This window comes from Juglans regia, chromosome 15, assembly GCF_001411555.2.
Source record: "Juglans regia cultivar Chandler chromosome 15, Walnut 2.0, whole genome shotgun sequence".
Classification (NCBI taxonomy): domain Eukaryota; kingdom Viridiplantae; phylum Streptophyta; class Magnoliopsida; order Fagales; family Juglandaceae; genus Juglans; species Juglans regia.
This window is the reverse complement of record NC_049915.1, coordinates 5,059,208-5,131,296: the sequence shown is the minus strand read 5'-3', so window position 1 is coordinate 5,131,296 and position 72,089 is coordinate 5,059,208. Positions and strand designations below refer to the sequence as shown.

At 34.8% G+C, this 72,089-nt stretch overlaps 4 protein-coding genes across 4 annotated transcripts; 1 reads left to right on the top strand and 3 right to left on the bottom strand.

Moving 5' to 3' along the window:
- Positions 1-12,427: 12,427 nt before the first annotated feature.
- Positions 12,428-14,969, bottom strand: LOC108990415 (subtilisin-like protease SBT3). The gene has a single exon (XM_018964381.2). It carries the CDS (start codon positions 14,917-14,919, stop codon positions 12,577-12,579), a length of 2,343 nt encoding a protein of 780 aa, XP_018819926.1. The 5' UTR covers positions 14,920-14,969; the 3' UTR covers positions 12,428-12,576.
- Positions 14,970-40,209: 25,240 nt separating this feature from the next.
- LOC108990400 (probable serine/threonine-protein kinase At1g01540) lies at positions 40,210-43,474 on the bottom strand. Its single transcript, XM_035685971.1, has 7 exons — positions 42,619-43,474; positions 42,275-42,379; positions 41,746-41,868; positions 41,484-41,654; positions 41,257-41,386; positions 40,945-41,154; positions 40,210-40,591 (listed from the first exon to the last, which is right to left on the bottom strand). The coding sequence occupies exons 1-7, from the start codon at positions 43,314-43,316 to the stop codon at positions 40,454-40,456; spliced, it is 1,575 nt and encodes a 524-aa protein (XP_035541864.1). The 5' UTR covers positions 43,317-43,474; the 3' UTR covers positions 40,210-40,453.
- Positions 43,475-49,388: 5,914 nt separating this feature from the next.
- LOC108990368 (cysteine-rich receptor-like protein kinase 4) lies at positions 49,389-60,024 on the bottom strand. The gene is made up of 6 exons (XM_035685759.1): positions 59,925-60,024; positions 51,128-51,237; positions 50,825-51,035; positions 50,596-50,674; positions 50,202-50,352; positions 49,389-49,703 (listed from the first exon to the last, which is right to left on the bottom strand). Exons 1-6 carry the CDS (start codon positions 60,022-60,024, stop codon positions 49,389-49,391), a joined length of 966 nt encoding a protein of 321 aa, XP_035541652.1.
- Positions 60,025-67,319: 7,295 nt separating this feature from the next.
- LOC108990367 lies at positions 67,320-70,112 on the top strand. Its single transcript, XM_018964313.1, has 2 exons — positions 67,320-68,270; positions 68,610-70,112. The coding sequence occupies exons 1-2, from the start codon at positions 67,320-67,322 to the stop codon at positions 70,110-70,112; spliced, it is 2,454 nt and encodes an 817-aa protein (XP_018819858.1).
- The last annotated feature ends 1,977 nt before the right edge of the window (positions 70,113-72,089 follow it).

Below are 72,089 nucleotides of genomic sequence, written 5' to 3'. Positions count from 1 at the left end.
CTTCGTGAGGACCCATTCTCGCTGTTATGCGCATGGTTTTGGGACCCGACCAACCTGTTAAAGCATGCAACGTGATCTCGGGTTCTTGTTCAGGTTCTTGTACTTCCCCTGTTTCTCCACCTTGGTCTTCCTCCAATGTTTGCTGATCAGTAATATCTTTGCATATGACATTATCCGTATGCCCCTCCAAGAGCAGTAACTGTGGTTTTTGACATTTATGCCCAGCGGTGAAGCATTGATTGCAATTGAAACAGAGACCTTGAGCTCTTCTCTTTTGCATTTCTTCCCATGTTAAACGTCGGATTGGAATTGCAGGATTAGCAGGGGCTACACGCTTGGTTGGTGGAAAGACTAGCGGAGCACTTGTGAGTGGTGATCGCACAAACCGTTGTTGGCGTGCAAGCTGTTCGTCCCGCATTCGTGCCAAATTAATGGCCTCCTTGAGGGATTGCGGCTTAAACATCCTTATCCCATCAGAAATCTCCGCCTTCAAGCCCCCCATGAATGTCCCTATTAAAGCTTTTTGCGTCCATCCACGTACCTTATTGCCTAGCTTCTCAAACTCCCGTTGATAATCTTGCAATGTTCCCGTTTGTCTGATCTGTGAGAGAGCTTCATCAAAGTCTTCGCATCCCGATGGCTCGAAGCGAGCCCATAATTCCTCTTCGAATTTTTTCCAAGATATCACATTTCCTTCTTCACGTAACGTCCTGCGAAGTCACTGCCACCATTGGTTGGCTTCCCCTTCAAGGTGGTACGCAGCCATGGGAACTTTTTGGTTCTCTGCCGTATTCTGATATTCAAATAATTGTTCCACCCGATTGAACCATTCCGTTGGATCGTCTCCAGAGAAGCGTGGAAACTCTAACTTGGCTGATTTGGACGAGACGATCATCCGTCCGCCATCTGGGTTTTTGTGGTGGTGATTGCCCGGGTTTGAGGTATCCGGGTTAGTGAGCAATACATTGGAAAGTCGATTGAGGGTTTCCTCCATTCTCTGTAAACCCTCTTGCACAGCGCCCAATCCATACTCCAAGTGCTCAATACGCTCCTTGTTGGTTCCCATGCTTAACCTGGCTCTGAGGCCAATGATAGGTCCCTTGATAACGTAAAATATAATACTCAAGAATTGTCCTCTTCGGGTGAGGATGAACCACCTTTACTGGAATAATTTTTCTGCTGCCTTCATTGATAACTTTCGGCTGCTTAAATAGCAGACCATGCTTACATACTGAAACAGAACACTAAAATAGATCTTGCGGAAACAGAGGAACAACCTAAGCCACTACCAGTAGCTGACGCCTAACAAAAGGGAAATGACTCACGTATTTAACTGAATAAAAATGCAGCAGCAATGAATCATAAAACAGAAGATAAAACAGAAGATAACATAGAGCCGAAATATCTCTAACGGCTATGACCCAGTCCATGCACGTATGCACGTCGTTTCTGCGCATTACGTCCCGCGACGAACGCTACGTCCCGCGCATTACGTCCCGCGCACTACGTCCCGCGACGAACGCTACGTCCCGCGCATTACGTCCCGCGCACTACACGCACTACGTCCGCTTGCGTTGATTTTGTTCGTCTAACCTCCCAAATATTTGGGATTTGGTTTGAGTCCTCTGGCTGAACGCCGTGGTGTATCAAATAATAATAATAAATAATATTCTAATAATATTTTATTATCTCAACTTAACTAAACTCAACTCACTTCAACATTCAAACGTATCTAAAGACTTTTCCAACCTAGAGGAACTAGGGAGGGGAAAATAACAAAAAACCGATGGAGGAGCTCACCTCTTTTAGATTGGAATTATGCCATTCATATACAATATATCGATACTTTGCATTAGCTGCCACTGGACATGAATCATTAGATGTTGTCGAATTAATCATATATATATATCCAGTTGAATAACATTACAAAAAAAAAAAAAAATTATTTGAGACAGATTATTTACAACGAAAATGATCATTTATGATAAGAAGAGACTCATTTTAATAGAAAATAATTACTTTTATAAAAAATAGTCGATAACAAATAAATAATTTTGAATACACAGATCAGATAAGGGAACAAAATTGGCAGAAAGATGATCAAAAGTGGTTGCAGTTTTATCTGATCCCGTCCAAAAGGACAAAACGAAAAGGTCTTTTGTTCTGATCTTGCTGCTTTCTTTCTGCATGCTTTTCTTCCTGAATTTCCTCGTTATTGGGCATGGGTAGGAGATATGCATTGGGACTAATCCATGAAGAAGCTAACTGAGGCCCCATAAATTTTCAGATTTTCTGCTGGAAGTTTCCGTACGTATAAATATTGCCTGCCTGCTATTTAATCTTTTAAAAAAATAAAAAAATCTTCATATATATCAAAAGAGAAGGAATTATATATTATATATATGAGGTTAAAATCAATTACGATTTTTCTTTTTAATTTTTTGACCCTCCTGAAGATTTAAATGAAGCAAGCTTTATGATCAGTGAGGCAAAGATCAGATCATATTCATAATATATAAATAATTGTATTTTGAAAAATTCTATTTGGAAGTCAGTCATGTGTAAAGTGCACCCTTTCTTTAGTTGATATAGCAAAATTTAAAATTAAAATCGCTTATAAATCAAATATTGGCAAATCAATAAAATATTGGAGGGTGTGCTTACATTTTTGAATATCATTAGATTTCTATATAAATCATCCGATCGATGAGACGGTTATATAAATCACGCTTATTTTTTAATTATCTTAATGGTTAATATAAAGTATTGATCCGGATCGAGTGTATATGTAATAAAACTTGGACTTGCCTTCATACTGATCTAAAAGACCAAAAAGCAAAAATAGCAATAGTAGTACTCTTGTTGTCACTAGGGCATAGTGCTAAGGGACCACAGATGGAACATGGTGCGCGCTTCCGTCCAAAACCCTTGAGTGAACTTCATGATCAGCCGTCTAGAAGTGTTCACTATAAGAAAATCTCTTATATAAAATGGATATTAAAAGCACATTGTAAAACTTTAGAAAATTTGTTTTTCAAATATGATATATATATATATATATATACATATATTGATATTGTAAGGGGTTTTCCCCCATTTGTCTGAGTGGGCTTGAGAGGGACATGAACTAAGGAGACAAGAAGCAAAGGCCTAGCTTAGAACAAATAGACTCTTCGGCCTAATCCACGGGTAGACTCCTCTGGATGCCACATGCATGAGGGAATGTGCTGTAGGAGGATGAGACTCACCGACCTGGAGAACCCTTGAATAGTGTCCAGCCCTTGAATGCTTGTCCGCATAATGGGCGGGAAGTACAGGGGACCCTCGATCTTCTGACATGAAAATCATCGATGGACCATCAAGAATACCAGTGGGGTGAGGCAAATCGGGGAACTACGCCACATTAATAGCACTACTACCCGAGCTACATGCTACATTAATGATGCCGTCGAAGAGTCACGCCGCATTAAATGACTATGACAGAAAGAACAGTGCGAATGACACAGACTCCATAGGGGCAGACACAATCTGTCCCCCTAGACTCCCGATATAAATAACAACTCCCAAGTACAAGAAACCTTCTTTGATTTCTAGACTCTCTTATTTACAAATTTCCAGAAGACTTTACTGATTTCAGTATTGGAACTTTTCGGCCCTAAGACCACTCTCTCCCAGTTGCCTTCTTCTTTATTTTCACATGCCCAATTCTAAAAACCTGAGTTGCTGGAATGTGATACCCTATATGGTAATGATAGGATAGGTGATGTATGAGATCCCATATTGCTTCAAAATGAGAAGTTTGTGCTCTTTATAAGGTTCTACTGAGGCTCCAATTGTATCATTGACTAATCCTTTTGGATTATATGTCATATGGTTTGAGCCTTCTATTGGGGTGTTACAAATGGTATCAGAGCTCATCCCAACCAGAAATGCGGGACTTAAGACGTGCCTATATGATAAGGATATGGTAGGTGGTGTATGAGATCCCACATTTCTTGGGAATGATAAGTTTTTGCTCTTTATAATGTTCCAATAGGGCTCCAATTATTTCATTGACTAGTCTTTTTGGAGTATATGTCATGTGGTTTGAGCCTTTCATTGGGGCGTTATATGAAACCTGGCCCAAAGGTGTATGAAACACGATGTTAACATACTCCAAGAACTTGCATTGCAGTTATGGCATTACAGTTATGGCATTGCTCTTTTCTGGCATTGCAGTTATGGCATTACACCAACCTTCTCCACAATAACTTGCTTATGCTTCTCCTCAATCTTGAAAACTATGAAGCGATAGGTCCTTTTTTGCCTTAAAATAAAACCTTATAGGTTGTTAATAGAATTAACATATGGAAGACCTTATAGGTTGTTAAAATAAAACCACAAAACTAGCAATACAAATATAGTAAAAAATCTTAGCCTAACACGGTCCACCATTTTTTTCAATAACAATAAAAAAGAAGTAAAAGAAAAATCAACTAAGCTATGCTAGAAGAAATTGTAATCCGCTTGGCTAGAATTCTAGATAATGGAAAATTCCAACAATTTGTCCAAGTAGCCCAATGTGGTTGAGGTAGAAAACTGGTAACAGCAGTAGAATTAAATTTAAATATTAATGATGATGATAATACTTCCAAACCATTACTAAAGGACTCTAAAATCGTACGAAAAATCATATCAACTCTTAACATGCACTACAAATCATTTGTCCAAGTATAACATCCATAAAAGACTTCATATAGAAGAATATAAGAACAAAATGCATTCAAAACTCAGCATGATCTATTTGGTTAAGGAGAGTAGATCATATCATTTCCAATCATCAAAATAAAAATGAAGGATAATGATAGGGTTACTGCCCTCTTACTACCCATTTATTACTCTTTTTGTATTTGATTTTTTTAATTTTTAATTTTACTTAATGGTTAAGGAAGTGACTATTAGTAAAATTATATATTTTGTTAATTTTTTTTAATCATTAAGGATGTTAAAAAAATACTTAAAAAAAATGATAAAAAAAAAATTCAAATACACTAGCTATAAGTAGTAAATGGGTAGTCACCCTATCACCATCCACAAGGAATATCATGATTCAAAGAGTAAAAACATTCAAAAAAAATTCAGATTCGCAAGCTGAAGAAGCACAAGTAAACTGATTAATAACTATATCTGCGCACACAAATTTGATGATGGAAATAATGTGGATGCAAGTCTCCGGCTATCATCCAGTTGAGTCAAAATCCACCATCTATATATATTGAGTGAAATGAAGCTGATAATGTTATACTTAATACAAATAAATATCACCGAATAATTTAAAACAAGTTGATTGATAGTAATATCTAATGCAAGAAGAATCCCTGAATTTACATGTCCCTAAATTATATTGGTTCACCACTCAGCTTATCACGCATGCAAGCTGCATGACGACGGGGGTGCAACATCTAAGTGTTTTTTTCTAAACCCATGAATGAATTTATTCCATGCATATCATATATACATGCATATTTGAGATTTTGAATTTCATTAAGCATATTCTAAAAGGAGGTTAATTAATTAATTAATTAATTATTAGGACAAGTAGGAGGGTTCAATTTGCCAGAAGTTGAAGGCTTGATCATGTTCTTGCAATATTAAGATATTACAATTGTTCCCACAAAAAACCCCACAAAACAGAATAAAAGAAACCCCACAAAATCCCATAAAATAGAACACAAAACCCCACAAATACATAATGAACACAAATCACAAATCAACCAAAAGCCCAACAAAAATTGGAAAAAATTTGCAACAACCAAAAACCCCACAAAACACACTACCACACAAAGCACAATTAAACAAAAAACACAAGCTTACATATCCATTAAATACAAAAATATACATTATGCTAGAAATGGAGAGACAAAACGAGAAGAGAAAAATAAAAATGCTTCCTTTCATTTCTTACCCTTGTCTGTGGAAAAATTGTTGGGCAGAAGAACAGAAATGGGCGGTGGCCTGCTGCGACGAATTATTCAAGAGTAATGCTATATACAATTGTGGAGTAAGCAAGTGCTGTGTAATCATTTTGAAAAATAGTAGAGCCCATTATTAAAAAATTAGTTTTTTCATGTGACCCTTGTATTTACTTATTTTGTTTTAAAGAGATTGCACGGCACTTGCGTGCTTTATGACTGCAAATATCATTTCTCATTATTCACTATAGTTATCTATATGCAAGTCCCAATAGCCATTTCTCTAAAAATTCAATTGATGGGATCTATCATTTAATTTTATCTGGTCTGAGTAATGATCATCTACACCTACAACTATTTTACAACTTATTTTATATTCAACTAATACAATTATTACACTTAATTGAAAATAAGTTTAATGTTCTAAAACTACTCTTCATTTTATTTAGATTTGTAAAATAATTGTACAAGAGATGTAAATTGATCATTTTCTTAACCTTTAAAACAAGAAATACCAAAGTACTGGATGTTAACGAGGGAAAAAAGAATTAAAATTGATATTTATTCCTACAAATTATTGAATTTGTGTGAATGGGATTATTATTAATTTCATCTCTAAAATATAGGTTATTCACAAATGAAATAAGGTAGATCAATGTGATTGCATGCAGCAATCGTTACAAGATTGGAAGATTAATGGAAGTTATAATCTCATTAATTTTTTTCTTTAATTTGTTATCATGAAAAAATATTATTAAAATGTTGAGAAGTATATAAATATGTAAAATAAGGAAGATAGAGATCATGTTCTTTGAATATATAATGGCTTGTTGTGAGAATTATCCAAAAACTTTGTTCATTCCATCTTCTCAATATTTAGAAACAATATTCTAGCTACAACACATCAGACTTATCCTAGCATGCATGTGAGGGGCATGAGACGAGCTGTGTATTGTACATTATTTGGGAGAGCCCTTGAAAGCCACTCTTTTTTTTTTTTTTTTTTTTTGGGAATGAGGACGGAACCTCTAAAGCTTTATTGAAATCCTCACTTTTGGTGGAGGGAAATGGTAGTTACAGCCTAAAACCAACTTAATATAATCAAATCAATACAATAACTACCCATCAAGACTCAAATAAAAAATCCTATACACAAACCAAACTATGTATGAAGCTGAGGAAGTCCAAGTTTTTCAGTTTTTAAAAATCCTCTTAGCAACTTCGAAATATCACCATAAACCACCCAATGAGCCGTCAAACCTTCTACACCTATTTTTGGTAGGTAATCTGCCAAAGAATTTCCTTCTCGATAAATATGTTGAATCGTCACATTCATCCCTCTCAACAAATCCTGAATATCTTCCAAAAAATCTTCCAAATACCAAATCAAGCATCTCTTATCCATCAACCATTTTATAACCACCATAGAATCCATCTCAATATCAAGATTAAGGAAACCAAAAATTTTGCAAACCTCAATCCAGAAACAATCCTAATAATTCTGCTTTGTTATTCATCCCATCACCAAAAAAATTAGAGAAAGCAGCCAAGAACTTAGCACGATGATCGCGGAAGACGCCTCTACTCCCATCACACCTGGCCGGTTACCAACACAACTTTCATCTGTGTTTAACTTGATTCGGCCAGCAATAAGAGGATGCCATCGAACTAAAACAGGCAGCTTCAAATGCAACAACTTGAAAGGAACTTCTAACATTTTCAGATCATTTGCTCTTGGCACGTGAACTCCTCCTTATCTTTCAATTTCAGTGCCGACCAACCGACATGTTGTTTAATTCTCACTCAGATCACCTGAGCTGATTCACAAAGATCTTCCATTCTAACTTTGCACCTTCTGTTCCATAAACATCATAGAACAATACATGGTATGATACCAAGAAGTGAGCCAACTTTTGTAGAATTCTTAGCTTTATGGAACCAGGAGTCCACTCTATGTAGTCTTTTTTCCTTCGAAAGGATCTGGCCATTCTAAACTACTAATTTATACATAGATTGGTCCCCATGCAAATGAGACCTATATATAATATGTTTTGCATTCGGGGGGATAAATCAATGAAATCATGTATAAATCAAATATATTTTTTCTAGATGAAGAATGCTACGTTTATAGAGAAAATTCACAAAATATAATTTACAAAAGACGTGGTTAGCTTGTGATATGTGTTAAGAATACAATATAAATAATTAAATCTATTTCTTCCAATCAGTTTAACTTTTGGAACAAGTAAGTAGTGTTGATTTCACATGATATCAGAGTTGAGATCTTAAGTTCGAACACTAAGACTATACTCTACCATATTTAATTAAATATTTTATGTGTTGAGCTCACTCATTGAAAGGGAGTCTTGCCCACATGTGAGAGAGTGTATTAAAAATATAATACAAATAATTAAATATACTTCTTCCCATCAGTTCAAAGTTTTGGTACAAGTGATGATTTCATAATATGTTACATCTTTTTTTTATAGTGAAAGAACTTTGCACCATAACAAGTTACATAAATAAATTTGTGAGCTCTATTTTTGTGAGATCTTTTCTAGAACTAAACATTGTCTATGATAATTAATACTCACGTATGTAGAATGTTAATTACTCACTTATATATATATAAATATATATATATATATATATAATTATGATGCGGTTTTATATGCATTGGAACAGAGAAATATCTATTTGAACTAGACTTTTTGTGACGAAATATAGCGTCTCAAAAAAAGAAAATCGTTCGAACGTAAATAAAAATGTTCGAACAGAGTTTTAATAACCATTCGAATGGTTACATAACTGTTTGAATAATAGTCGTGGCGGAAAAATATATACATTTGTGTTAGAGAAAGTTTGAAACCATTCGAATGAGATATTTAATCATTCGAATTAAATTTTTGATTGTAAGATATAAATAAATCTGGCAGGGATGTTGATATAGTGTTTGAACGCTCCAAAACAAGTTCAAACAATATTTTTATTCATGTTCGAATGTTGACATAACTATTTGAATAATAGTTGTGACGAAACGTATACACAATTGTGCCCGGGTAAAGTTAGATCTCGTTAGAACGCTATATTTAATTATTCGAACCAACTTTTTGGTGGAAAATTATAAATAAATTTGGCGGGGATGGTTGCAATGTAGTTTGAACGGTACTTTTATGTTCAAACGGATCTATAAACCAATGCTCATAATATTAGTTTGAATGGTACCGTTTAATTATAGAAATTTATTGAAAGACATTTAAATATTTTAAAAATAAATGTTATATGAGTTTATTAGTTATTATCTTTAAAAGATAAAAAATCTACCTATACTGATTTATTATTATTTATGGTAAATTAAAATATTTTATATTCCTAAGAATTTTATATAATTAATATAAAAATTTATTAATGAGTTTTCTTATGGTAAATAAGAGTTTGCAATTAAAAAAACATTACCTTCGAGGGAGTGTCATTTTTTATATTATCATGAATGGTAATTAAAATAAGGAAAATGATTTTTAACATAACAAGTTAGCTATATATAACAAATAAAAACGATACAATAATTAAATCGACAACGTTCGATACAACACAAAAAGTCAAATAAAAAATAAAACTATTGTGTAAGATTTTCCAAGTCCTCCTGGATGACAGTAATGCGTCCCTTAATCTCTTGCAATCGAACCATGATGGTGTAGTGATCTTCTCCACGATCCTCTCCATGTTTTGGATCAAAAGTATGCGATGCTCTTCGAGCAAGGATTGTATCTATGTGATAGTAGCCTCTGCAGCCTGTCTATCAACACTGGTATTAGTAGAAGCTGGATCACGCTTCGTGTCACTATCTTGTGCTACTGGAACATTAATTCGAGTCTTCCACAAGTGGCCATTGCTCTTGCTAAATGTGATCTTGTTAAGAGGTCTGATATGTAGTTGCATCCGCTTTGTTATTAGCACATTAACCCCCAATTAGACTAAGAGGTTAGAGATCATCAATACATATGGTATACTATCTCCACTCGAATACAATGACTTTAATGGGTAGTGAACAATCGTTTACATCATGACATGCCACCATCTCATACACATACTGTCTTGTTTATTAGTTCTGTTGGTGGAATGTGTAACGGGGATATATATATATGGGTTTTCCCATTTCTTATTTTCCGTTCTCCTACATCTCAAAATAAAAGATAGATTATTTTATATATTTGTTATCCTAAATTATATCTTTACTTTTTGTGTAATTTAGAACCTCAATTTAAGTTATCAAAATTTTATGATATGTGATAATTAGTTATAATATTAGTTATCTTGTTAATAATAAAACTTCTCATTTTTTTTTATTATATTAAGCTATCACTATGTCAATATCAATAGAGTAAGCCACCGTGAACATTGGATTAGGAAGCGTAATCATGTAATGTTATAATCAATATACAATCGATAGAGTGGAATATTATAATCATTGGGAAACAATCTAAAAAGTGTACGTTAATGAAACTTGTATCACACTTTGAAGAAGTTGTTAGTATATCTAGGAGTATTTCGATGATGTTTGTGTAATATCTTTGAATATTGAGAAATATTGTAACCACATAGAGATTATACAAAAATAAACCCATAAATTGATATGGTTTCAAATGATACATTAATTTACTTTACAATAAAAATAATTTTACAATTTAATGTATCATATTAAGTAATATTGTCAGTTTGTGATACTTTTGTAAAATCTTTTTGTGACATTTCTCTAAAAACATTACCATATATTTTTCTACGTATAGAAGTGACTAATTAATGTTATAATCAAAACTCTCTATATATAAATATTGCATATGATTAAGGAGTATATCTAGCCAGCTAGTTTCTTATAATAATTAAGCGCCGAAACTTGACACCCCATACATTAATCTCTTCAGCAACCTAGGGCGCTATCAGCCAACAAGAATAAGAAAAAAAGACACTGATACCTAGGGCAATGCTAGGGATCCCCGCCGGGGATTCCGTTCAAGCATCCCGTTATAATTTTTTTTTTAATTTAGTTTTTTTTATAGTGATTAAGAAAATTTTGTTTAATAATATTGTAAATTTTATTATTTTTTAAAAATATTTAAAAGTGTTAACAAAATGATGTGAAAAAAACAAAAAAAATATTTTTAAATATTTTTTTCACATCATTTTAACACTGTTAAATATTTTTTTAAAAAAATAAAATTTACAATACTATTAAAAATTTTTTCTTAATCACTACAAAAAATAAAAAAAATAAAAAAAATAAAACGAAAAAATAAAAAAAATTGTAATGGAAAAAATGAACGGGATCACCAGCGGCATCCCTATCATTTTCCCCTTTTTAATGGAGGAAGCCGATACTTTTAAATTCTAGAAATTATTTATATGGACAATAATAAATAATGCTCTATGACCTATTTTATATGTTTTTCTCCTTTTCATTTGAAACTCTTAAAAATATTCGAATTTGAGTGGATATTTTTCCTGAGTTGAATGGAATATTGTTTTAAAAAACGACGAATTAACATATATATATATTTGCAAACTATATATCTAGTCCCTTCCAAAAGTGTTTATAATTAGCAATATTAAGTCTAGCATAAGCTTCCAATATACGTAAAAAATTCCATGGGTCACAACTAATTCAGACCAAGTAAATTATATCAAATTACCTAAATCAATATCATGATATCTATCTATGATAGCAAGCTGTCGTGATTACACTAATCACCAAACAATTATTAATTATGCATGTGACCTATCTCGTTTGTTTACATAACTCCTCTCAATTCATCTCATCTAATCATTATAACTTTTTTAAATTCTTATATAAAATAAAATAAATAATTCAAAATTTTAATTTTAAAATAAAAATAATATTTAAAAAAAATATTCTAATAATATTTTATTTAATTTTTAACTTTAATCTTAATTTATTTCATCTCATCTTATTTTAATATATATCTTATTTACGAAAATAAAGGAGGCTTTTCAAATATAACAGTTTTTGCCAAATATATGATAGCCATGATCATGATTTATGGTTGGACATAAATATCCACCCTGACCATGATCGTGATGATCAGCAAATACAACAAAAAAATATCTGTACGTACTGTTCTCCCAGTACTGAATTTTCCCATCTTCTTACAGATCGAAGACACGGATCATACTTCATTTGGCCCCAATAATAATAATAATAATAATATGCATAAGAATCAAAACCCTATCCATTAATAAATAAGCTGGTGTTAACTGTTGCAGAATATGAAAAAATTTTATACATTATACTACTATCTTATTTTTATTCTATTATATATGATGTGATATATTTATTATCATTAAATGATAATTTATTATATTATTTTTTATTATATAATAGTAATAAATATGTCACATCTTATATAATGAAATAAAAATAAGATGATGGTGTACTATAAAACATTACTCGCAGAATATATATGATCTGTACCAACCAGCCGGTTTTCTTTTTTCTTCGGCAGAGGATCACCCATGATCGGTTAGCTCAACTTAAAAACATTAACTTTTATTTAGCCCAAGTGAACGATCAAATGCTAATTAATTAGCAGACAACAGTTAGTTCTGCTAGCTACGCTACAAATTCCGAGCTAACCCTTGTGGCTACTATGGGGCTTTTCACGATGTATTTACCTGCAGTATGAACCCAACTGAGATAACCAAAAGCTATCTTCTTTTTTAGCAATCGTGGACCTTCTATTGCCAGCTTGAAACTTTGTTTCTCGTTCTTCTCTTTGAACACCAATTTGTCTGGTTTTACACTGACTTGAATCCCTTTAATGGGTGTTATGCTTGCAACATAGATTGACTGTCCCTCTCCAACGTTGGTCACTGTTCTATGGAATTCTTGTACGGTTGTTGCATCAGAGTTCGAATCATTCGCATTGAAGAAAGCAATAAAAGAAGGGTAGTTAAGATCCAAGGAAGAGGTTGTACTGGAACATTTGTACGAAGCCGACTTGGTAATGATTTTGATTTGCTTCATGGAGTAATTTAGAGCACAGAGAAGATTTACGTAATCTTCCAATTTGACGTCGTAAATTAGCCCCGGGTTTATTGCCTTATTGGGATTGATATGCCCGGCACCCATGGCTAAAGGAGTAGCCACTGTATTGTTATTACCGCCATTGTCTTTGATGGGGCCGAGTGTGTTGTCCAAAGTGTCCGATGTGGTCATCAGGGCTGACCTGATGGCTGCGGGGCTCCATTCAGGGTGTGCTCCTTTCAAAAGTGCAGCCACTCCTGCTGCATGTGGGCATGCCATTGATGTTCCGGACAACAGAACAAAGTTACTAAATAGTTCGTGGTCGTCCACCAGGGCCGCTAAGACATTTTGGGGCCATGCAGCTAAGATTAAATCACCAGGTGCCATTAAGTCGGGTTTCAAGACAAATGGGCAGCTCGGAGATGGTCCTCGAGAACTATAGCCAGTAAGACTTGGTGCTGGTTTTGTGCCGAGGATAGTCTTTTGAAACTCCAACTTTGCTTTTGCCTTGGAGTTGATCTTGATGTAGTCTTTGACAGTTTCTCCATTCTTTGGATTCAAGAAAACTGCTGGAAAGGTGCTCTCGATGAATAACTCCACGTCAGTGTCATTAGTTATAAAGACACCGGCCGCAACTTTTGCTCCTCCAACATTCTCAACTTGCGAAGACAAGGACCCATTCTTGTCTTCGCACACAACAATCTTGTCACGAACTTTCTTCAATTTCTTCAAGTTAGCACAGTCATTCATAAAAACAATTGGGCGAAGGCTGAAAGATGAATTTCCCGGAAAGAGAGACGACCCCTCTATTGAAACTCCATTGCCAAGAGTAATGACTCCCCGAAAGTCACGGTCTATGTTACCAGCAGCAACAGTTAAAACCCATGGCGTGCCATTGTGTAGGGTCCCAATGAAAGGTCCCTCATTTCCTGCTGATGTGGAAACGAAAACGCCCTTCTCCAAGGCTGCAAATGTAGCTATGGCGATAGGGTCCTCGTACAAAGGAACCCCATCCAAACCAAACGATAATGATATGACATCCACACCGTCCATAATTGCTTGATCAATAGCAGCAATAATGTCGGATGTGACGGTGCCGTTTTCCCAGAGAGCCTTGTACATGGCCACCCTTGCCCGGGGAGCCATGCCTCTAGCGGTTCCTGGGGCATAGCCAAAAAAGGATGCACCTTCAACATAGTTTCCAGCAGCTGTGCTCGACGTGTGTGTCCCATGTCCTTCTGAATCTCGCGTGGAATTCACAATTGTTTTGGTCACATTCGGATATTCGGCAATCAGACCTTTGTTAAAGAACCGAGCTCCAATGAGCTTCTTATTACACAAAGAAGAGTTGAACTCAGAGTCACCTGCACATTCTCCTTTCCACCTCGATGGAATTTCTGATATGCCATTGTCATTAAAGCTTGGGCTCTCTGGCCAAACCCCTGAATCCACCAACCCAATTATGACATCCTGGCCATAGTTTGACACTGGCCATGCACCTGAGTTGGAGTTAAGGCCAAGAAATTGGGAAGAATGAGTTGTGTCTGCTCTAACAGGCAAGTCCCGGATTGAAGAAACAAAACCTGGAGATCTTTTCAAGGCCTCAAGCTCAGATAGAGAAAGGCTTGCAGAGAAACCATTCATAACATGGGTATAGCTATAGATAAGCTTAGAAGAGGAGGCTGTAGTACTTGTGACATCATTGGTGCTAAGATCAGAATTTTCCAATACAGAGGCAACAGTGGACAAGTACCAGTTATGGTGGGCGGAAAAGGCTTTAGGCATGAAAGATAAGTCCATGTGAATGATATAGTTGTTAGATTCTCCCAAGGTGGTGGCTAGGTGGTGGGAGATACAGAAAATGATAAGGCACAAGTACAAGCTGTGAATATGGGAATTAGCCATTGAAATATGGCAATGAATGGGCATGGTGTTGCAAGTATCACAACTGCAAACCAGTACTTATACCCACACACACACACACACACACTTACGTTTTATTTTTAAAACGTTTTATCGAAATATCCTTCTGTCGGAGAAAAGAACGCAAAACTAATGATATTTACTAAGCCTATTATTATTTTCAAACTTGCTAGCTAGCTAGCTAGTATGAATGTATATATTTTAGTAGGGGACCTTGGATCTCCTCTATCTTTCCAACTTTCTAAGCCCATTCTTTTGTGGTGGGCGCTTGACTTATTACATGAATTTCGTGCTAGCTGTTTGGCAAATTTAATCAAGACCGCTGAGTTAGGGATGCCCATTGCCCAGTACCTTATCTTACGCTCATGATTTCGATGCCCTGATTGGTGGAGGGACATTGCAGCAATAACAATGACCTCACCATTGAATGGACAAAATTAACAACTCAGACTACACGCATGCATTCTATCTGCTTGAAGAAATGCAGATTTCAGATGAATGATTGGCGGCAGTAAGAAAAAGGTTTTTCACCAACAAAGAATTAGATCGCATGCAAAGCCAAAAATGGGATGAACACCAAAGAAGATATTGATCCCCACCATGTGCCCCCCCAATTAAATTCATGTGCCGTGTGTGATCTCTCGCTCGCTTATGCGTATAAGGTAGGGAGTATATGTACCCCATGTGGGCCGGGACGTCTGCACAGAATATCTTGAAAGAAAGTGCCTGTAACATTCTGTCCCGGCACTCGAAATTGATCAGCCTCAATAATGATGAGAGAAATAGCCACGCAGATCGACTCCTATAATATTTATTATTTATTTATTAATATTAGGGTTAATTATATTTTATCCCTCCAACTTTTACTCAATTCACAATGTGTCTTCAAAACTACTAAATGCATCAAAGTGGATCCTTGAACTTTCAAAACTTATCAATCCCCCCTTTCCGTCTACCAACAGCGTTAAATCTAACGAAAATTCACTGCATGTGCTGCTCATATGCATAACATTCACTACGAATATATAATTTTCATCTAATTTATTATCATTGCCTATATAAAATATAAAATAATATATGATATCAATTAATAATAAATAATAAATCATTAAATAATTTTTTTTATTAATTTATATATGGTTAATGAATATCAAATAATTTTATTATGTACATAGATTATTCATACTTGCTTGCAACTTAGGTATAAAAAATTTAAAAAATTATTTAATGATTAATGATTTATTATTAATTGATAGCATATATTATGTTATATTTTATATGGTCAATGATAATAAATTAAATAAAAATTAAATCTTTACAGTGAATTTTCGTTAGATTTAATGCTGCTAGTAGATGGAATGGGAGGATTGAGAAGTTTTGAAAGTTCGAAGGTCCACTTTGATGCGATTAGTAGTTTCGGACGCACATTGTGAATTGAGTGAAAGTTTGAGAGGGTAAAATGTAATTGAGTAATGCTACATACAGTCGTGGAATGCGCAAACGCCGTGCAGTCGCTTTGAAAAAGAGTGGAGTCCACTATTAAAAAATTAATTTCTTTTCAGGTGGGTCCCTTATTTATTCACTTCTTTCAAAGCGACTGCACGGCGACTGCACGCTCACGACTGCAAGTATCATTTCTCAATGTAATTAACCCTTATTATTATCTCCAGATAATGCGGATAACAACTAAGATCAAAAATAAAAAATAAAGCATTTACTTCTTTTCAAGAGTTTCCTTTATGGAAAAGTTTATGGAGCTGAAGATACCCCATAAGGTGAAGATATGTGCTTGGAGAGCATGTAAGAATTGCTTGCCAACTACAGAGAATCTGATACTGATAGACATGTCAATGTGGATTCCAAATGCTGTTTGTGCAATGATATACCAGAATGCATATCACATGCTTTATTACATTGCCATTTGATTCAAAATACTTGAAGACAGGTGTTACCTGTTGTGCTCGATAATGAAGTTCAAAGTAGTTTTCTACAAATTGCTTTGGATATTTGCTTAGAAAGCATGTAAGAATTGTTTGCCAACTACAGAGAATCTAATACTGATAGACATATGAATGTGGATTCCATATGCTGTTTGTGCAATGATATACTAGAATGCATATCACATACTTTATTACACTGCCATTTGATTCAAAACACCTAAAGACAAGTGTTACCTGTTGTGCTCAATAATGAAGTTCAAAGTAGTTTTCTACAAATTGTTTTGGATATACACAGTAGAGGCTCAATTGAAGAGATGGGGTTGTTCTTTTTACTGGTATGAGGTTTTTGGTTTAGAAGAAACAATATGGTGCATGACAAGATAGTTATCAGTCCAAAATAGATTGTAGCTCAAGCCTTGTCTATGCAGAAATATGCTCAGTATCAGATGCAATCACCACAATCAAATCTGAAGTATTATTGCAGATGACAACCACCTCCTTCTAGTTTGGTTAAACTCAATGTAGATGGTGCCATGTTCTCAGACTAATAGAGGGCAGGAGTGGGGGCAATTCTAAGAGACTAGAATGGTGATGTTTTATTTGCTGTTAGTATGAAAGAACAAAATATTGCTAAGCTTGAGGCAGTGGAGCTTCTTGCAATGCTTAGAGGTTTACAATTCTGTTTGCAAATAGGGATTACTTAGCTATTACTTGAGAGTGACAATTTGATATGATCAAGGCTATTCAAGATGAAATAGTTGCTTCTATCTCAATTTTATTTCATGAGATGCAGGAAACCAAGAATCTTATGAGAAGGTTTAACTTATGTTCTCTCCATGTAACACCCGGGCCCAACACGAAACTCGCATTCAATTATCTTTAGTTTTATTTTATTTTAAGTTCTTTTATCATCAAGATGTAGGTTCAACTTTTTTATTCGAAATAGACCCAATGCCACGTGCATGTCCCATGCACGTTGATCTCCTTCTCCCCCCTCGAAGTCGTTTCTTCCAGCCAACCGCCATGCGCGTAGGAAAAGCTCAGCAACCGTTGCTTGCACGTAGGAAAATCTCAATAACCGTTGCCCATGCTCGTCAATCCCCCTTTTCCTTTTTCATTCCCCCACGCTTTTTCGGTTCCACTCTTCACGTCATGCAACACCAATTATCAGCACCAACGTTGGCTGCTTTTCATGTCGATCGCTGCCTTCACGCCTTTTCTCTCTATCTGTCTAACTTCTCTGCACCATGTTGCAAGGCACACCTAGAAACGCCACCGTCCAACCACCACGGGACAGCCTCCACAGCCCAGCACCTTCATGTCCCCATATAGGGACCAATTGCTGCGTGCACTTCAACAGTCGGCAACGACCGACAGATTTGCACCGCTGCCCTTCACGTCCAAGAAGCAACTGACAAGCCACCTCAACGTACACTCAAGCCTTCGTAAGCCCTTTTCTGTCACCTCAATCTTGCATCGAGAACCCACGGCACCGAAGCTCTGTCGCGCCAACCAACCATCACCAACTTTCGTGGGAAGCAGAAACTGAAACTGCTCTGTTTTTAGCCCATAGAAGTGAGCAACGCCTCCCCAAGCTTGTTGCACGTCTCCTCACGTACCACCACGCATCACTGAGCAACACCATCGGGACAGGCACCTTGCACAACCTCGAACCACCATACCTAACCTGGAGCCATTGTGAGCCACCATCACAGCACCTTCACCTCTCTCGGTTACTCCATGTTGGCATGGTCTTCATGCTCTCTCCCTCACCGTTACTCTCTCTCTCTCTTTCACCGTCTCTCTCTCTCTCTCTCTCTCTCTCTCTCTCTCTCTCTCTCTCTCTCTCTCTCATCAGTGCTCAGCCGCCAGCTCCACCCATGTCTCCACCACCTTGTAGCTGCTCTCACGGTGAGTTTTCTATCATACGCGTATCTGAGTACAGTGTTTATGCTTCCCTGCAAACTAAGGTGGTTTCGCTCTTTACGTAAAGTTAGGGAAGATTAGATCTAGGATATTACGTTTTTTTCCCTTGAGTTACAAGCCAAAGTTTGAAGGTTCTTTTTAATTATATTAGTTGGTATCAAGATTAAAGAATTTACGGTTTATGCTTCGAAGATATCAAGTGAAAAATTGTTGTATTTGAGAGTTTATTATATTTTAGGGTTATAAGAGTTGTAGATTATTTTAAAAGGAAAAATATGTTACTTGTTATTTCAGGTTTAAGCTTTTATATACGTGTTCGATTGTAAATTTATGGGAGTACGTGACTATTTTATAGGTAACGATTAATTTTCGTTCAGTACTGCTATGGAGAAATTTTGAAACACTAAGAAGTTTAGGTAAGCGGGATTCTTATGCTAGGCTTTACACAAATTGTTCAGACTAAGGTTGACTTTTTGAAAATTTTGCATGTTTTGTTATGAAATGAGAGCTTGGGAAAAACAACCTCAGTGGTTTATTTGCATTACTCATGAAATCTGTATGAAATGGAGAAAATTTTTCTGACATGCATTGTGTAGACATGAGCTAAATTTTGTCATGCTGTCTCTGAAATCTGAAAAAGAGCAATATTGAGAATCTGAAAATTTGTGCATTGATTTAGAAAGATGTTCCAACTTTGGGTTTTTTAGTATGTGTGAATAATATGGTTATGTTTTGGTACTTTGTTTTATTTTGATACGGTATCTGAAAACCTTTGGCATGGTGTACTGAATTTTTGTTTCTGACTCTATCTCTGCTTTGTTCTGTTTGGGTTGGTACCAATCTCTGAGTGCTCCACTTTGGAAACAAAGTGGTTTTTATGTGGTCTTTCATGTGTGCACACTCGGGACTCCGAGAGTAATAAGAGAAAGATTTCACGTCTGTTTCTGCCCAGTTTGGCTACGGGGTTAGCACAACCCTACCACGAGAGTGAAACATGGTCTCTGCTCTGTGAGATGCTCTGTTTTGATGTGATGATGATGCTCAGGTTATATTATGCCAGAGTACTCTGGGTTTTATATGCCTTAAAACCATCGCTCTGTTACGTTTGAAAACATGTTTTGTTCTACAGATAACTCTATAAAATATTTTGTTCTGCATACTGTACCCTATAAATGCTTATGTTTGCACGCTAGTATATGTTCTCTGCTTACTGAGTTGTTGATAACTCATCCCTTATCTCCATAACATTTTCAGATAACTTTTGGTGGTACAGCTGGGATCAAGACTAGAAATCATGTCTAAGGCTACGTGAGCATAGTGGAATAAATACAAAGAGGGTACTTTGGTTATCTGAGCTTTTTATTCTATAGTTCTGTTTTCCTTTGTTGATCGGGTATTTTAGGAAGGTTGAAGTTTATTTTGAGATTTTGTAGTGTTTTAGATTATTCATTTTGGATTAGTTGATTTGAAACAGCGAGTTGTATGTGTTATCGAAAACTTTGGAGTCTATGACTATATGGTTGAGACAGGATTTTGAGTGACAAATAGTAACTCTCCAATTCATCTGGGACTGGGGCGTTACAGTCCAACATATCCATAGATTAGGTAATGAGGCTGCCCATGGGTTGGCTCTTTATAATGCTTGGCATGTAGATAATGTTGTAATGTGGGAGGATGTGATTCCTATGCCTATATCCCAAATTGTTTGGGTTGATAAGGCTTCCTTGTAAGGTCCTAATTCTATAATGGAATTTTCTTACTATCAGGAAAAAGGAAAGTCTCAGCTTTGGGACAAGTGTTACTGATTTTACATGGCATCAAAACAAAAGTTTTGTGTTCAAATTCTTACTCTATATTTTATTTTATTAAATATTTGACGTGTTGGGTCCACTCATTGATGATAGGTAATGTTAATATATAAAATAAATAATAAAATATGAAAAATAATATTTATAGTTGTGGAGTGCGCAAGTGCCGTACAATCCCTTTGAAAAAGGTAAATATGAGACTCACATGAAAAAAAAACTAATTTTTTAATAGTAGACTCCACTCTTTTTGAAAACGACTCCACGACGCTTGCGCACTCCATGGCTGTATGTAGCATTTTTCATAAGATATACCTATTCCTCATCAGTTTAAACTTTTGAGACAAACAGTAATTTCACAACAATAATAAATTATATGGTAGACAAAAAAAGCTTGAGGGATCTTTACAATCAACCAATTATCTTGACTATTCATTGGTGTAGAATCAGTACTGACATTGGACTAGTCAAATACCAGCCAATTCTAAAATTTGACTAATTTTTTTCAAAATAAGCTGCATTTTACTAGTCAAATAACTTCAAATTAAATTATGAGTTGCAGGAAATGGAAAACCAAAACCATATTTGGTGAGTTACTAATTCACCAACCAAAATAATATTTTATTAAAAACTATTCCAATATTTCTCTTCCTTTCTTTTTTCTTTCTTTTCATTTCTTCTCTTCATGTTAAATAATGTGTTTGGACAATATAAATTAAATTATTAATTAATATATGTAGTGTATTTATAAAAATTAAAAAAATTATTAAAAAATGTAATATTATATTATTATTTCGACTTTGAAATGACTAGTCTAATATGGATTAACCTCTTTAAAAATTTTGATTTTAGCCAAAACTTTAAATTTTATTCAAAAATTTGAACTTGACAATAGTTAGGCCATGTCCAATGCTCTAAGCTGGTACTTTCCTTGATTTTGGCATGAAATTCAATATGGTTTTAAATAAGGCCATGAAGGCAAGCGCTAAACATGACTTATTGCATGAGATCATGCATGCAGGCGGGCAAAAGCTTCGAGTACTATTTGTCATTGAATTAAACCATGATGTTGAACGTCCTAGCTGCTATATATATATATATATATATATATATATATATAAGTTATGGACAATACTAATGTGACTGTTAAATGTGCACGTTAATACAAATGAGTTTTTTTTTTAATTATTTTTTAAACATCATTGGCTATTAAGAAAAAAAATTCACTAATAGTCACTTACTTAACTATTAAAAAAATAAAAAAATAAAAATTTATGAGTGGACTCATTTGGTGAGCATATTTAATAGTCATACTGCTATCATTTTCCATAAGTTATTATTGGTGACAAAACAACATTAATTAGTAATTACAATTGAAATTGGTGCCTTCGGATATAGTTTCATCATGTATTTGGAAATCATAGATATTTATTATGGAACTCTCTCGATCTTTGGCTATGTATTATTATTGATCTGAAACCAATCATGATCACATGAAAAGCCAACCTCTGTGATCAACACTTTCTTGTGAGAGTGTTTTGTCAGTAGTTCTTTCATTTTGACGTTACAAATATGTGAAACTTAATGGGGTCCTTACGTGCGTAGTTTTAACGCCAAAGAAAATAGGTCATGTTAATCATGTTGACACTTTCCCTCTAAACTTCATCTTAATATGTAAGTGAGTCCAACACGTGGATCTAAAATGTGAAATATTTAATTAAGAGAAATATTTTAATTAGTTACAAAGAATTATATAAAAATAAACTCACAATTTGATATGATTTGATGTTATACGTTGATTGTAAAGTTACTTTTATTATGAAATAGATATAACGGATCACATAAATCCACGTCAGTTTATTTGTATCTATACCATTTCCTCTTTAATTAAACTGGTAATTAAAATGTAGAATTAGGGTTTAAACTTATAAGGAGTACCTATGCTTTGATATAATGTAAAGTCACCATTAGTTCTAAAAACTTAACTGATTGAAGAGATAAATTTTATTATATTCTTAACACCATATATATATACCTGCACACATACTAAGTATAAAATGAGAAATGCTATAGCAACATGGAGATTCTAAAAAAATAAAATTATAAATTGACGTGACTTGATATATTAGTGCATTAAATTTTAAATATATTTTTATTATAAAATAGATTTAATATATTATATAAAATTATATTAATTTCTTAATTTAGATATAAGATGAGACATCAGCAAATCTAAGGAGATATATAATAGCAGGTAGGGTCATCATTAATTAATTTGGAAGCTGGCCTGGATTAATGATCAACAATATAAAGGAAGGTAGAAGTGCTAGCTGGATATTGTTTCTTTTGGAAAACAACAATCTGGAGCCGAGCCCAGCCGGTACTTGTACGTGTTGTCTCTTTCCTCTTCTTTGTTCTTTATCTCTAACGTCTTTTTCCTATCAAACTCACGCCAATTTAGTTTTCCTCAAAATTCACGCTTTTATCGTACATTTTTATTTTAAAACAATTATGATACTTCAATTTTACTGATAACTTTTATTTATGACTGAAAAACACCTTTTGTTAAATCTTATTGATAACTCTTGTTAATGACGGAAAAATATTTTATACAAGAGAGAGTTTGAAAGTGACATTCAAAATTTCAAAACCAAGTGTTAGAAATGGAGGAATGAGGATGAACAAAGAAGAAAAGTGTGAGAGAAGAATTCAAATTCTCAATCCTACGAAAACGTGTAAGAGCCTCATATATACAAAACCAATATTCTAATAAACCAAAAATAAAGAATAGTCTCACTCTAACGTGTCCTATTCTGCTACAATATATAGCTGTAGTGGAGCAATATAGTGGATATCAACATAAAGGGAAATAACCAACAACATTGTAGTGGAGTCGTGTCATTCTTCAAATTCTAGAATGTATGGCTTCCAGAATGGTAGAAGAATGATCTTCTATGCCCCGGGTGTAGGGGATATCTGAGGCCTCTCTTTTTTTCTTTTGTATTTCTTGAGACTCTCCCTCAAGATGGGCATAGATGTTCAAAATTCTCATCTTGGATAATAAGGAATGAAACAAAGGCACTGGTAATGCCTTTGTGAAAATGCCAACTAATTGGAACTTTGAGGCCACATGAATTGGTGTAATGGTCCCAACTATAACCTTCTCTCGTACAAAATGACAATCCAATTTCCCATGCTTGGTCTTTTCATGGAAAATTGGATTTTTGGTGAGATGAATAGTTGATTGACTGTCATAGTACAGTAGGTCATATTGTGAATGTTCTATGTTAAAGTCCTTCAAAAGTTCTTTTAACCAAATAATTTCACAACTCGTATGCGCCAATGCCTAGTATTCTTCCTCGATTAAAAAACATGACACAGTGGCCTATTTCTAAGACTTCCAACTGACCATTGAATCACCAATAAAGGTACAAAACCTAGTAACAAATTGTATAGTCTCAGGGCAAGCTGCCCAATTTGAGTCACTGTATCCTTGAGCTGCAATGAGGATCTTGAAGAGAAGAGAATTCCCTGCCAAATTGAACCTTTAAGATATTTAAGTATCTTATGAGTTGTAAGAAGGTGTGCCTGAGTTGGTTTATCCATAAATTGACTAAGAACATTAACGGCATATGTTATGCATGGTCTTGTAATAGTCAAATACCAATATTCTATAACCAGTGATGTCTGATAATAATTCACCTGAAGACTGTGTCAACTTGTGGTTTGGATCCATTGGAGTGTTAATAATAGTCTTACATCCAAGTAGATATCGCCTCCAAACTGTTACTCCCCAAAATGATATCATCAACATATACTAGAAGTGCCACAAAACCATGTTCATCATTTCGAGTAAAGAGATAGTAGTCTAATTTTGATTGACAAAATCCTATGGCAAGAAGAGAAGCTGTAAACTTCGAGTTCCATTGCCTAGAGGCTTGTTTCAAGCCATATAAGGACTTGTGCAGCCAAGCCTCTGAGCCTTGGATTGAAAGTTCCCCTTGAGCTGAAAACTTGGTGGAAGTTCCATGTAAGTTTCTTCCTCAAGATCACCATGGATGAATACATTGTGGACATCCAATTGTACCAAATGCCAACAAAAAATGGCTGCCAAAGCAAGAAAGGCACGTACAATGGGCATTTTTAGTACTGGGCTAAAAGTTTATTGATAATCAAACCCCTATCGTTTTGTATAGCCCTTAGCTACAAGCCTTGTCTTATGTTTGTCAACAGTGTCATCTGATCTGAGTCTGATTTTGTAAACATACATGCAACCTATGGTTTTATTGTCAGGAGGTAAGAGCATAATGCACCAAGTGTCATTTGCCTTAAGAGCCTCTAATTAAGCTGGCATGGCAGCACACCAATGCTGATGAACCACAACTTCCTCATAATTCTTTGGTTGAGTGCTTAAGCATAGGTTTGATGAAAGGATGCAATATTTTTGTATGGAAGGTGATGTTCTAGGGGATGCATACATAGTGGAAGATGAAGGTAAATGGGATGGAAGTGAAGTGGTTACAAGTTGGTAATGATAATCCTAAAGATAGGAAGGTGTGTGCTTAATTCTGTCAAACCTTTGAAGTTGAGTGTGTGGTGAGGCCATGGTTGGAGATGACACAATAGAAGTTTCAGGTGGAGTAATTGAAGAAAGAGAAGATGTGGGGAAACCTATTTCAAAGGGAGAATGAGGGTAAGGATCTGGTGAAGGGATGGTGGATTCAATAGTGATTTGAGGGGTTGCTTGGGGATAGAAAACTTGATCAAGTAAAGCAGGAGGGATGGTGATAGTCTCTAAGGGTGAAGGAGATGTAGAAACATCAGAATCTATGTTTCAAAAAGGAAATTCAGATTCTAAAAAGACTACATGTGATAACCCGAACCTAATTAGATTTCATTCGTATTTATTTTTCATTGCCTTAATATTATTTTAGGGCCTTGAAATTAGGTCTAGTTGAATAGAGGCCTTGAACCAGTAGTTTAGCATCCAAAGCCCCAGAGAAAGAGCCACTCAAACCCCTAGAATTCGGCCAACTAAGTGGGCTTGAGCCCAAAAACCTTATAAGAGCCATAGGGACAAGCCAAAGCCATGAGGCTTGTGCCATTTGTCACGCATGTAAGGCTCATAATTCTAGACGTGTTAGTGGGCTAAGGGGGAGAGAGAAGAGTGTTTAGGAAGCCAAATGAGGCATGCACGCCAACGCTAGTGACAAGCCCTTGGTTTGCCACTTGTCTTTCATGCAAGAAGGCTTCTAGAAGAAAGAAATGATGGGATGACCTAGATAAGGCCAAAGGCCACTCGACCAACTCATCCACACACACACATCTCATGCCATGGGGCAATTGTTTGAGTTCCAAGAGGATTTTCATGGAAAGTGGCGCCTAGGGAAGAAACAAATAAGATCTTTCCAAGAGATTTACATAGGGAAGCCCAAGGGACAAAAGGGATTTTCGGATTCCCTCACCCACACACCCACTCAAGTGACCTTTATGACATTTTGCCATTTGTCCACCATACACTAGTAGAGAAGTGTTTCTAGAAGGAAGAGGAAATGACTTGTGTATAAAATGACTATCATAACCCTAGACTTTCGGCCACTACACTCAAGGACATACACTCATACACCATATGTCACATTAGGGTTACAAAGGAGAGCCTTAGGTACTTGTAAAAGGCCACCTAGGTAAGGAACACTTGAAGATGAAAGATCTTCATGGGAAATTGAGAGGAAGTGGATGGCAAAGAGGCATACACACGCCTATGCCATGTCTCACACATGCATGCATCATTTTTTGGAAAATGAAGAGACCTTGTGTTTGTTTTACTCTTTTCCCTTAGATACATTGCTCCTAGACAAGAGAAGAAATGGTTTGGAAGACCAAGAGGTTCGATTAAGGGGGGGTTACACGCCACATCCATGTGACAACGTTTAGCCTTCCCAAAGCAATCCAATGATGAAGAAGATGAAGGGACATTCGGCCAAGGGGAAAGTCACACGCCATTTGTTCTTCATGCAATGGATCACTAGCAACCAATGGAATTCTTTTTGGAGAGCTCTATATAAAGGGGGAGGAGCCACATGCCCCAGGGCTTTTTCTTTTGCCATTTTCAGATTTCACATGATCTCATCCTCTCCACATTCTCTTACACGACCACTTGGAGATTTCTTCACTTTCTTTCCAAAAAAAAAAAAACGATTCTTCTCTACATTCAAGGAAGGGCCACGACACCAAGCAAGAAGGAATCCAAGGTGAGGACCTCGTTTTCTTATCTTTTCTTCACACTACTCACACTTCACTTGAGGAGACGATAGAATCTCCAAAGAGTTTGAGATTTTCGAAGGACACACATACGATTTCAAGGTTATTTCATTTTGGTATAACCTAGGATTTTCTAAAGAGGGGAGAAGCTGAAACTTTGAGGACTCATATCCTCTAGACAATCGGCCACACACACACACACACACACACTACTACTCATATGTTCATGACCTAGCCATGGTTATGTGAACTTGAAGGGTTTTCATGTTCAAAAACCCTAGAGCCGAAATGTTGAGGTATTTCCAACAACAAGCGATGAACCCTAGAAACCTCACGCACTCATGCACAATGATTAGGGTTCAAAACCCTTATTCTAACAAGTTGTACTTCCGTTTATAGCTTGCTACTGCTTTCTTGAAGGATTTTTGTAAGTAATCACTCAACTTAGTTTGGTTAACATGTGTATATATTTGTTTAAATCATTTCTCTGTTATTATTACTTTTGATTGTTATTCTATGTCTTACTTGGTTGAATACTCTATTATGATTTTGTATAAGATCATGAAAAATGTTATATGTTTTGGATCCATATTGAAAATACCATCATTCACATGCACATGTTTCGGTTTTGCTTGAGGTTATGTTGATATTTCATGTGTCGTGAATATTCGGTTACTGCAAGGTTGTTGGAGTAACCTGGTTTTGACTTTGTGAACTTAAAATTTAGAGGAAATCTTATCAATCTATAGCATTTATCACAGCTGTGTCCAGATTTCCCAGTGTCCACAAATGAGTTTAGGCCTTTCTTTCTTCTTAGGCTGGTTGTTGAAGATTGCTAGAGCTGAAGATTTGACTGGAGGTATTGCTAGAATTTGTGCTTGTCTCTATCTTTCTTCTTGCAGAATTAAGGAAAAAGCCTTGTCTATGGATGGAACAGGGCTCATGAGTATGATTTGTCCTCTAATGCTCTCATAGGAGTCATCCGGCCCCATAAGAAATTTGAAAACATTATCAGATTGCTGAACTTCACCTATTGAGTTGAGAGCTTTAGAAGTGCAAAGGCCACATGAACAACAAGGCATAAGTACGTAGATGTTGAGCTCTTCCCAGATTGAATTCAGCTGACTAAAATACACCTTAACAATTTGAGTACCTTGCACGATGGTTCCAAGTTGCTGCTGAAGTTGGTAAATCCTGACATTATTTGGTCGAGCAAAGTGAATCTGCAGCTTGTCCCACACTGCCTTAGTTAAGCTAATATAAATAACATTCCAAGCTATCTCCTTAGATATTGAATTAAGGAGCCATGAAAGGATGATATTGTTACATTGCAACCATGGAACATATAGAGGATCAGTTAATTCTGGGATAGCAATAGTTCCATCCAAGAGCCCAAGTTTGTTTTTGATAGAAATGGACAGAGTGAATGCCCGACACCAAGAGAGATAATTTGGGCCTGTGAGAGGTGGAGAAACAATCACAGGGTTGGCATGATATTGTGATGAAGGTAAAATGGACTGTTTGGATTCTTAGTGGGTGAAGAGTTGTATGAGGGAGTGTTTGAATTGGAGACAGTGTTGGATGAATCCTCTTCTGTCGTTGAAAAGGTTGAACGTAAACGCTACACTAAAAAAATGTATGCTAAAAATGTGTTTGTGAAAAAGCCTGAACGATAACAAGGCAGGATTGTTACCAAATCTGCTCTGATACCATGTCAGAAATGTAAGAATGAAGATGAACAAAGAGGAAAGGTCTGAGAGAAGAATTCCAATTCTCATTAATTCTACAAAAAAGTGTATAGAGCCTCATATATACAAAACCAGTAATCTAACCAACAATGAATAAAGAATATTCTCACTCTAACGTGTCCTATTCTGCTACAATATACAGCTGTAGTGGAGTAGTGTAGTGGATATCAACATAAAGTGAAATAATCAAAAACATTGTAGTGGAGCCATGTCATTCTTCAGATTCTAGAATGTATAGCTTCCAAAATAGTAGAAGAATGATCTTCTATGCCTCGGGTGCAGGGGATATCAAAGGCCTCTATTTTCTTCTTTTGTATTTCTTGAGACTAAGCTCCTAAAAATTATGTAGAAATTATTTAAAATAATAAAATGTTAACAAATAAAAGTCTATAGAAAGAAGAAATATTAATTAATGCATGAGGTTGGGAATAATTTCATATGGCTCTTATCACACATAAACTCACTATTTTATTATATATTCTTATGTATATCTTGTTAATAACATAATTTGATGTTTTAATTTGATAATTTTCTAGCCAACTAATCAATGATGAGATCAATTTTATTTTTTTCTCAGTTGCTGATCATGAGCTTAATTAGCTAAATGGGATCAAGTATATTTAGCATAATTAATGTTATTTTTATTTTGCTTTTCAAAGATTTATTTTGGGAGCTCAAAACATATTTTTTTGAAATAATTTGAGGGGATAATCACCAAAATTGATAGTTGGGAGTAATTCCAAGTCGGATGGTAGTTTGGTTGGAAAGTCAAGCCCACTTCCTTTAAATAAAGCAACCACGGTGAAGGAAATACCATAGTCAAGCTACCGGTGATCTCTCCTTCTCAATTTAGATATATACTAATTAAATGAAATCATAATTAGATTATTATTGAAAATATTGTAATGTTATTTGGTTTTTCTAAAATATCTTATACTTTATAGTAGATTTGCATGGGACGTTTATATGTGTAACACCCTGTCTAAAAAGCTCCTTAGGCCTTGACCTTATTAACCTTAATTCTAGTTAATTAAGAGTTTAGCTATTCTAGAATAAGAATAATTTTGGATACTTGAGTTGACAAGAGGACCGTATACATTGGGTTTAGTAGAATTATTAAAAAATTCTAGTGCAATATTGATTTTGAGGAAAATGAAAGTTTGGGAGTTTGATTCGTTTGGTCATATTATTTTGGAGAATATTTAGTGATTTATTAATTTTGAGAAAATGTGCCAAGAGGTTAATGTTAGAATGACAAGTGGTATATTGGAGATTTTGCCACCTTATTAGGCTAAGTAATTTGGGTTAAAATTTTGAATGGATTTAGAGAAGGCCTAAGAGTGGTTTACTAAGGGCCCAAGTTTTTGGGTATAAAAGCTTAAAAGAGGCAATAAGACTTTAGATCCTACTTGATGGACATAAGACTTTAGGACCCTAATGGACTAAGGATCTATGGGCTAAGAATAAGATTTTAAAAAGCCTTGTCTTTCAAGTTTATACTTCTAATTGAAGCCTACATACACCATACTATTGGTTTTTCTCAAGCTCAAAAAGTGTCACACGCCCTTAAGGTTCCCACTTGACCATAATTAAACTTCTAACTTTAGTTAAACTATGTTTTAAGCTTAATTTCTCTTCAAACTTTTTTCCACATATTTTTTTTTATTTGAAATCTATTGATTTTATTATTGATTTGAATTGTTCTTAGACTAATTTAGAAGTTTAGACTTGACCCAACACATGTCAATAGAAACAAAGCCATGTTAATGCCCAAATTACCACCAATCGACACCTAGGTGCACCCTCATGTGCATTACACAAAATCTGCCCCTAGCCCATGCCTTTTACACCATTTTCTCAAAATCAATTTCATTATTTACACCCTATATTAACCCTCCTAGTTAAGTTCTAGCATTGGACGAATTGGCTCCAAGAAACCCAACCAATTCCATTACAAGCCTAGTTGAAACCAAACCGAGTGAGCCTTGGGTTTCAATTGAATTTTCTACACCTATTTTGGTCACTAGCCCACACCACCTCCCTTGTCCTTTTGTCCCTTGGAAGTACTTCAAAGCACTCAAGAGAAAGCTTACCCAATTACCTACCCAAGGCAGCCCAAGCATTGGCTCAAAGATAGGCACTCACTTGAAATCACTTTGTTGAACCATAACCAATTTCACCCCTTTCTTTTTCTGCCCAAGCATGATCACTTGGCAGCCACTCATGCCACTCTTCCTGACCTGAAAAACCCTTCAAATGATGTTCATAATGCCTCCAATATAAACCAAGAGGATGGGACAAAAGAGGGATAAAAATCTGGACAACTTTGAAGGAAACCCAAAACTTTTAGCTATGGCTTGCTTGTCTTGTGGATTTTTGTTTAAAAAAATATGAATCAAGCAACTCCTTCACTCATGTATGTCTTCTAGCTCTCTTACATGATGAACTATGAAACTTTAGACCACTATTGAACTTAACCAAGTGATGTCACCCTTGGCATTTTGCACTCAAGCACTCCACCTCCCACCTCCACCAATCCAAAGCCTCATCTTCATCTATGTCCAACATCCCCCTCCCCACTTGAAGCCTATAAATATCTCCTTCACTTCTCCACACCTCTCCTCCAAGCCTTATCTTGAGTCTTGAGAGCATTTCTTCCCCTTAGTGAGCAATAAAGTGAAACCGAGTGAAATTCTTGAGAGTTCTTGAGTGAAGTTATTTTGGGAGCTTTAAGGGTCATGATTTATGTAAGTACTATTGTTCTATCTTTTGTTAAGTGTTATAATGACATGTTAGGCTTTTATTTATGGCGTGTGAATGAGCTTTTGATTGATTATAATTAAGGTTTAGCATGCTAATGTCAAACTGGTCAGATTTGATGTTTTGATGGAATAAATTACTTTGGGTCACATTTTTAGCCATGGTATGATTTTATATGATTCACTAATGTGTTAGAATGAATTTTGAAGGTTTAATTTCGAAGTTGGAAGAATGTCATAATAGGCTTTAATTTTATCTTGTGTTGATCATCTAGCATGCATCGGTTTTGATTAGTTTATGCTAAACTTATAGAAGTTTTGATTAATTTACCTAGACTTGAATAATGTGCATTTAGAAAATCCTTGTGATTGGGATAAGAATGAAAATGCATGATTTAACTAGGTTTTGAAACATCTTTGGGTAATGAAAGCTAGAAAAACATCATGCATATGCTTAATGGATGGTTTAGTGAGAATTAAGATCTTGAAGCCATGTTTAAGTGTTGGGATGAACTTGTATGATCTATTTTCTAAGTTTTAATTATTCCTAAGGTTATAATTACTATTGACACTTGATAAATTTGAGTACACATGCCTCCATAGAGGTTGAAAAGTTGAAATCACATCTAGGCCTTAATGAAATACGTGCCATGGGTTGAGTGTGATTGGCATAGTTGCACTTTGACTCTTAAATTCCTAAGGGTATAGATGGTTTTAGAGTATGGAAAATATTGGGTTTATGAAGTTTGGTAAATTTTGGGGGAAAAAATGCAAATAGTGAAAATTTAGGGCTCTAATGGAATTCTGCTAAGTTTAAGACAAATTTGTAAATAATTAATTTTTGAACTTGATTATGAACATCTTCTTTAGAGGTTCAAATCCTACCTTAGTATAACTTTGATTACAGATACTTCGATTCTCTAAAGTTGAAAATTTTGTAAGTTACCTTCTAATTTACTCTTAGATAATTTATTTATGATTCTTGTGTAAACGCTACATTCATATTAAATGTCATTTTGAGCATGAAACATCTTATGATACATCATTGAGCATTTGATTACTTGTTTACATTACATGTGAAATTCTCACAATTTTAGTATATTGCATATATAAATATTATTTTTCATGAAGCTTACTATGCACATGTAATGAAATATATTTTTTAAAGTATTGCATGAAAATAAATTTTGTCGCGACCCTAAAGGCTAGGATGGAGAATTATCCTAGTGGAACTCCTCTATCCACTCTGTAGTGAGTAAAAATGGAGTGGCAACTCCTAGGTTGACGAAGAACAATCAACGGACTTCGAATGAGTTCATTTTAAAGAATATCAAAGCGAAGTCAAATATTATAACACCTAATACTGGTGGGTGTATATGTTATATATGATGTTATGATGATTATATGTTATATTATCAATGCATTGAGAACGAGTCAACAAACAACGTAGTCTCAACATGAGTTGTATTACGGTCACCAGTAGGTACTCACAGTGCACATGAGAAACCGTGACGGTACCATACGTTATGTTAATGATAGCTTTAATAACGATGAAATGTTATATTTTCTTAAGCAATGAGGTATGAAATGTTCTCTTTCGGAATGCCATATTTTTGAAATGAGAAAGTGAAAATATTCTCTAAAAGAGAAAGTACATCAAAGTTTTTCTAAAAATGTTGAAGAACTTGGATGGGAGACAAATACGAATTTTTTTTGCATCTCATTGCATGCATTTCATTTTTATCATTAACCATGCATATATTATCTCTATACAAGTTGGTTGTTTAACTTACTAAGATTTCAAGAACTCTCATCATTTGTGGATCCACTATCATTCCACTCGGAATGGTAGAAGTTGTGTCAGGATCGGCATACGACGAGCATGATGAATTGCTGGCTTCAGATGGTGAAGGATGAGCCCAATTTGGAATGGAGGCTGGACTTAATTTGAACTTTCATAGCAACGGCTCTATATACTATAGAGCAAATGGGAGAGTTAGTTTAGTTGTGTAGATTCAGTTTTATGGAGATTCTATCTTTCACGTTATGTTGAACTCAAGCGAACCTCTTAAGTGAGAAAGTATCTATTTATGGTTTATAAATAATTGGGGTGTTTAGTTCATTCTGGCATCAATTATTTTTATCACTCTTATTTTCGCTGCAATTATTGTATGCTGCTAGTTGCATATTATGATGCATTGCATATTAATTGTAATGAACGGGGGTATGTAACCTTGTGTTACATGTCCTGACGCTTCAAGTCTCTGTTTCATCCCAAGCAGAGGTTGGGGGCATCACAATACGACTTGTATTAAAATATTATTCAATATTAAGTTTAAAGATAATATTAAAAATTGAAGAAGTAATAAAAATTTTTCTTAAAAGGAATTGAAGTATTCAAACTTGGAGGGGAATTCAATACAAATATTGTTATTGTCATCGCGTTCAAGATTGTTCTCCTTGTCATTTGATTTGTATGGAAAAGAAGGAGGATAATCTTTTTTTAGATAATCTTTAATGTTGGCTTTTTGTGTGGAGTCTAATTTTGTTTTATGGTGGTTTGATTTGATGACTCAACCAGACAAGAATTCATTATGATTTTTTTATAGATTTCATTAATGATTCTCTAAAAAAAATTTTGGATCCATTTTTAGCTCTTGAACAGATACAATCTGACCCGCTAATTAGAATTTACATGCTAATTAGGGTTTACCATAAGTATTGTATTATTTCAATATAGCTGTTATGGTGCCGCACTATGTGTGTATATATATATATATTCGACTATAATTTGAATTAAAATCTTATGTAGCCTTGTGGACGTAAGCAAATTGTCAAATCACATAAATCTTATGTATTGTGTTTGATTGATTCCTTTTTTTGTTTGACTTTTTCTCTTATCGTTACTAATATTTAAGACTATTTCTTACATATTTATTTTAATTTCGGGATGCATTTGAATATGCATGTCGCAGACTCACATATAATTTAAAGAGTAGCGCCAGTCATCGATGATCTACATCTCAAATGGCTGATTAAAGTGTTTCCCTATAGCAAAGCATCTCTTGTTTATATATATATATATAAACAAAAAACTATTTATAAGTCTATCTATTTTATACCTAACACACAATTGGCACGAGAATTTCCCACATCAATTAGCATAAGAAATATTAATTAATGTTTTGAATTTTTTTTAATAATTTTAATGGATTCAATTAACCTTTTTCTTGATCCATCACGAGTAGGAACAAAATTCACCATGTATTTTTCTCTAATTATTACTTAATATGGCCAAAACTCATAACTAGTCAATGGTGTTGAGAAAACTAGTTGATTGGGAGATAGTGATCGATGGGAAGACCCAAAATACAAGGTATCTCAGATTGTTAAACTTTTAAGTAATGTTAAAGTTTGTGATCACGTACATATTCATAAGCTATTGTATTAGGCAATATCAATTTTGTCATTAACAAGCATAATTATTTTCTTCATGAGAAAACAAATGTAAATTCATGTCTATATTATTTACAAATAATGTAAACTTGGAGTTTATGGTGTGGGTTGTATATATATTAGGCTTGTGATGGAATTAGAGTTTGAGAATGTGTATATATGCTAAGGGTAGAACTAGTTGATTGGTACTAGTTCCATTTCTAAATGAAATAAATATTGAGTTAGGATGGATAAAGAGGCTAGTGCTACCTACTCATAAACCTTGCAGTTCTTTTTTTTTTTTTTTTTTTTTTCTTTATGTTTTTAACTTGCAATTTTTGGTTTAATTTTTTTTATAGAAATTGTGTGATCAAAATGCTTTGAATAGAAACAACTTGAAAGTTAATCATGACCTTGTTGGATCAAAATCATTTGCTCGACTTTTTGAAGAAAATGTGTTTTTTAATTGTTATGATCTATACATTGTGATCTTTAATAATATAGAGTTTTTTAATCTGTTGAAGCGTGAGTACTGATCTATACTGTGTGCTTGAAGGCAACAAGCTTGTTTCTTTTCAGTCACAAAAGCAAGAAACAAGCTCCTTAACTTTATGCACGAGTGATTCCAATGATACGGCGCAATAAGAGTTGAGTGTACTATGTAACATAACTCCTTGACGTTATACATGAGAGTGAAATTCACATGGGAACAAAGACCAAGGGAGGTTTTGTACTATTTCTTATTGATGAGAAGCATGGCTTGAACAACTCTTATATATATATATGGATTTTTTTGTTAGTTATATAATTAGCTAACAAATAAAGTATCCATACAAACAATTAAAATTAAAACGAAAAATATGAAGATTTAAAATATATGACAATAAATGGAGCTATATAGACTAGTTAATGAGGTCAAAGAAACAATCTATTTACAAGTGTCATTTTAGATTTTTGACACACCTAATAAATTAGTGAAGTGGGTTCCATAATAATTAAAAAGTAATAATATTTGGGTGGTACTACAACTATGAGAATTTTCTGAGGAATTCTCCTGATAAGTATATTTTTTTTCTATTTTTTTAATCATCTTAAATATTAAAAAAAATACAACATCATTTACAAAACATTTTCTTAATAATCATCTATTCAGGTGAGTTTACAAGTTAAATCTAAGCCATTAGAAACTCTGAAAAATCAACACTTATAATGTAAGATAACGTGGCAAGCATAGATTGGTCATAATATATTTGAAAGAAAAATATAAAATCTTATGAAAAAGGTTTTAAAACTCAAAAGGTAATTAATTATCTCTTATGTCATATGCCTGCCACAAATTTCTTGTCCTAAAGAACCTAAGCAAGAGAGAGAACTTTTCTTGCATACGCATGCTGAAAACACAGGAAAATGTAAGAAATTTAAATAAAAAAAATTTTCCCTTGTAAGTCAATATTCAAATTATGGATAAATATACAAAGCCCTCTTAAAGTACCACTCAATTTGCAATCACTGCTTCAAATTATTAATTTGGAACTTACTCCTTCAAAATACCAAAAAAAAAAAAAAAAAAAACTACAACATACTCTCTATAAAAATTTGACGTAAATATCCTTGACAAAAACCTAAAACTTTTAAAATGACTTTTATAAAATATTTTTAAAATTATTATTTTTATTTAATAAGAGAATTTGTTAGGGGGTATTTTTTCTATTGAAAGGGAAAATCAGATAAGATGTAATTTTTAGAAAGATAGATATAAGTAATTTGTGCATATACTGTGTAAATTAGAGAACAAAAAAATGAAAAAAAAAAAAAAAAAAACACAACAAGAACAACTTAGGAAGAGGAAACCCGGTGTTGAGGCATATTATGATGGATACTTTTCTTAGAATATAATCCCGGTGCCTTCAAATTAGAATATGCACTAGACTTATTGACAGTCAAGTCCTAAGATATAATAATATAGATTCCTGTTAATCTCCTTTTTGGTATACATAATAGGAGATCTTCGAATTAGATATAATTAGCCAAACCCTAAAGAAAGAAAGATAAATTAGAAAGAGAAAGTGTTTCCTTACATTTTAGAGAATCACGAGTTAGTAAATTCATGGATAAAGTCCCTTATTTATAGACAATGAAGTAAAACTTGTGAAAAATCGTAACTTTTCAATTTGCAAAGAATAGATTTAAAATGGAATACCACACTTCATGAAGTGGCCTAGCCCCAAGTGGTGCGCATTGGTTTGCAACTTTGCAATTAAGTCTGTGTTTGGGTAGTGGAGTGATCTGGACTACTATTCAGATTACTCTACTATTATTTAATATTTTATCATTACTTTTTACTATTTTATCATTAATTTTTCATCATTTTTATACTATTATCAAATTATCTGATTTCACTTCATTACTCAAATATAGCCCAAGTCAAATTGTAGCATGATGTTTTGAGAACAAAATTCCCATATTTAGGGGACAAGGGGCAGAACAATCTCATGGCTTTGGGGTATGCTGACCATCATCATGATAATCATGACAATGATTCACATTAATTATACTTAATAACGTTTCTATTCAAAACAATATTAAAGTCAATCTAACTATAAAAGCCAATAGCAATTGCTTATGAGATAAAGGGGTGATGACCAAAATAGACAGCTTGAGAGCGATTGCAAATTGAGTCATGATAATTTATGAAAATCTTGTGTATTTTCCCTTTGAATTATGTATTACGCAACCTCAATGCTAGAGCTATCTCAAGCAACGGTCACTCTTTTACTTTCAATAAAGGTATCCAAAGCTTATAAAAAAGAAAAAGAAAAAAGAAATTAAGGGTATCCAAAGTTTTTAATAGTTTAATTCCTTTGACATGTGTAACATGATCTAGTGGTACATGTGGTAGGTAATTACAAGTTGTGTCAAATCATGAGTGCACATGAATAATCTCAATGGGGTCACTCTCAAGGCCTGAAAATTGCAAGAGTGAGAAGATAAATTGAATACAACAAAGAGAAGAATCCAAATACCATCATTAAAGAAGGGGTGAGGGGGACAATTCCTCTAGATTGTCGAGTATTGCAAGTGGCATTCACCCAATATCTTAATATTAGTGAAACTTTCATTATTTCTTTTTAGTGAAAATTGCATTTTGTACCCCTATACAACACCATTTTTTCACTTTGCATTTGAAACTCTCAATTTTCACTATTTTATTTGCATGAAATGTTAAAAAGCTCTTGATTTTGATTAGATCTCAAATAACCGATTTACCCCTCAATTTAACAAAAATATTAAAATACCCTTAATTCTAAAAAATAAGGGGTTTTATATAAAAAAATGGGTGGTGCAAAATTGATCAAATGGGGTAGAATTTGAGGGTGTTGACAGTTTAGGCAGCAATTTTTAAAAAAATTTTAAAAAAATTATTATTTTTTTCATTGACAAAGAGGAGGGAAGTGCTATATTAATACAAACCACTGTCTGTTCATAAAATGCAATTATTATTTTGAGTATAAGTTGAGAAAAGAAAATGACACACCATAGAAAAACTAAAAGATCTTAATTTTAAACAAAAAAAAATAGTAATTTAAATAAATATTTTATTTCTCCTTAAATAGAAAAGCACTTGATTGAAGATGACAAATGAATAATAACATTTGCATGTCTACCTTCTAATATCTTAAGAATAATACTACTATGCCCCTCCATTTTGCTCCCTCATTTTGACCACTCATGCATTTAATTTTTTAAAAAAACTTTTCTTTTACTTACTGATTAAGAAAATGACTATTAATGTATTGATATTTTTTTTAAAATGTTTAGAAATGTTAAAAAAATATGAATAAGAAAATTGAAAAAAAATAAAAAAAGTGAATTTTGTCGAGGGGGCACGCACAGCAGTCACTATTGGGCAGCACCCTAGCAATTCTCATATCTTAAAACCTTTAACAAAACTCTATGGACGGTGCTACTCACACCAAGAAAACTAACTGACACTTTGTACTGAAATGTGGTAAAGTTTTTTTTTTCCTTTTTTTTAAAGCATTTTTTGTGTTTTTTTTTATTAAAAAAACAAAAAATAAACACAAAACTAGAAAATAAACATACACAAATGCAGGAAAAAAAAAAAACATTTCGGTTCAAATAATCAGTAGAGTTTCTCGGTGGCACTATCATTTTCCAAACTCTATTAGTTCATGAATTGATGTAGTTCTTTTCATTCCTTTAGAAACTGCTGTGGTTTCTTTGCCTGTTACTTTATTTGAATTCTTTGTTTGTGGTCTTCAAGCTCCTGTTTCTGCAACATTAGTTTAGTTTTGGAGAAAAAACCCACCACGTAACTTAATAATTACAAGCAAGGGGGAGACAATAGCCTGTTAAATGTGTTCTAACTTATAGGGTGGGTAGAAGTGAAGGCATATAAATTATTTCGTACCATTTCTGTATCCTATTTGTTTTCCTTTTCACAGTCTGGTACTTTTTTGAATCTACTGTTTTTGGATGTTGGTTGAGACCCACCTGATATAATCACTATCTTGCTAAAGAGAAGATACGACTCAGTGAGAGAGAGAGAGAGAGAGAGAGAGGAACTCATAATTCAAGATCACCCAAACTGGGAATGGAGCATGCATAAGTGTGGGTCTTAATAGAGCACAAAAAGTCAAAAGCAAAAAGTGTAAAGAGATAAGATCCTTACGGCTTCTATTCAGACCAAAAACACCGTAAGAAAGAAAGAAAAAGGGGTTCCCGAAGATTCTCTTGCCAAGGTTTCCCGTCACAACCAAGCCCCCACACGTTTATAAACTATGTTAGAATGTAATAGTGATTCTTGTGAACTGTAGGACCCATGACTTCTAATCATCCCCACCTAACTTTGCAGGACAAAAGGTCTTTTATCAGACATCCTTAATCAAGGGTATTGATCTTGATACATTTAATACTCAATCGTTTTTGCTTTATGGATAGTGAAGTAACTTTTTAGAATTTTCCTGTCCTGCTCTTTTTCACCTTTGGTTGTAAATCAATAATCCAGTTCTTTGTACTTGATCGATGAAGAAATCATATTAGCAAGATTTTCCGAGACATATTCTTAAACATGTACATTCTTACACACACACAAACATATATCCTCATATAGATACACCCACCTCCATTTTGTACATAAAACAACATATTGATTGGGGTTTTCCAACTTGATCAGTTCTTAAAAATGGTGATCCCCAAGTAAGCAACAATAATGATGAAATCATCTTTTGACGATAACCCCATTACACAAGTGATAATGGTGTAGTTTCTGCAAGGAAACTGAATTAAAAACATTTTCACTGCCCTTTAAACAATGTAGTAGCAAGATGTCAAGAAATGAACAAGATCACAGCTTTACTTTTTCTCGATGATTTCGTTGAAAAAAAAAAAAAGAGTACTGTGAAATAATAATCGACATCAAAGCATATCCTCTACAAAATTAGGTTGGCAACGGTAAAGTATGTGGTCAATGGGTGTAAAGAGCATGGCACAATATACTACAGAATCTACAAACCGCAGAAATTCATATTAAATGAATGACATATACAGGCAATAAATGATGTCGCAAAATCCAGCTCTGGATGAAAAAAAAAGGAGGAAAAAAGAAGGCATGTCGCTTCACCTTATAGATTAGTAAGGAGAACCTACCGCTCTTCAGGCACATTCTTTCTCCATAGAGATCTATTGGCTTGAGCACCACTTTCATATCCACTACTGTCCCCAGATTCATTTACTCGCTTCTCCTTCGTACCATCCTGTTGTATGCGTCCAGCTCTACGGTCCTAAAATCAATTGCAAAGACAAACCTTGATGAGAAGTTAAGTGTAGACAGGCAAGCGTTACATGACACATTGTCCAACAATAATCATGACGCAGTTTTCACAAAGCCCGGCGTGAATGAAGTTGCAGTAACTACTAATCATCTCTGATTGTGTAGGAAAATATTGCATTTCAATATTTAAGTGAAAAGAAAATCAAAGCAGTTCATTGTGCGAAATTATCAGTAAATGTGGAAAACCAGAAAACATGGGACATGTAATACCCAAACAAGGTCCAACTTCATAACCATTAAAAGAATGGAGATAAGAATATAGTCAGCAAGATAAATAAGGGCTACAAGTAAATGAAAACTCACATCACGGAAAGGGAACTCATCAGCCTCGAGCATATGTATCACATGCCCCATCTTTGGCCTTTTCGGAGCATTTGGATCCACACAGCGCAAAGCCACTAGCAGAGCACGCTTCAGAGCCCTTGAAGAAGGTTTCTCTGGTAGCCTAGGATCCAAAACTCCCTCTGCATTCTGATTTGTAACCATCGTTTTAAGCCACTCAACTAGGTTCACCTGAAAGTTTGATTTGGCAGTTGCTATCAAAAAGAAACAAGGCTTATCTTGAGCAGCTCATAAAGTAATGTCACAAAGTATCTACGATCGATCAACACATACCTCCCCAGCAGGGCGACTATAGTCTACTGGGTTTCTCCCAGAAATGATCTCCATCAGAAGAATCCCAAAACTATATACATCACTTCTTTCATTCAACATGCCGGTACTAGCATATTCTGGAGCTACATATCTACACAACAGAACCAAGAGAATATCATTTTTATTCGCTCGTCTAGATTTCTGAAGGTCAGAATGGGAAGTGACTATGAGTTTTCAATTCGACTGACCCGAAAGTTCCCATCACACGGGTTGTCACATAACTCCTCTCTGAGCCCAAGAGCTTTGCTAGGCCAAAGTCAGAGACCTTCGGATTCCACTGCTTATCAAGCAAGATGTTGCTTGATTTTATATCACGGTGAACAACCTTGGGCTCAAGACCCTCGTGCAGGTATGTCAACCTATATTTGTAATCAAGGTTCAGTCATGGCATCCAAGAAACAATCCAAAGTAGAATCATAATGTAATAAACATATTCGAGCGGACACATACCCTTTTGCAGTTCCAAGTATTATATTCATTCGAATCTCCCAAGTAAGAGGGCTGGAAGGCCCAACATCTCCATGGATCCATTGTTCTAGGTTTCCATTGTCAACATACTCATAAACAAGTATCCTATAACAATTCAAGTACATCACTGCACCCATGTAAGATAAGAATATTTTCCGATTCTTCCTCTTTTTTATTTTCTTCAGGATGAGTAAAAAACAATTACATTATAAGTTAAGAAAATGACAAGGCAATAGCTTGTAGTATCATAAACATCAAAATCCTCTTTGGATGATGGAAGGGATTACAGTGAATGGAATGGAAAGGAAAGGAAATGATTAATCGAACTTTTTCCATGTTTCAGAGATGTATTTAAAGGGAAGAAGGGAATGGTTTCATTCTATTCCATTATAATTAATTAATTTTTTTATACTCCTTTCATTTATGAACTCGAAAGACATCTAACTTACAGTGTTATGCATAATTAATAATGGAGGGACAAGATGTAACCGAAGAAAGAGGATAGAGATACCTATGGGCTCCTTCAGCACAATAACCAAGCAATCTCACTAAATTCTTATGCCGAACACGTCCAATTGCTTCAACTTCAACCTTAAACTCCTTCTCAGCTTGTCCCCTGAAGCAAAACAACTACCCCGATCAAACTTTCTGTCATAACTCCCCCAATACGAAGTACATGCAACCTTCGGTTAACAAATGCTCCAGCCGTTAATTCTCAAATTCAAAACAACAAAGAAACAAAGTAATAAAACACCAACTAATACATCAAAGTCCCAACTGGGTCCATGAGTAACATCATCACCAGCAAAAAGATAAAGATTTCGAGGATGTTATACCGACATGGAACGGAATTACCTGTTATTGAGCAAATTCTTAACTGCAACCATGGTATTATCCTCCAACACACCCCTGTAGACAATCCCATACCCACCCTCACCGATCACATTCTCATCAGCAAACCCATTAGTGGACACCTCAAGCTCTCTGAGAGTGTACCAGTGCCCCCAGCCCAAATGAGAGACCTCCGGCACCGCAATGATTGCCTGGTCGCCGGACTTTGCCTCTCCGCTGCCATGAGACGAGCCTCCAGCACGCTCAGGGTACGAAATCCGATGATCTTTCCCGATTTCTATGTGAATTCTGTTCCGCCCACCTAGCGGGCTCTCTTCCTCTGGCGGAAGAAGCAGGGGTTGAGCTCTGCACAACGGCTCCGATTCCGGCAATGGGTCCGAGTTTGAGGCCTGCTGGTAAGCATTTGGGTTTTGGTCCAGGTGGGGGTGGGTTGGGTTGTGTGAAGGGTCGGTTCGGATTTCTTGGATTTCTTTGGAGACGCTTGGGATGGTGGGATTCAAAGAGGACTTGTTGACAGGCTTTGAAGAAGAAGAAGGAGACGAGGAAGAACTTTTGTGCCTTGACGTGAACCAGAGAGATATAAGGAAGAGCACGAGAACTATGGCTGCACCTACGCATATACCAAGCACTACCCACAAGCGAAGACCGAAAATGGAGGTACGCTTTGAGAGCTGATCGTTTAAGAACGTATACTCAGTCATTGTTCTCTGCTTCTTCCTCCCTCCAGCTTCTCCTTCTCGTTCCTCTTCTTTATCTTCTTACTGTAAAATTGGTTCCTTTGTCAAACACACCCATAAAATGATAAAATTGAGGGGGGGACAAGAGTGAGTGTGTGGCAGTAGGTTGATGATTAAATGTGGCAAATGGAAAATATGATTTGCACAGACTGAGCGGGGGCCTTTTTTTGACACCCGGATAGAGGAGCAGCCGTGATGGGACTTCTGTAATCCTGAAACTTTCAACCTTTATTTTATTTTATTTTTTATTTTTTATCCTTTAAATTCTTCTCAAAGGATAAAAAGAAAATTCATTAATTAGAGCACTTTCATTAGAATAGTTAAATTAAAGTATATTTTTAATGAATATAAGATGAATTTAACTTTTAACTATTCTATTTATATAAATCTCCACATTGGAATAGCCATTTTTTCATTATATGACAATAAAATAATATAAGATAAATTTAATTTTGACTATTCACATCAAATCTCCAAATTGAATTATCCATTTATTCATTATATAGTAATGAGTAATTAATAATTTTAAAAATTTTTTAATTTTTTTAATTATGAATTTATTTTATTTTATCATATTTTACTATTTATAATATTATATATTAATTTGTAATTGTATTCTAATTATATTTTTTCAATTGTCATTTAAAATGGAGAGAGAAATAATTAATATTAAAAGGAGAGAGAAAGAAATAATATAAAAATGATTTGATGAATTAATAGTGTGTTCTAAATTAGAAATTAATTTAGATATTACTGTAGCTATATTCCAAATATTTGGAATATAGCTAATTCAATGTGAACAATTTATCCACCTAATAGCTAAATTCTCATTAGATTTAGCTTTTAGCTAATCCAATGAGAATGCTCTTAGTAAAACTATTTGAGAAAGAGTCTAAAAACTAAGGTCACTTTTATTTTCACAATTTTTTTAAATCTATTTTATCTGATCCCATTTTATTATTATAAATTTCATAAATTTTTATATAAAATAAAATAAAAAATTTAATTTTTTTAAATCTTAAAATAAAAATAATATTAACAAAATTTATTCTAATAATATTTTATTCAAATTTTAACTTTAATACTAACTCATCTCATTTTATCTACAAAAATAAATTAGACAAAGTACTGAAATTTTAATTTTTTTTATAAATATAATAAATCTGAATAATCATTTATACAAATATATATAAATTTCAAACGTGTCTTTTATAAAAAAATGAGTTTCAATATAAAAATATATAAAAAAAAAATTTATTTTTCTTAGTCTCATTTGGATAGTAAGATAAGATGAGATGATTTTAAATAAAAGTGAAAAGTTGAATAAAATATTATTAGAATATTATTTTGTAATATTATTATTATTTTCGAATTTGAAAAAGTTGAATTGAGATTTAAAAAAGTTGAATTGTTTATTATATTTTGTATAAGAATTTAAAAAAATTATAATGATAAGATAAAATAAAATGTGTTAAGATGATTTCTCAATACAAATGGAGCCATAATGGTACTTACCTTTTTACAAAAAATTTACACAAAATTTATAGTGCACGTCAATTTATATTTTGGAGTACTATTAACACTGAATTACTAAGAACAAGACTTTATTCTCTGTGGAGTTATAAAGACTTATTTCTAATTCTAAGTCGTATATGTTGGACATAGAATAGTGATATTTTTATCTAAAATGTTAAGGACAAGGTAAATGTAAATGGACATACCAAATCAACAGTATTTTCAATATATATATAAATTTTTTTATATAACATTTATATATTTCTTACCATAGCTTTTTTTTAAAATCATTTTTCCTTTAAAATGGTAATACAAAAATGAAAAATGTTTGGTCTACGCAAAAATTTTATACAAAAAAGTCTACATGCTGACGTGATTTAATGCAATCTATCGAATTGTAATTTTTTTTTATTATATGGTAAACTTGATGTATTATATTAAGACATATATATTAGTGCATAATATTTTTATATAAAATTTATGTGTAGACTTAATACATCTCCATAAATTAATAAATATATATATATATATATATAAATATAAAGTAAAATGGGATGTATACAAAGGTATAAGTTGTATTAAAAAGCAACCATTATGATATGTATATATTATATGGTGTCGGCTAGATTTGGTTTGACAAATCTGTCATATTGTCAGTGTTGGGTTTTGTTTGTTGTCTCCCACATTCATGTGAACGTTTCAATGAATTTTGGGAACAATTAAAAAAGATGCCGATGATGGAGGCATTATGTCAAACTAAACTAGTGTTATTATTCGGCTTTTCAATATTAATAATGTTTTTTAATGACAAGAAAACGATGCTTTACGCGCCTTTGTATTTTGTCCCAAAATATTGGGCTGGCATAATGTATTTTCATTCATTGAAGACTTGTTTGGAGATCTGGTTTGCTTTCGAGACTAACTTCCTGTTTGTTTTTAACAAATTTTTCAATTCATTTCATCTAATTATTATAATTTTTTTAAATTTTTATATAAAATAAAATAAATAATTCAATTTTTTCAAATCTTAAAATAAAAATAATATTAAAAAAATATAACCTAATAATATTTTATTCAATTTTTAACTTTTAGTTCAATTTATTTTATCTGATATGCGAAAACAAACGAAGTCAGAGATGAGTTGAGATTAAAGTTAAAAATTTAAATAAAATATTGTTCAAATATATTTTTTAAAATTATTTTTATTTTATGATTTGTAAAAGTTGAATTGCTTATTTTATTTTATGTAAAAATTTAATAAAATTGTAATAATGAGATGAGAAGTTTTCAAAATTTTTGAAGTTTTGATGTCCTGGCATAATGTATTCATCTTAACTCATCTTACTATTATTTACTAATATTCACAAATTTTAACTCACAAATCTCATTACTATTTATAAACTATCTCAACTCATTTAATCTCATTTCTCAATCCAAACGGAACCTTTAATGTCCTTATTCAGTTTTGGGTTGTCTCTTGTAAATAGTGACAGCAAAAATATGAAAACTCTTGGACAACTTCTTGTGCTTATTTGTTTGCTGGACTCACTTTGAGCAGGTAGTTGGCATTGCCTTACCGTTGGTTTATTTTTAGAGTTATTATATTTTCAAGCTCCCGTAGAGAACACAACATCCACATTATTCAGGTAATACGATTTGATTCATCTGGAACAAAGCTGTACTGACTTCATCTGCTGTAAATTCCTTGGTTAACATATTGTTCATGTTCTCATCTACCTTCTTCTCCACATGGGCCAAGCATTCTGCAATATCAACAGGTTTAGTAGAAGAAAAAAGTTTCTGGTAGTGTTGACAAAAAATATCAGCAATTTCTCCATAGTTGCATGCCACCCCTCCATCCTCTTTAACAATCCTTCTAATCTCATTAGTCTTCCTTCTCTAGTTTGCACTTTGATGGAAATACTTGATATTTCTGTCCCCCATCTATGAGCCAGCCTTGTTTAGCCCTCTGTTTCCATCTTATGTTGTCCTCTTCCATCAATATATCAACTTCCTTTTGAATCTGTTTAACAGCCATTGTGTGGTCACCAACATTAACATTTTGGAGCTTTGACAGATGCTTGAGTTTATCTTGAATTACTTTTCTATGCTTGCAAACCGAGTTCTTGTTCCACTTAAGCAAAGATTCCTTGCATCTCATTAGACTCTTATGTACACCCCTTAAATGAGATCCTTGCCAAGTCTGCTCCCATCTAGACTTACAGACTTAAATAAAGGACCCAAATGGCAGTTATCAATAGCTGACCTTAACCCAACAACGGACGTGGCCCAACATGGCCCATAACAAATAAATAATAGAATTGACTTGGTCTAATAAGAGCTGTAGCTCAGCCCACGACCCAGACGCAAAAGACCTAAAAGACCCTTACAGACAAACTAATTACAAGGCATATAAAAAGCTATCAAATGCCATCTTTGATGAAAGTTCCAGATTTGTGATACTCCCTTGTTCCCTCTCATTCCCAAATAAATTCCTAGCATTTGTACGTTCTTAACCCATGATCCCCATCTATCTTTTATATAAAAAACTCTGGTCTTTATTGGATAGCAACCATGTTATTAGTCATTTTCATGAATTTCTTTAGAACGCTTAAAATGAAGAGTTTTAATGTTTTGCTTTAGTGCCATGTACGGTGGGAAGTTAAATGGGTTGAGGTTGTGTTTTGTAGTCAATATTCCCTAAGTGAAGAGGAGTTAAGGAAATTACTTTATTTGCTTCTTGGAATTAAAGTGAACATCTAGCTAAGGGTTTTAAATCTTAGTGTGATGTACTCATTCCATTTCATTGAATATGAATTATTCAAGTACAAAGGGAACCGAGAGTGGAGCTCGGAGGTAAGTAGCTACGACCATGCTTCTCACATGGCATTTTCCTCTACTAAATGCTTCATGTGATGAAAAGTTAAATGTATATAATGTATAAGCCTTCTTGGTAGCCCATGTTAAGTATCCTATAAATTATAAATGTGTGTATATGTATGATGTAAAGCATGCACATCCAAGGTTTAGATCATGAGATTTATCATGCACATGTTTTCTTAAAAGCTAGTGATTTTCCTTAATATGAAGTATGGCATGAAATGCATTTTTATGAAAGAAAATGCATGCTGCATTGGATTAATAAAGAGGATGAAAATGCTATGAATGAAAAAAGGAAAGAACGGAAATGGAGGTTTTTGTATGAAATCTTGTATATGGCCAATGACGGAATGAATGGTACCAAAGGAAATGGGCAGATTGCAATGCCGGTTCGGTCCCATTGGTAGTCACCCAATGGCGCCATCCTGACTGAGGGATTTCCTAACCTGTGGCCACGGGGGGAGATAAGGTCCAAAAGACTACTAACCCTAACACACTAGGTATAATAGTGTATACCAGCCAAAGGAAAATGAAAACTGAACTTGAATGTTTATTTAAATGTTTTAAGCTTGTATGACCTTTCAAAAGAAAGAATAATCGATGCATGTTATTATTTTAAAGTTAAATGTAGATGGAGCTATGTTTTGTGATTTGCATAGAGCTGGGGTTGGGGTTGTTTTAAAAGATGAACATGGACAGATTATTATAGCAACAAGCAAAGTCGAGCATGAAGTTGCAGAGGCTAAAGATGTTGAACTACTAGCAATTTTTAGAGGCCTTCAGCTATGTGCTAACATGGGAATCAAGAAGCTTCTTGTTGAAAGTGACTGTTTATTATTGATCAAAGATCTTCAAAATCAAGACTTGGTATTTTGATGTCAAAAATTATGAAGATGTTGGTTTTCTTTGATGAACACAAATTTCAACATGTAAGTAGGCTAGGCAATGAAGTTGCTCATAGACTAGCTAGGCATGTTTGGAACGTTGAAGCACTTGAGATGTGGTGGGATTGTTTTCCAGATTTTCTTTCACAAGCCATATGGCTTGATAGATGTCTGTAATACTTGTTATTGATGAATAAAGTTTCTGATCCTTTCCAAAAAGAAAAAAAAAATTGCTTGGTGTACTACTTATTGAGTATTAGACTCATCTTTGTATTAATATTTTAAACGTCCAGGTAATGATGAAAACGAAATTGTGGAGCAAGGCATTGCTCGGGAGGGGAGTCGGATGCCTAGAGTTAGCCTAGGGTTGGGTCTTTTATTTGATGTTGGATTATTTTGGTTCGTTTGTAAAACTGTTGGGGGCATGTATTTTTTTGTGAACCGGGTAAATGTTTCTACCCAGGAGAGTGGCTATAGTTTTTAACTTGTAATTAATGGGACCATCCTATGTCTTCTCAAACAGGTTATTTTGAAATTTGAAATATGAAAGAAAATGGGAAGGTCCCTTTTCTAAATTTTTGGTATGTTATACATGCCTCTTTGATAAACTGTTGGTTCTTTATTCAAAAAAAAGAAAAAAGGAAAAGAAGAGCAGGATGAAATGTAGCAGCTCATCCCATTTTAGGGAGGGGTTGTTACACCAAACGAGTCTTAAATCTTGGCAACAATAATATCATGTTTCACAAGACCTCTGTGTTCATCTGGCTACCAGTTCTGAGATTGTAGCAAAATTATCAGAACAAATTTCTTGCTGCAATATGGGCTTATGATCTTCCTCCTGATCTTCATCTGTTTTTCTTGAAAAAGCTGGCTTTTTGGGAATTGTTAGAACTGCAGATTCATTTTTTAGCATTGAGGAAACTTCCAACATGGATGGCCTATCTTTTGCTGTTTCCTGGACGCATAAAAGAGCAGTTTGCATGCATCGAATTAATTTCAAAGACGAAATTGTATCATCCAGAACTGGATCCATAAGCTCCATCCCTTTGCCTTCTTTCCACAGCTCATATGCCTGAAATTACAGAGCATTATTACCCATTATTCATGGAGTGGACAGGAAAATTTGCTACAGAATTGCCTTATGCACGTATCACTATCCGAGGTTTTAATTTCACACGATCACTCCTTGATGTTTCAATTCGTGTCAAATAGAATATCCTTATGTTAGGATTCCTTAAATATTATCTTTTATTTAGTACATCCTGACACGTGTAACAAGAGTACATGCAGCAGATCTAGTCAGCAGCTTCTATTATTAAAACTTTGATCTTCAAAATCTTAGCATAGCACATGAATTATCTTTCCCCTCACTCCCCTTTGTTACCATGTGATCAATGACCAAAAACCTGATATTTTTTTCATGAATTGGGACCAAAAGCTCTTTATATAGTACTGTATCAATGTAGCATGTGTCATTAAGATTTATAATTGATAGTTTCTTTAACTTCAAGTAGAGAAAACTAAAAAGACAAGCACTGGAAAAACTAAAACTAAATGTGATGTTACTTACATAATCTAGGAGGTTTAGGCTTTCATCCAAACCATAATAATAGGCATTTCTCTTTCCACTAATGATTTGTAGAAGCAAGACTCCAAAACTATAAACATCAGATTTGGTGGAGTAGACACCCTTTTTAACATATTCTGGAGGAACATAACCACTGCATTGGAGATTTTAACATCAGTCAACCAGAAATCTATAATGAAAAGGCTTTATTTGAGAGAAATATTAAACTTACTATGTTCCAACAATCCGGCCTGTATTTGCTTCATGTTCATGTTTCAAGAAAGTTCTAGCCATGCCAAAATCTGATATCTTAGGCTTCATCTCTTCATCCAGTAAAATGTTGCTAGCTTTTATGTCTCAGTGAATAATTGTCATTCTTGAGTATTCTTGGAGATACAGAAGCCCCTGAGTTATCCCTTCAATGATGCCAATACGTCTTCTCCAATCCAGTATAAACGATTTGCTCGGGTCTATTTCTAAGAAGATCATAATTAAGCAGTCAAGTCATACAACTTTCATGGGGCTCATAAAGGAATATGATGGGAAAATATACATAAAAGCTCATAAGATATTCCATTTGACAGTTCTTGCATTTATTGTAATTGAAGACAGCAAAGATATCAAACCAAAGAGGTAGAAGTCCAAGCTTTTGTTGGGCATGTATTCGTAGATCAGCATCTGTTCATTCCTTTCAGTGCAGAATCCCAAAAGTCGAACAAGATTTACATGTTGTAGTTTCGCAGTAAGTACAACCTCATTCTTGAATTCTTCAAATCCTTGTGTAGACGTTTTTGAGAGCTTCTTCACCGCTATGTCTTGTCCATTTGGTAATTCACCCTGACAAAATAAATACACACCCACGATCAATTTGTATCTTCCATTCAGTAAAATGCTGCAAGACATTTTCTACTTCTGTTGTAGAAGTTTACCTTGTAAACGGGACCATAACCTCCCTCTCGAAGTTTATTTTCAATTGAAAGTTCACCTGTAGCTGCCTCAATCCCAGCCAAAGTAAAGACTTGCAGATTAGGAGCAGCTGCTATATGATTTATTTAAGATTTTGATTCTTTAGATGCAACAAACTTTCCTATATTGGAAAAAAAGGAGTGAATATTGGATCCTCAATCATGGAGGTTAAATAAAACTAGGGATAGATGGTGGTTGCATCATAAATGTGGAAGAACAAAGTTTACCTTTTAATTTGAGCTTTCTCCTCTTTAAGTAACAGATTACAAGGCCAAACAGGAGAACAATGGTTGAAGTTGGAGTCAAAATGAGTACTAATACTTTTCGGGAAACTTGGGATATTCGATTTTTGTCCTCCCCTTGAGCTGTTAATGCATCTCATATTGAAACTTATGAGAGATGAATATTTGATAAATGATCTTAAAGCAATGTCATTAAGAAATTCTCAAGAGTTCAACTACCTTCAATAGCAGAGATAATAGGGCATTCATTTATCAAGCCTATAAATATCAATGTCGTATGTCATGTCTTATCTCTTTGTAAGCCAACCCCATAAATGCTTGAAAAATCAGTTTCCTGAATGACGGCCAAGTGAGGACAACCATAAAACAGAAAAGAGAATGAGCCTATGCGACAGGACAGACCAAATCTGATTTTTCTAAATCAAAACCTAGGAGGAAGGAAAAGATTATGGGCATGATTCTCGATGCAGAGAGGTTCTCATCTCATTTCATCTTATCTCATTTTATTATAATAATTTTTTTAAATTTCGATACAAAATATAATAAATAATTCAACTTTTTTAAATTTTAAAATAATAATAATATTAAAAAATAATATTATAATAATATTTTATTTAATTTTTAATTTTTATTTAAAAATATCTCATCTTATCTCATTATTTAAACCAGTCCATATGTACAATGGAAAAGGGTGGCCATTGGCATCTGGACAAGCCACAGCAAAAATGGGACACTGATAAAGTTAATTTTCCTTTCGAGTTAAATCTACATTGGGATCTCCAAAATTTTGGCCTTCCTTTTGAGATTAGATGATCAATCATTCAAGTCATACCGAACTATTTGAATTTTTAATATATGATGGAGAATACACTAGAATTCAAGTATTATGCAGTGCGAACATCAAAATGATTTCCATGCAGCTCTTACCTACTTGAGAAAGCTCTCAATTGTCATCATCTGAGACTTCCCACACAGAGTAACCAAGAAGTTTCTTCTGTTTGGCATAAGCTACCTTTATTTTGACCACCTCAGCATCATCAAAGCCAACCCAAGTGGATCCAACTGAGAAATATTTGACTACATATGTTGCATTATATCTCACAGCAGCCCCATATCGCTGAATATAACTCTTGATATTCTTAAAGGCCATGAAACCATCTTCTTTAATGACTCGACCTGTAGCCGGTGCATGTATTGTAACGCCCCGGTCCCAGAGATTTGGAGAGTTATCTCTCGTAACCTAAATTCATCTTTCATAATATATTTATATACTCTAATATTCTCCAAAAATACAAATTCATTTATTCAAACAAAAAATATATGTTCCTCCACCAAGATACCAAATAAATATCTCAATGAAATAATTTAAAAACTCAATAAATATTTAGAAATATCCATGACTCTAAATATCAACTAACATAAAATTATAAACCTACTAAATAAGACTCTCCAATAAACTTGTACCCTCTGACACTTATTCCTCTACGATCATCAAACCTTACTCTTGACTTCCAGTTGAGGTATCAAAATTATCTGAAAAATATTGTGGACATAAGGGGGTGAGTATCAACAACTCAATAAGTAGAAAACATATATAAGTGTGTAAACACGAGCACTTTCAGAATTCAAAATGCAAAACAAAATGTTTACCTTCAGAATGCAGAAACAGAAACATTTACTTTCAGAATGCAAATATCAAAATATGTTACAAAAATATTAGAAAACTTTCAGAAAAACATTCTTATTCAAAAATCCTTTGGTATATCAAAATCTGAAACCCTCATCTTCATCAATCAGAACATTACATCATAACAGATACCATGTTTAACCCCGTAGTAAGGTTATAAACCATCATTATAACTCGTGGAATGGCTGTATCCACTATTATAACCCATGTTTGGGCCGTATACCATGTTTAACCCCCCGTGATAGGGTTATAAACCACAATTATAACCTGTGGAAGGGCCGTATCTACTATTATAACTCGTGGTTGGGCTATATCAATTATTATCACCCGTGGTTGGACTGTATCCACTATTATCACACGTAGTTGGGCCGTATACCACAATTATTACCCGTGGCTGGGCCGTATCCACTATTATCACCCATGGTTGGGCCGTATACCAGGTTTAACCCCCATGGTAGTGTTATAAACCATAATTATAACCCATAGAAATGTCGTATCCACTATTAGAACCCGTGGTTGGGCCTTATCAGAACATAATAGAACCATCAGAATCATACTTTAATCAGAATACAAAATCAGAATCTCATGGAAAGGTTTTCAGATGCCACGTCATATAAAAAACCAAATACTGAACAACTTCAGATAATTGCACATGTTCGAAATAAACAGAATCAAAATTTATTCACATCAAAACTTTTAGATCTCGTGCATCTGAACATCTTTATTTCATCAAGAAAAAACTTTCAAAAAGAAAGACTCATTTTTGCTCTTTTTCAAATCAGAAAAAAAAGTACAAAACTAACTCATGTCTACATCAGTCATGACAAAAATATTATTCTCTTTCTTACGGATTTCATGAGTAATGCAGAGCAAATAATTGAGGTTATTTTAATATTTCTTTTCAAAAACAAATGTATCATGCACATTTTCATAAGTCAACTTCACTTCATTTTCTATTTATGTAAAGTCTAGCATAGGAACTCCATTTACTTGAATTTCTTAGCTTATCATAATTTCTTTATAGCAATACCGAACAAAAATCAATCGTCACCTATAAAATAATCACGTAATTCTAGTAAATTTCCAATCAATCACGTATTTCGATATTTAAGCCTAAATTTTTAAACTAACCTATTTTAATTCCTCAAAACCTAAAATTCTCATAACCTCAAAATATATTATCACTTTCTAAAATTATCAACTGTCCATTTAATAACTTCGACTAAGACATTTAAAAGTCTGACCAAAATATTTTAAATTATACAGTAATAGGATAATAAGTAGATCATAATAATAAAATACAACATTATTGTTTAATTTTTGAAAGAAAACCTTGCTTAATACCAATTTAATTTTCCTAAAAGATTTCTGTAAAACATAAATAAATTAGAGAGTACGAATAGATAATAAAAGTTTAAAAGTACATTAATACAACTTGTAGTAAAGGGTACTACTGTAATTTCATTTAATTAATAGACCAACTATTTGGTAAGGTATAGTTAGGCATTTTGTTGTTTGAAAACACATATAACATGCATGACATTAACTTTGCATGGCAGGGGCTCATCGAGAAGGGAACGTGTGATGGTGCAGGGAGCTAGCTGAGGTCGACGACAGTGAGGGCGCCTTGGTAGCTGAAAATGATAGAGAGGGAGAGAGAGTGATGAACAAGAGAAGCACACGGTGAGAGAATAAAACGTGAGGGAGTTTGAGAGTAAGTGCAGAGAGAGTGACATGGAGGTGCTGTCGGTGGCTTACCGATAGGTATGCGGTGGGAAAGGAGCGGCGGCGACGATTTCTGTGGGGCCTCAACGTGATGGAGCTCTCGGTGGAGGGTGCTTGCGGTGATTCAGGTGGGAGGAACACTTCCTCTGTTTCGGGTGTGCAAAAATAGAGCACAACAATCCAACTTTTCCTTTCGGTGGCTGCACACGGAGGCGTGGGCAACTTTGTGGAGGATGTTTTCGTTGCACGGTGGCTGATCAAAGGGACGAGGCTGCGATGTGGTGGCTAAAAGTCGTTGAACATGCGTGGAGAGTGATTGGTTCACGGGAACGTGGGGGAGAACCTATGCGCTGGGGTGGTTCACGGTTTATAGAAAGGAATCTAGGTGGCTGTTGGTTTCTCGTGTGGATGGAGGCTGGGGCTTGCGATGTTGCAATTGGAGGAGGCCGTGGCTGTGGAAAAACTAAGAAGGTGCAATGTCGGGGATGGCTGGCTACGATTTCGCGTAGCTTGGCAATAGATACCTTAAGGTGGTGTGGTGGCAGTGGGAAAACAGAGAGGAAATGGAGGAAAAAAAATGAAGCAGCTATTATAGCTTTTGGTTGAGGATGATGAACGTGTAAATATATAAGAAACAAATAAAACCCTAGAGAAAAAAAGGAAAGGGAGACATGCATGAAGAGGGAAATGCAAACGTGAAATCGTGCATGTGTGGAGTCTTGGAATATTGTTTCCACGAGCTTGGGTTCTTTAGCCTAAATAATTTGGCCCATGATTTGGATCTTGTATGGGATTAATGCATAGGCTTTTTCCCTAAATTTTGGACTTCGACTCATTCTAAAAAATTGCATTGTTCTATGGATTTTCCAAGTGAAAGCCCACTTGATCCACAAAAAATAAACCGAAAAATAATCTAAATATCAAGCCAAATACAAAATCCATAATCCATCAATACAAAATTTTGAATCCGTAACCAAATTTCAAAATTATTCACTAAAACCCCAATGGCTTTTTCATCAATTTTAAAAAAACATTCGAACACGATTTTCGTGTTGGGTCTGGGTGTTAGATCCTCCCCCCTTAGAAAAATTTCGTCCTTGAAATTTGTTACACTTAAGCAAAGTGTTTCCACCCCTAATTTAATTCTCAACAATTATGTCAAACCTAGCAAAGTGTTAATTAGGATTTTCTAATAATTCTAACTTCTAATATGCAATTCTTATTGTTTTTACAGCTTTGCGTGCATGGGGTTAGAGATTAGAGACTATAAACTGTATTAAGCCTTTACATATTTCACGCATAACAACTCGGATCATACACAGTTCATGTGTAATAAGGATGCAGGCCGGGAGTGTTTATGAGGATACTATTTCTTAGTTCCAATGATCAGAGGGAGATTCTTGCCATTTGATATATATTTAATTCTAGCCATTAATAAATTGTAATAATATTTTCAAATTATCAAGTCTATAAGGTTACTACATACGAAAATTAAGTAATTAATTTATACGGTAAGTCTCAATTTTTGTTTTCCTTTTTTTTTTTCTTGACATTGTTGTCCATAACCAAATTGTCTAGTTGAGATGGACTGTCCAAATAAAATCTAACGTGCCTAATAAGTCGATCAGATAACATGATCATTTAAAACAAAATCCAAATTTTCTTGATTCCAGACGTAGTTGGATCGTCACATTCTAAGTGCCAATTGTGATATGTCAATGACATCAGGAGATCATCCTAATTAGGACAATGGTAAGGTGCCTACGCCACTAAATATACACACTAGTATAAATGATTTTTTTTTTTTCTTTTTCTTTAAGTATTTTTCAAGCATTCTTAATTATTAAGAAAAAAAAATATGTAAATTCACTAATCGTCACTTTCTTAACTATTAAAAAAAATTAAAATAAAAAATAAAATAAAAATATATAAATTTAGTGGACATATTTGGTATATCATTTTCCCTTAAAATTTTCAGCAAAAATAAAAGGAAAAGGCTATGCCCACCGCTCACAATGTCCCGCTCCCCCTTCTCGCTATACGTGGCATGCTACGTTGTATGTCTTTAAAAATTAAAGAAGTAAAGCCTCCTCTGCCTAAATAAATTAGAACGGCCTTCGCCTTCAAATTTGGTTTTCAAGCCAACCGAAACCTATTTCAACTTTCATCTTCATCACCTTCGTCTTCGAGCCAGAGGAACCATCTCAAATTAAAAAATTATAACCTCCCGAAAGAAAGAAAGAAAGAAAAGTAGAAGGTTATAAAACCCACTTGACATGCCCGTCTGGATCTGTCTTTACAACCACAGAAAGAAAGGTGGTCGTGAGTAAACTTTTGGAATTTGTCTAGTCTCTTTCATGTGTCAAAGGATATTTGTACTTGATCCATTGGAACTCTCCTTATCTCTCATACATAAAGGGCTTTAAGTTACTTACTGCTGCTTTGCTACATTTATTTCCTTCATGTCCTTTCTACTCGATCTTTTGTCATTTCTATAAGAATCACATGCGTTGAGGTTTATTTATCTGGCAACTTATAATGCTCCTGATCGTCATCTCACAAAGATTGAAAAAGAACTTTAAAATATTATTGCTCATATTTCTCGAGGTGTTTTGAAGCAACGAGAATGAAAGAAGATGCTTTATACAATGTTCCTGAAAAAAGTAAAAAGAAACAAGAATGGTCAAACATACTATATTAACCCAAATGATCAGAATTTTACCCTTTGGTTGTTTTCCATTCTTCCTGTTTTTTTTTTTTCATTTTCTCACACAAACAAAGCAAATTACAATATTGAACATGAACGAATTAATATCCTCCTATACAATCTCACTCTGCATGTTCCTTTTAGTCTCTTTGGACCAAATTAACTAACAAATTACATCTCGCACTCCACATCAATCTAGACAAATCCTAAAACCAGTAAAAAAAATTTAAAAGAAGAAACTTAAAACTCAAAGAACGCTAGAATGAGAACCAGGAGCCACTCTCCTCAGACGATGATTGCTTGAATTTTGAAGAACTCAACTCATCACAATTTAAGCTTCCAACTCTGCAAAACAAAGCCAACAATCTCTAGTTCCTGAACCCAAAGCATGGAAGAAAAAAGGAAACAAATCAAGCTGTTCTATACACAATATATATATTATTAGAGCAACTGATCAAGTCGTATATTGTGACTGTCACTAAGAACTACTGGGGCCTTCATCTCCACTATCAGTAGCTTGAGGCTTGTGTTGATGATGCTCTAATGAGTGATTTTAATGGCCTGAATTCATATTCAAACTACTCCTAGAATAAGCATTAAGAGCGGCCAACATACCCAGATTGGAGGAGAATCAGAAAACGGCGTCGGAAATGTGTCTCTTGCCGTGTGGACTGGTGTCGGTGGACGTTTGACGGAGGAGTCGGAGGAAATGAAGGCAAGCTTTTGTTGGGGGTTGGGGATTTTCGAAAGGAATGAACAGTAGAGGGGGGATGTTGGCGGGAGACCAGCTTCACCTTTAAAAAAAAAAAAAAAAAAAAACACTTGGCATGCCACGTAGAACGGTAAGAGAAAACAATAAATGTCAACAGTAACTGTAGCATCACCCAAAGCAAAAACCTCAACTCCATGTGATCAGACAGATGCTCATATTAAGATCGAGGAGCTTGCCTGGAAAAGTCCACATAACAAGCTGGCTTTGAATGCTTCTTAATTGCTTTCTTCTTTCACTAATTAGAAGCGTTGTGAAGCGGTGGAATTTCTCAACTTGTAATCCACCCATCCCAACTTTTGAAACAAGTAGGATTAAGGTTAGAGATCAGAGTATTAGAGACAAGGGGTGAAAATCGACCGTATCGGTTTTCACAAATCTCACAACAAATATTAATGTGCAAATCTCACAACAAATAATCAAATATTACAACAAAATCTAGAAAAATGAGTCGGGGATGAGAGAATCTCTCAGAGAGAGAACCAAAAGGGAGATGACAGATAGTGTTGAGACAGAGATGAGAGAGAGACAGACAGAGGGAAATGGCGCATAGTGAAAATGATAAAGGGGAAGGGGGTTAGGTGTAACACCAAGCCCAGTCAAATCCTTTGGGTTTATAGTTATGAAAAATCATTTGGGATTACGAGTTTTCTTTTTCTTTTTTTTTTCTTTTTTTTATTTTATTTTTTAAGAGAGTTTGGGCCTAAGAGATTTTTGGCGGAATATATTTTTTCAATAGGTTTGATAATTAGGTTTAAAATCTTTTAATGGACCAAGTGGATGTTCACCCGGAAAATTTATGGGATAAGTGTATTTTTTTTTAGGTTGAGTCGAGGCTCAAAACTTAAGGAAAAAGCCCATGCAATAATCCCATACTTGATCCAAGATGTGGGCCAAGTATTTTTTTTTTTTCTTTTTAGACTTAAGAGTCCAGCCCGTGGAAGCGATTTCTAGACTCTGTCGCACAGTTTATGTCCCTTTTCCATTTTCATGCATTCCCTCCATCCTTTTCCTCTAGATTTTTTATTTTCTTTACTATATATATCGTGTATATATATATGCTAAGCATCCTCAACTCTAGAATTGTGCTACTCATCCTCCTCTTCTCGAAATATCAAAATGAGACCTCTACTCCAGCCGCCTCACCACCTTCAAGTAGCCACAACCCAGCCACTGCAATTCCACACACGGAAGCTCCAGCTCTCCCTCTCCCTGTCATTGCTGGCCTTTGCCCAGCCTTTGTAAAACTGCAAGCCTCGGTGGCGTTCAGCAGCCCCGCCACCCCCACAGCCAAGCCAACGCGTCGCTACTCCCCTGAACTCAGTCCACGCACGGAACCTCAGCCACTCAAGGTCCACCACTCCAGTCGTATGCCACCACCCTCTCCTTGTAAATATCACCTTTGTTTGTACCACCGAAAATCAGAGCACCATATCTCTGTTTTTCTCACTCAAAACAGAGAGTTCTTACCACCGGACAACCGTACCTCGCCAGTCGCTCCAAGGTGTCACCACCTGCACGGAAAAGGACGCCGAACACCTGCAAGCCACCTCAGCCCGTAGCAACCCCTCATGGTGAGCATCTCTCTCAGTTTACTCGCTCCTTTCTTTCCACCCTCTCTCTCGCTCACCTCTCCCTCTCTTTCTCTCGTGCTCAGCCCAATTCGATGGAATCTCCACCGCACTCCTACTCTTCTGCCGCGCCACCATGGTCCCTCCAGCCAGCCCCATCGCACCTTACCCCTCCACTTGTGCCTCGGTTTCCCTTGGGTAAGCCCCTACCGTCGCATACTGGCTGCTAATCCTGTGTGTTTGTTCATCTGGTTTTATTCTTATAAGTTATATACGTACATAATATATATATATATATAAATATTATATATATGTAAAGTGTTAACTTAATAGTTGAGTACTATTACCAGTTTACCCGTAGTGTATTTTCCAAATTAATGTTTTCGGATGAGGGGTCTTTTTGAGTTATGTTTAAATGAGTTTTGTTTTAAGTCTCATAAAATATTATTTTTGTGTAGATAATATTTTTAATAATATTGTTAACTAAAGGAAGTAAACCTATTTTTAAGAAATGAGTTTTTCATGACGTATTTTATAAAATTCTTAAAATAGTCTAAGTATTCTATTAATTGATAATACGTTGTTGGTATTTTAGATATTTTAAATATTACTTTTTATTGAGTTTCGTAATTGTCTTAATACCTGTTGATTAAATCTCTTATTCAGCACGAATTCGATTAAGTGGATATTGATGGTTTTAGACAATGATGGTATTTTAGGAATTATGAGAATTTTTGGTTTTGAGGATTTAAAATAGGTTCTTTTAGCATTTTAGGTTTAAATATTGAAATACGTGGTTGTTTGAAAATTTATGAAAATTACGTGATTTTTTACAAGTGATGATTAATATTTGTTCGGCTTTATTGAGGAATTTTTTTGAAAGACTAAGGAGTCCTGTGAAACATGATTTCTATGCTAGACTTTGCATAAAAATTAATAAAATGAGCTAAGGTTATTTTTTTGAAAAAGAATGCATGTTTTTTTATGAAATGAAATTTGAAACGACCTCAGTTATTTGTTCTGCATGACTCATGAAATTCTGTATAAGAATAAGGAATTTTCTATCATGACTAGTGTAGACATAAGCAAAGTTTTGGCATTCTGTTTCTGAACTATGCAAAAGAGAGCGAATATGAAAAATTGTGCATAAATCATATTTTTGTGATCTGATTCTGCTTTGTTTTGTTCTGAAAATGTTTTGCACTCTGATATAATATGATGTTATTTCTGAAACCTCTGGCATGACATTCTATTTCTTTTTTGTTCTGACCTTACCACTGGTGTAAAATTGTGGCCTCTGTTTGGGTTGGTATCAATTTTTCTATTTCTGGTGCACCCACTTTGGAAACAAAGTGGTTTTCTGTGTGGTCTTTCCTATGTGCACACTCGGGGCTCCGAGAATGATAAGGGAAAAATTCACATTTTGTTTCTGCTCGGTTGGCTGCAGGGGTTTGCACAACCCTACCACGGGGGGTTAAACATATAATTCTGTTCTGATTTGATATTTCAGTTATGCTGTGCGAAGGAAATTTTGAATAAGAATATTTTTTGAAACTTTTGCTCTGATATTTTTTATAATATGTTCTGACTTTGCATTTTGAAAATAAAAAGTGTTTTGTTCTGCATTCTAAACTCTATAAATGCTCATATTTGCATATTAGTATATGTTCTCTACTTACTAAATTGTTAATAACTCACCTCTTATCTCCATAATATATTTCAGATAATTTTGATGCAACAGCTGGGAGTTAGGAATATGGAGTACTTGCAAGTTTTGTTGATCATAGAAGACTAAGTGCCTTAGGGCACAAAGGCTTTTGGAGAGTCTTTTTATAGTGTTGATATTTCATGTTGCTTTGATAGTTTGAGTAATGGATATTCCTAGTCCTTGTAGAAATGTTTATGTATATTATTGAGACACTTCTTATGTGCCCTTATGTAGGAATATGGATATTTGTGTTGGACAAATAGGCTATTATGTTATGGAGATTCTGGTTTACTTTAAAAGTGTTGTGGAGATTTTAGTTGACATAAGTTAACTCTCCGGACTTACGGAAATGAGGTGTTACATTAGGAGTTAGGGTTGAAGCCCAAAACTGCGTCGTTTGGTGTATTAAACCAAATGACATCGTTTTATATATTTTTTTTCAAAACCGTAGGTTTAAAATGATATCATAAGTGAAATGACGTCGTTTTATACATATATAATATATATATATATATATAATCGGCTGGTTCAACTGTTTGAACTAAGTTCGAACTGGAAAAAAATCGGCCGACGTCAGTTGCAACCTATTTCTACCGTTGGCCAACTAGTTCTGTATTGATTTCAGCCAGTCCATGTCGCTCCTAGCCAATTTGAACAGTTTTTATATAATCATATTAGAGCACTCTCATTGGATTAGCCAAAGTTAAAGGACATTTTTTTTTATAAATATAAGAGAAATTTGACTTTTGACTATTCCATTCACATAAATCTCCACATTAGAATAACTATTTTTTCATTATATAATAATAAAATAATATAAGATGAATTTAATTTTGATTATTCACATTAAATCTCCACATTAGATTATACATTTATTCATTATATGGTAATGAATAACAGATAATTTTAAAAATATTTAATTTATTTAATTTCATCATATTTTACTATTCTACTTATTATATGTTAATTAATAATCATGTTCTTATTAAATTAATATACCACTAAGTCAAATTAATATATTAATTGTGATAAAATATGTGATAGAAAGAAATTGAGAGAGAAATAATTAATAAAATATGTATTTGATGTATGTACAGTAACCTTCAAATTTGAAAAAACTTTTGAAAGCCACTGTAGCTAAATTCTAAATATTTAGAATTTGACTAATCCAATGTGAGCATATTTTACTCTTTAATAGCTAAATATTCTTTAAATTTAACTTTTAGTTAATCCAATAAGAATGCTCTTAGAAATAAAAGTGCAAAGAAAAAGTTAGCATAATACTTATGAGTTTAATTCACTTTTTAATTAGAGAATATTATAAGTTGAACTTAGCTCTCCTTTTTCCTTTACAAAATTGAGATATTTTATCTAGTTGCCTGACCAAATTAGATTATCTTTTTCCTTTTTTATAGGTAACAAGGTTGGAGATTTGAACCTTAGTTCTCCAGTTGAAAAATTAAAGTTAATGCTACTGACTAATTTATTTTTTTTACTAATTAAATGGTCTAATATAGAAAAAAGATTGATACGAGATGAATGATTGATGCACAGGACTTGTCAACAAAACAGCAAACAAGAGAAGTCAGAATACCCTTTTCAGTTTTCACTTCTGTTCATTTTCTAGTTAGGTATACTTCGAAAATATTGGCCATGTTTAGCTTTTTGTATTTTTCAAGACGACTAAGCTAACTACTCTCAAGACAATATTGAACAGGTCTCTGGGAAAGATGACATTAATTATCACGTTACCTCTCCTCTTTTTCAGCTGTCTCAACTAAGATCCTTAGAAAATCATTATTGTAATTAAGGGGCGAACAAGTCAGAAAGTGTGGTGGGTGGTTATAAGCTTCTAATCTCATCATTATAATTTTTTTAAATTTTTATCTAAAATAAAATAAATAATTTAACTTTTTTAAATTTTAAAATAAAAATAATATTAAAAAATATATTTTAAGAATATTTTATTTAATTTTAAATTTTAATCTCAACTGAATTCATCTCATCTCATCCGTAAAAATAAACGAAGAATAAATATTATTCTTTTAATCTTTATTCTAACCAGGGTTAAGTTTGAACTTTTTATCGAGTTGATTTTATGTTTATTAATAGCTTATTTAATATTATCTCAGTTCGATCTTATTCATTATCTACTTCATTTTAATAATTTAGATTATGTATCTAATATTTTATAACTTTATATGCAAAATTTGACAAATAGGTTGTGATTTCTTACTGATATTTTTATAAAGTTTATATATACATAAATTAATGATTATATTCATAAGTACGAAAGTAAATCATTTAGCATTATAAAAAGAGAAAAAATATTTATAACCGTGAACCGTGCAACCTCCCCGTAATCGTTTTAAAAAAAGTGAATAAAACATGAGACTTATGTGAAAAAATAATAATAATTTTTTAATAATAGATCTTACTATTTGTCAAAATAATTACGTGGAGTTTACGCAGTTCACGATTGTATGTAGAATTACTCTCACTCTCATCCTACTTTCATCCCACCATATAAGATATGACATATTTATCACTATTAGATGATTATCTAATAGTAATAAATATGTCACATCTTACATAATAGGATGATAGTATGATATATAAAATTTTCTAAAAAATATTTCGAAGTTGTACGTTCATGTTTATACAAACTTATAATAAGAGTCTAGCCAAATATTTTTTTATTAATTGTATAATTTAATAATCGATTATAATTTTGTGTTCAAGTGATTTATTTAATATATAAATGAATTGAGTCAAACTTGAATTTGGCCAAATCGACCTTGAGCGGCTTGTTGAATATTAATTTATTTATTTATCGCCCTAGTTATTCTTATCTAATGAACCTAATATTAACAGACAGAATATTAGGGTATGTGCAAGCGATGGAGGATCTTGAAGAGGTTTGGTCAAAACTGAAACTGAATGAGGAGGAACAACAAGAGATCAGCATTAAGGAGGATAATTGGGAAGCATTGAAGTAGAAAGAACTTCGCAGTGTGGTTGGAAAGGTGTTATCTGATAGGTTTTTGAGTAAAGAGGTTGTCAAATCGACAATGCTCAAAATTTGGAAAGTGAACAAGGCTGTGGAGTTTGTGGAAGTGAGGGATAATACTTTTGTTATCTCCTTTGATAATCCGGGTGATTGTATGAAGGTTATGGCGGGACGTCCATGGCTGTTTGATACAAACTTGTTTGTTTTAAAGCACCTTGATAGTCTGATACAACCACATGCTACGGAGTTTATGTCTGAATTATTTTGGGTGCAATTTCACAATTTACCTTTCTGCTGTATGAATCAAAAGTATGGGGAGTTGCTTGGTAAGACATTGGGGGAGGTAGTTGATGTGGATATCTCGGATGAGGAACTGGGATGGGGAAAATACCTTCGGGTTAGAGTGAATTTGGATTTACAAAAGGCAGTCGCTCGAGGTAGAACTATTAAGGTGGGCTCTCGAAGTATGTGGGTGCCAATTCGCTATGAGAAGTTAGCTAGAATTTGCCTTAACTGTGGTTTATTTTATCATGGTGATCAAGGTTGTTCTCAGAGTACAGGGAGTGCTCGACTTAGTAAGGGAGAACCTCAGTATGGATCCTGGCCGCGCGCAGATAGTGGAGCACGAAGGGGGAGGTTCAGATCCCAACCTTCTCCTGGTGTTTCGAGTTCTGACAGAGGAAAGGTGTTTGCAGAGGAGGATGGCAGGCCTACCTGGCGTCAGTTCTCCCCTACTATGTCACCGGAGCGTGGTGGTGACCAGTTTGGCAGGGTGGCAGGGTTAGTTATTGAGGAGTCCGAGAGAGATGGGCTTGCTAATGATAGGGCGATGGATACGGATGCAGTTATAGCACAGTTAAAGGAGGTAGTTACGGCAGGAATTATTCAAACTCAAAACATGGGAAGTGTTTCGGAGGAGTGCATGGCTAAAAATAAGGGGGATTCTGAACTGAATTCTTTGGTTGTTAAGGGTCACCCGCAGACTGAGAGGGTGCAACAGGTTACTACTAATAGTAATGACGTGGATGAGGGTATTTCTGACTCTCTGCATGGTCCACTGGGGGGTTCATTGCACGTGACAGAAGTTAAAGAGCAGGATGCATGCAGTAGCTACCTTGATACGATTGTATTAACCCCACACAAAAGTAAGGGTAGTGTGGCTGGAGGTCCAAAGGGGGGATGGAAGAGACAGGCTCGAGGTAAGGCAGTGTCTAAACTGAACCTTAGCAAGGGTTGTGTGGCTGGTAAAAGGAGGGATTTAACTTTGATTGACGAGGAGGAGACCTTCATTCTTAGCAAGAAGATGAGATGTAATGGTGTTATCCCCTCAACAAAAGTTCATCATGATATATTGGCAGAGGCTGTGGAACAGCCCTGCCGGGAGCCATGAAAATTTTAAGTTGGAACTGTCGAGGGCTTGGGAACCCTCGAACAGTTCATGACCTTTACATGTTAGTAAAGGAAAAGAGCCCAAAAGTAGTTTTCCTTATGGAAACTTACTTGAAAGTTCACAAGGTGGAAGCTATTCAGAGAAAGCTTGGTTTTGATGGTTTTATTGGTGTGGATCCTGTGGGGCGGAGTGGGGGGCTGGCTGTATTATGGAAGGATGGACTTGATTTTGAACTTCTTAACTATTCACAAAAACATATTAGTGGGTGGCTTTATGATGAGGCTATTAAATGTAGATGGAAGTTGACGGGTTTCTATGGATACGCGGAGGTGGGGCAAAGACAACATTCATGGGAGTTGTTAGCTAGACTCAATGGAGGGCCTGATCCATGGTGTATTATTGGAGACTTTAATGAAATACTAGTACAAAGTGAGAAATGGGGTGGCAAGGCCAGACCCGAATCTCAGATGGCTGCTTTTCGAAAGGCAATTGAAGATAATGAGTTGAGTGACTTGGGTTATAAGGGGGATGGCTTTACATGGAGTAACAATCAGGGAGAGGATAGTTATACAAAGGAAAGGTTGGATCGAGCTTTAGCAAACAACAGATGGCGTGACCTTTATCAAACTGTTACGGTGGAAGGGTTAGTGGCAAGGTGTTCTGATCAAAAGCCTTTGTTATTGACCCTCACAATAGCTATGACTGGGCTTCTATCCAGGACACGGTTGTTCAGATTCGAGGCTTGGTGGTGCAAGGAAGAGCAGTGTAAAGAAGTTGTAGCTGCCAGTTGGGGAAATGACTCAGCAGGTGTGAACTCAGTAGGTGGGTCAATCCAAGCATCTCTATACCAATGTGGTCTCTCTTTACAGCAATGGAGTAAACGGCATTCTATGCAGAAGGATAAGGTGATTAAAGAGAAGTCTGTTGTACTCAAATGTTTACAGGATGAAGGAAGTGGGTCTAATAGTGCTAGAATTAAAGTTTTACAGAAGGAAGTGGGTTTATTGTTAGAGGAGGAGGATATAAAATTGAGGCAAAGGGCAAAGAGGAGTTGGTATGCTTGTGGGGACAGGAATACACCTTACTTTCATGCATGTGCTACTCAAAGACGAAGAAAGAACTCGATTATGGAAATCATGGATGGTCATTCAGTACTGAGATCAGATCAGGGTGGTATTCAGGAGGCTTTTAAAATGCATTTCCAGGAGGTTGATATGTCCAATGAACCAACAGATGAGGCTATTAATAAGGGGGTGGAGTGCTTAGAGATGAAGATCACTAGTGATATGAACAATCTTCTTTTGCAGGAATTTACAAAGTAGGAGGTGGAGAATGCCTTAAAACAAATGGCCCCTTTAAAATCCCCTAGTCCAGATGGGTTTGGGGCTTCTTTTTATAAAAAATATTGGAGCTTAATTGGTGATAAGGTATGTGCTGCTGTTTTGAATTTTCTAAATGGGGGCCAACTGGATCCGGATTGTAATTTCACTTTTCTGGCTTTGATCCCAAAAGTGAAGAGTCCAGTTTCTGTTGGTGAGTTTCGACCAATAAGTTTATGTAATGTATATTATAAACTTATTGCAAAAACTCTTGCCAATAGATTGAAGATGGTTTTGCCAAATATCATTTCCCAAAGCCAAAGTGCTTTCATTGCTGGTAGATTAATTACTGACAATGTTATCATTGCTTATGAGACATTGCACTCTATGAAACATCGTAAAAAAGGGAAGCATGGAAATATGGCAATAAAATTGGACATGTCTAAAGCATATGACAGGGTGGAGTGGGGGTTTCTAAGGGCTGTTATGCTGGAACTTGGTTTCCATGTTCGATGGGTTGAGTTAATAATGCAATGTGTAAGTTCGGTCCATTATGATGTTCTTGTTAATGGTCAACCTGGGAGTAAGATCATTCCAACACGAGGACTTAGGCAAGGAGATCCATTGTCTCCTTACCTATTTCTTCTGTGTGCAGAGGGGCTGAGTTCTTTGATAAAGCATGCAGAAAGAACAGGTTTGGTTAAAGGTGTGAAAGTGGCACGGGGTGGTACATCTATATGTCAGTTAATGTTTGCCGATGACTGCATTCTGTTTTGTACTGCCAATAAAGAAGAGTGGCGCCAGCTAGAGTCTATTCTGGGATGTTATGAGGTGGCTTCTAGACAGAAACTGAATAAACAAAAAACTTCAGTGTATTTTAGCTCCAACACTCCCCAACAGATTAGAAACATCCTAGTAGCAGATATAGGAGCAAGCAGTTGTGGGGATTTTGATAGGTATTTGGGTTTGCCTAGTGTGGTAGGAAGATCTAAATATAAATCCTTTCGTGTAATTAGAGAAAGAGTTTGGGAGAGGATCAACAACTGGAAGAATTTGTTTTTAACAAAAGCTGGGAAAGAAGTTTTGATTAAATCAGTTTTACAAGCCCTTCCTACATATGCTATGGGGGTTTTTAAGTTGTCTAAACTGTTATGCCATGAAATCTCTTCTTTAATAGCGAAATTTTGGTGGGGACATCAAAAACAAGAGAAGAGGATCCATTGGAGGAAGTGGAGTGGGATGAGCAGATCAAAATTTGATGAGGGGCTGGGTTTTCAGGATATTGATTGTTTTAACCAAGCCATGCTTGCAAAACAGGTTTGGAGATTATTAGTTAAACCTGACTCTTTTGTTGCTACTATTATGAAAGAGAAATATTATCGACATTGCTCAATTATGGATGCTAAGCTTGGGGGAGGTCCATCTCTTATATGGAGGAGTTTGTTGGGGGCTAGAGAGGTGGTCAGCGAAGGTATGAGGTGGAGGGTGGGAAACGGACAGCATATTAGGATCTGGGGTGATAAGTGGATGCCAACCCCTTCATCCTATATGGTTCAATCTCCTGTATCTAGTTTGGGACAGGAAGCTTTTGTGGCTGACTTAATTGATGAGACTAGTGGTTGCTGGAAGTATGACTTGGTCAGAGAGACTTTTAATCGAGAAGAGGCTGCCCTTATCTGTACTTTACCTGTGAGTAGAATGAGTTTGGTAGACAAACTCTTCTGGGGACCAGCCAAGAATGGCTTGTTTTCTGTCAAGAGTGCTTATTATGTTGCAATGGAGCTTAAACGCCAGCTTGGAGGGGAGCCATCTGCAGAAAAGGGATCTGATATGGTCTGGAAGAATATGTGGAAGCTTAATATACCCAACTATATTAAGGTCTTTCTGTGGAGAGCATTAACAAATTGTCTGCCTACTAAAGATAACTTGCTGAGAAGAAAGCTTGTAGATTCTGGTATGTGTCCAATCTGTGAGCAGGTTGAGGAAACAAGTGGTCATGTGTTATGGAGCTGTGTGGCCACTTCTGATGTGTGGTCTGAAACCATGAGTAAAGCACAGAAGCTGATTTGCAGAGAACAAGATTTTCTTGTTACTTGGTCTGACTTATCACAGAAGTTGGTGAGAAATGAATTAGAAAGTATGGCCTTTATCTTTAGTAAGGTGTGGCAGAGGAGAAACAAATGGATTTTCGAGCATTCTTTTCAAAGTCCTGCTGCAATTGTTTCTGCTGCTATGGCTGATAGGGAGGAGTACTTTATAGCAAAGGGTGAACTCAATGCTGGTCTGTTTGTTTCTTCCCCTGTGAATCGAGATATCCATTGGCATGCTCCAACACTACATCCGTATAAGGTGAATTGGGATGCTGGTTTTGATCAGTCCACTCACAGAATGGGGGTTGGGATTGTAATTCGAGATGGTGTAGGGGATGTCATAGCTTTTGTATGTATGCCGGGGTATGATGTAAGGGATGCTGTGGTGGCTGAAGCAAATGCACTATGGAGGGCTATTACATTATGTGAGAAAATTGGTATTGTAGATGCTATTTTGGAGGGGGATGCACTAAAAGTCATTAAGGAAGTACACGATGGTGAGGAGAATTGTGCATGGTATGGCCAAGTAATTGAAGATATCAAGCTGAAGCTGCGCTTTGGACAGAGATGGTTGTTGCAGTATGCCCCTAGAGAGAGTAATGTGGTAGCTCATCGACTTGCAAAATTTGCTATGCAATGTGAGGAGGAGAAGGTTTGGTTAGAGGATTGTCCTGATTGGATAAAACCTTGTATCCAACTGGAAAAACTATGTATTTCTTCTATGGAATGAAAGTATGGATATGTTTCTTTTCAAAAAAAAAAAAAATGAACCTAATACTACCAAACCAATTACATATTCTTAAAAGGACAAAAGCACGAAGCAAGGAATTGAAGATAAACATAGAGCATAAGTGTTAGATGCCGTGTTCCGTATCCTTGGCAATCACACTACACAGTTGCCGGACCTGCAAGGTACATTAGGGTGAGCCTCGAGATGGTGAGTGACACTTCTGATGCCTAAATCAATATAGAGTTTTTGGTGAGGGGTATGCTAGTAGAAAATATTCAAGAGAACGAGAGTATATATACATATATATATATATATATATGTCAAGATCAAAGCGGAAGATCCCTTTACCTAAACTCGAAATATGCTTATATACCTAGTCTTGATGGTTCCCGTTCACTGCCAGCAGATCGTGCAAGGGCATATAGAGTGTCGTGCTAGTGGTAGGAGTCTCCTTTGACATGTTAGTCGTCGCCTTGCCATATTGTACGTGGGTCACTCCCTCTTTTCCCTATTTGTCTCTTGTGGTTGGTGTGGAAAAGGTGCACACAATGTCGCGGTTACAGGATTAAGTGGATGTCCGGCTCTGACATTGCGTGCTAGTTCCCCTGTCCATTTAAGTTGCGTTTGGTTGTAAGACTCAGCTGAGCTCAACTGAATTCAGTTTACATCCAAACACTTAACTCTTAAATTACTAAACTCATCTCAACCCAAAACCTTCTTACACGTGGAATCTACAGCATTTTTCAACTTAACACATCTTTTTATGTTGGATCCACAACCTTTTTCAACTTCCCATAAAAAGTATTAAACTCATCTTAACATCCAAACACGCTTTAAACTCAGTTTAGATGGGTCTCACATAATTCCTTCCAATACTTAACTCATTATTATTCATACTGAACTGAACTGAACTCAATATCCAAATGCAGCCTTTAATGCAGTGTGCCCCTTGTCCGGTGGTGTGGGCTGCAATCTGAGCAGGTGACATGACTAGTCACCTAACCTTATGGGCCTTCTCGGGCCTGATCAGACCCTCCTTCCTTCGTTGGTGCGGCACTGGGGCTATCCATTGGCCAGTTTGGGTCCTGAGGGGAATAAACTCTACACGGCCCAAGGTGGGAAATAAACTCCCCTCTCAAGAAGGATACTAGATTATTTAGTATAAAATATCATTGTGAGATCACCACAAAACTCGCTTGCTAAAGATAAGTTGTAATTATTCAAAAACACTTGTAACAAACAAATACCAGCCTCTGATGTGCAGAACTATTAAAAATACTAATTGTAACATGTGTGATGCGCAGAATTAATAGCTAAATTTATTATATGAAAGATACTCAATATACTTAATTTATATGATAAATAGAATTTTTAAAAATGTGTGAATATTATTGTGTTGATCTCCAAGAATTTGGTCGAGCAACTAATTGATCATCTTTTATTGCCCAAGTACTCCCCCATTGTTTTTATATTAGTGATGCAAACTTTGCTTGAATAAAGAGGATTAAAAGCTATTGATATAACATGCCAAATAAATAGACATAATTAATTGAGATCAAGAAAAGAAAGGTCAAAGGAATTCAAATTTACAAGATATCATTAATAAGCATAGACTCGTAATAAATTAATAACAATAATATGAACAAATCAGGCCCAAGGTGATCAAATAATCTAAAGTTCGCTTTGCACGGGCAATTAAGCTTGTCACTACCCAAAATTCAGCTTGCTAAGAGTAGTGATTGAATAAATAAGTACTACATGAAGTGCTTGATCAAACTTCCTAAAACCATGAAATCGATTGTCGGATCATTATCACGCAGAGAGATTCGTCAAGAACAAATATGTATGATCATAAAAAATAACGAGACATGTTACAATCATATAAAAGAGATCTCATAAAAATAAATTCACAAATTAAAATGATTTTATATAATATGTTAAATCTATTTTATAATAAAAATAGTTTTATAATCTAAC

Bases quoted from the DNA above. Each gene is read 5' to 3' on its own strand.
- LOC108990400 (XM_035685971.1), bottom strand. From the start codon at position 43,316: ATGACTGAGTATACGTTCTTAAACGATCAGCTCTCAAAGCGTACCTCC. The intron at 42,380-42,618 runs GTAATTCCGTTC...GTTTTGCTTCAG, and splicing joins AAGAATTTGCTCAATAACAG to GGGACAAGCTGAGAAGGAGT. The intron at 41,655-41,745 runs GTATGTGTCCGC...TTACAAATATAG, and splicing joins ATACTTGGAACTGCAAAAGG to GTTGACATACCTGCACGAGG.
- LOC108990367 (XM_018964313.1), top strand. From the start codon at position 67,320: ATGGCCCCTTTAAAATCCCCTAGTCCAGATGGGTTTGGGGCTTCTTTT. The intron at 68,271-68,609 runs GTAGGAAGATCT...CTTGCAAAACAG, and splicing joins ATTTGGGTTTGCCTAGTGTG to GTTTGGAGATTATTAGTTAA.
- LOC108990415 (XM_018964381.2), bottom strand. From the start codon at position 14,919: ATGCCCATTCATTGCCATATTTCAATGGCTAATTCCCATATTCACAGC.
- LOC108990368 (XM_035685759.1), bottom strand. From the start codon at position 60,024: ATGGGGCTGGCTGGAGGGACCATGGTGGCGCGGCAGAAGAGTAGGAGT. The intron at 51,238-59,924 runs GTGAGCGAGAGA...TAAATCATATAG, and splicing joins CGAGAGAAAGAGAGGGAGAG to CAGCTGCTCCTAATCTGCAA. The intron at 51,036-51,127 runs GTAAACTTCTAC...TTATTTTGTCAG, and splicing joins GTTATGGTCCCGTTTACAAG to GGTGAATTACCAAATGGACA.